Below are 72,089 nucleotides of genomic sequence, written 5' to 3'. Positions count from 1 at the left end.
CAAACCTTTCACTAGTAATACAAAAAAGGACTTAATTTAGAATTTTGGATTAAATTAGTATATTTTGTATACTTTTATATACATTATATAATTATATATAATTATTGTTAATAATAAAAAAAACTTTAATTGCAGCACCTAAGAGAGTTAAATCTATAAAAATGCTTTCAAAAGCCCTCAGAGAATTGATCAATAGTGTAACATTTTTATATTAAACTATTTTATTTTATTTTTTTGCAAAAAAGTCAGTAGAGAAAAGCTTTGTGAATTGGGTCACACTAAACAGATAAACACTGACCCCTTGATTATCCCCCGAGACCTTTACTTGCTTTTGAAGATGTGACAGCAATAAAAACACAACACACCACTCATATCTCACACATTGTTATTATTTTGAACTAGTTTATTAGACTACAGAGATAAATATTTCCTACAGTATATGCATTTGCCATCACATGGAATATAAAATTAATACAGTGAATATTCAAAATAATTAGTATAAAGATGAATGCTACACCAATTCAGTTGCTGGTTAAAATACTAAACCAAGTGGTTACTTACAGGCAGATTCAGGTTTAGAATGCAAGTCTCCATTTACGGTTTTAGCATTATTTATGTTGTTACAGAACTCTTTTTTTTTTGTAGCTTTATCCCTGCCAATGACTCTTTCTCAAACTTTCCTCTCCTCTTTCTTACGTCACCCTTACCCTGTTTCCTTCCAACCCCTCCTTCTCTTCATTATTCACCCTCTACTGATCCTTCTTTCGGATCCAGCAGAAGGAGTTCCTGCCCACCCAGAAACCAGGGAAGAGCTTCTCCTTGAAACTGGTTGCAAACCGATGAATCAGTCTGACCTCCTTGGAGCCGTTCTGTCCATCTTCGACTAGGAAAAACTTGATGATGCCAGCTGGCTGGTCAGCGTAGATGCCGATGGTGGGACAGAGGGGAGCCTGGAATTCGATGTTCTCTCCATTGTGCCAGACGTGGTAGCAGGATCCGGCCCATCCCACACCCCATGACAGGTCATTCTCTCCCAGCCCACACTGGCCATCCTTAGCTTTCCGCCCTGCGCTTTCACACGCCGCCCCAATCACCACCCAGCCCTCGCAGTCCACCTCCCAGTACCCACGACTTCCCAGAAGACCCTCCTTACACAGCACCCAGGAGGATATTGTAAAAGTTACCCTTGCAGCAGTTGCATGGTTACTACATGTTGACATAACAGTCTTATACGCATTAAATTCTGTCATTTACTCACCCTCATGTCACTTCAAACCTGCATAGCTGTCCTTTTGAGTTGAACTTTGTTTCGCTTTGGGTGTACACCAATACATAATAAAGCACTATATAAATGCATTGTTCATTCATTCATTCAACTTCATTCAACAAGTGAATGAATCATTCAGACTGGTTTTGTGAACCATATCAATGGGTTCATTGAAATATTAGACTAATGATTTTGTCATGAAGCAATACAATCATATACATAGAACTACGAAAGCCCATTCACGCCACATACAAATATCATGCTGAAAAATATGAGATGAGCGTAATTATGACAAAAATGTGAGATGTGTATGTATGACACAAAAGGTTGAAATTATGAGAAAGTCATAATTATGACACAAAAAGTAAAAATGATCTTTTAAAAAACATCACAAAAAGTTGAAATTGTGAGGTTAAGTTATGAGATAGAAAGCAAAAATCATGAGATAGAAGTTATTGTGACAACAATGAAACAATGAAATAATAATAATCATGAGATCCAAATTGACTTTTTTTGTCATAATTATGACTTTTAGTCTTATTATTCTAATTTAGAATGTCATAACACTGATTTTTTTTGTCTCAATAATGACAATAATTATGACTTTCATGCTTATTTAATCTGTGCTTTTGTGTGAATAAATGCCTAAATCAAATCTTTCCATCATATAAAACAATAGTGCCTCTTGAGAAAACTTGGATTCACTCATATAGATTATCTTTTATGATTTCTTTATGCAGTTTGTGAAGCTTGAAAATGTTAATTATTATAAAACTGATGTAAAAACTTTCAACCAAAGAACAAAATTATGAGAATTATAAATTATTTTAATTAATTTTTGTTCTGTAGACTAAAAATCTTTGGAAAGACATGAGGATGAGTAAATGCAAAAAAATGTTTGCATGACTAAGCTTTAAAAACGTACATAAGAAGAGTAATGGAAGATTTACATGACCTGCTCAGAAATGGATTTTTATAAATCACACGACAGAACAAAAGAAGTAGAGACAGATTGAGAGACTCGCTTACATACCTGTGGTGAATGTTCATATCTCTCTGGCCTGTCTAGAACAGGACACACTTCCTCTGACATGCGTGACACTTTGGCTCCACCTTCTGAGAGCCACAACATTTTCTGAGCAGTTCTGTCATCCAGAGAGAGATTTATCCAGTCTGAGAGAGAAATAACATTTCAGAGGTCAAGGGCATTTTCAATTGTAATATAGAACTATATAAAAAGCATTAAAACAAGACAATTCTTTTAATGTTCTTGCGTACATTTCATCAGCTCAGCTCTAGTATTGGGTTCAGTGATGTTGGGGTCATATGGCGGCGCCTTTTCTGTGATGGAAGGAAGAAGAAAGAGCAACAGGTCATTATATTCTATAACATGACTGCATAATCCTATTTAAATGTCAGCTGTCTAATGGAGGCCCAAGCTTCATGTGACTTCTATTGTATTATGATCATCTCCCATTAACACTATTAAGACAGTGAGGCGTAAAGACAGCAGCACTCACCTTGAAAAAGTCATGGTAATGATCGCACATATTGTCAGATTTACATGCTATTGTGATCTGAATATAAATGTCTGTTCTATAATAAGACCAGTATGTTCTTCAAACCTTAAATGACTTGTTGATAATGATCCGAGGCGGTTTTAGTGGGCATTACACAAGGTGAAATTAAAGGTAGCTACACCTGTGTCTCCGTGATCATCATGACACTTGCAGTGTACACCGAGCTTTAATGAAAGATTATGTGACAATTTTACAGATAAAATATGCACAAAATCTGAAAACTGTTACCTCGTTCTTAATAAACTAATATTTTGGAATAAATGTAAAATGCTAAACATTATATTTATACTTGGTTTTAATAAATATAACTTAAAAACATGGCTAATCCAAGCATGAAAATACTATTGTAATGTTTTTAACAATGTAATAAATATTTTATTTATTTATGTAAATCCCTGTTCCAGCTGACACATTTTCAGGTTAAAAAATTACATTTGAGAAAACAACTAATACAATTATACTTTTTAGTTTTATATTAACGATTTAATTATTGTTCTGTTTATTAAACAGTTTATTTTTATCAAGTTAGTGCTTTATAAGCATTTTTACATTCAAAAAATATATCCAAATGCAGCAATATATTTCATATTTCACATGCATTTAGCCTCATGTGGATGAGGGGTTGCACACAAAAATATCACGTGAACAATGCAATAGGCCTATCAAATGTTCCCCATTCATTCTCTATCAGCCACGGAATGCTCAAAAAAGACACTTCCTGCTGATGTAACTGTCCCTGTTGGACAGTGTCACTTTAAAAAATGTTTCTGGAGGGTGGGGCTTTTTGAGAGCAGCTGTTGCAAAAGGGGACGCTCTGGTTAAGACAGTGAAAACTGGATTGAATAGTTACCTGCAGGATTTGCTTCTGCTCTTGATCCTTTTCTTCCTGTGGGGGTGAAAATGTACATCAATTAAAATCAGAGGTTACCAGCAAACCATTTTAAGCAAAAGCACAGGCAGTTTGGAAATGATATTGATGCTGCACAAGCATTCTAGAGTCTTCCCTTTCCTTACACTGCTTTTCTGATCCTCCTTCCTTACCTCTCGTGTGCAATATATCACTCTGTGGTATGCCATTCATCTACCCCCACTGTTGTTAGCACTGAATCATATAGTTTACCCATGCCTGTCAGGGGTTAGGTTACATCTAAGAAGCATGCTAGGCCTAAACTTACATTCACCATGGACACACATCATAGGCTCTGACAGCAGTTTCCAAGAATACATTTTTTGTTTCTGCTACACTTCATTTCCACGGTGTTAGTGGTGTTGGCATGTTTATGTCCAGCACTGGGATGCAGGTTTAACACTTTTCTTGTTACTGTTGATTTTCTCAAGCACCTTCTGAGAAAGCCATCTGCAATCCTCTGGCTCGTGTATCACAGCTCACACATTTCTTTTGCCTTCTTTTGTTTATGTGGACAGTAATATTAGCTGCTCCCTTGGGTTATCATAATTATCAGTGGCATTAAGTGCATTGGTACAATTTTTGTCAGTTTAAGTGTGAATTGGATGTGAATTGCAGCAGCAGATTAGTGGCAAAGAGGGAAAATGTCACATAATATCCTGCAAATAGAGTGTGGTAGTGGCTAGAAATCAGGGCTGAAAAGTAAAGGTTGCTAGTTTGAGTCCTGCAAGAAGCATTTCTCAATACAGACTATGTTTTATATTGTTTTTCAGAAAGATTATTTAGAAATTAAAAAAAATATAATTTACTAGACAAGTAACACTGCATAATATGTTTTCAGAGAATACATACATATATATATATATATATATGAAAATAAATTTTAGAAAGTCTATACATTTATATTTTGCCGTAAATCTTGATATCTTATCCAGTGTTGCTTCTCAAATAAACCTTATTTTAAAGTATATTTTTAAGGCATTTTTTAAAACTATTTTATTTTCAATATTTTATTTCATTATTTTATATATATATATATATATATATATATATATATATATATATATATATATATATATATATATATATATATATATATATATATATATATATTATTTATTTATTTATTTATTTATTTATTTTTTTTAGATATTTTAAGTTTAAAAAAAAGTTATTTTAAGGTTATTTTAAGGTTCTTTTGTCAGCTGATTGGGAAAAAAAGTCTGAAATTTACTGAAATTTAAAAGACAAAAATTTGTCTCACATTTCAGTGATATCAGATACCATCAGCAAAAAAAAAAAAGAAAAAAGTCATGCTGTCAGTAATTCCTCAGTCACGTTTAAGCAAGCCTGTGATGATGATAAAAGCATCGAGACTCTCTTTCGATTGGCTGCACGGTTCGGGTGGTGGGAGGGGACAGGGGTGACTGACATCACTATAATGGGTCACCTCTAAGTGATTGGGTCAGCTGTGTTTCTGCACATATAGAACGGGACTTCTGTACACCTGTTCAAGACCCCCAGCGCTGTTTGCGATCTTGTTGACAATCACTGAGAACAGATTGTTTAGAGGTCACCATCATCATCATCCCTGTAATCTTTTATTTAATGTGTTATACACTGTCACAAACTGTCACTGCAGCGATACCCTTTCAAAAGGTACTAATATGTACACTTTGGGTACTAATATGTACTTTTGAACCACCGTTATGTACCATTTAGAGTAAAATAAGGTATAATGATGTAACTTTGTACCTTTGTAACACAAAATAACAAACAATTTACAACCTTGTACCTCTGAGAGACAAACATACAAACATGCTCTCCGCGCATTATGACAAGGAAACGGTTATAGACCATCAAGAAATTATGAGATACATGCTCATCCAAATGGAAGATAATGGAAAAAAGTCTTTCTAATCTTTCTGCAGTGAAACCTTAGATATAATCCTGGTGCACAGAGAAACTCCATCAGTTGCTTGGGACTTAAAGAGGGAGTTATAGAGGAATGGATGGTACAGAGCGAAGGGGACTGAGGTGGTAAAGGGATCAGGGCTAGAGATTAGCAACTGCTGCTGACAGGTCACTCCATCAGTCATAGCCTGTTTCACCCTCTCTTCGGGACCTCTCCCTTATAGGGGCTGGTATGGAGGGAGTCAGGAAGAACAGGAGGGAGGGGTCGAGCATAACAGCCATGGTCATGAAGCAGAGCTCCAAAATAAAACAAATCAGAAAGATCTAAAAATGTCGAATGTGGAGTCTGTGTTCAAGCAAACTGAAGACATGCTGACAGCTCTTCAAGTCAAGATTTTCTCCTTGGTGTGAGATTCAACCCTGGTGTTTTGTGAGTGGTGACTGAAGAATGCTGTAAACAAGAGGTCCATGGAGGGGGTCCTGGTGAAAGCCTTGTTTCAAAATCCCCAGTGTCCAATAAGGGATCATTCACAAAGCCTCGGTCACGCACATCTTTAACCAGGCCAACACATAACTGAAAGACTGATGGCGGATTCACAATACATTATAAGTTCACAAGAAAAAAAAAAAAAAAAAAAAAGTATATATATATAAACCATTTTGAACACACACTAAAAATCAGTGTATATATATATATATATATTATATATATATATATATATATATATATATATATATATATATAAAAAAAACAAAAAATATAAAAATATATATATATAAACCATTTTGAACACACACTAAAAATCAGTAGAAAAACAAAAGAGCTACTGGTAATTTTTTGTCAGGACATTATCTGTCAGATTTATAGACAACACAACGCAAGACCGGGAAAAACCTATGAAAAATAAACATGTAAAATTCTTTCACATTAACAGACCTTTCTTGAGCCTTAACTTTTAAAACAAGATTCGTTTTACATTTTTACATATATTACATTTATTAATCAACTGTGTAAAATATTAGGGTTTTCTTTTTTGAGCATAAATTGCATAAATTTAACAAAATTTAGTGAGGTTTATGCTTAAAAATAATTTAATTAGTATGAAAATAATAAAAAAAGAATTAAGAAAATTAATTTTAAGAACATTTTTAATGGAAAATAAATTTTATATTTTGTTTCTACATTATAATTTATAACCTAAACATTAACCCCGACAAAAAAATACTTATTAAAAACATTTTTGCAGTGAGTTGACAGAATTTTTTTTTTTTACCATTGTTTGTGATTATGCGCTGAAGTGAATCAAGTGTTTGAAAAGATCAGATCATTCAAGTGGAAACCGTTTGTTTCTACATTATAATTTATAACCTTATATTTTGTTTCTACATTATAATTTATAACCTAAACATTAACCCCCAGTTACATAGACAAGGCTTAAGCCTAGTCCCAGACTAAAATGTAAGAAGCTTGCACTGACTGATCTTAAAATATATCAGTGCCTTTGTTTTGTCTCAATATGCACACCAGTAATGTTTTTCTAAGGCACATTTATAAAAAAAAAAATACTTCAAAGTCCTAATTGAATTATGGCCTAATCCTGGTTTAGTCTAAGCCCTGTCTATGAAACCAGGCATAAATATTGTCAACTGAACCACATTGTCAGCGTTTATCAAATCTTATCAATAAAAGTGGCATCCTATCAACTGGAACAACCCTCTGCTGTTGAGTAACTTTGAACTTCACCTCTTTTTAGCATCAGCAGTTCTGCTGATGACTTCAGGGTCATGTCTGGGCTTCGGTGTCTTACGCTCGTGATGACAGGGCAGAAAGCAAGCTGTTTGGGTTGGACACGTCCGTAGTGTGCCTTGCCAACCCCTGCCATGCTAAGGGCACGCTGGTATGGTTCATATTTTGTGGCTGGATCAAGGAGACGCTATGCATGATGATTTGAAAGGGAAGGCGATGGATATGATCTTGTGGCCCCCCAAGTGTTGAAAACCACATGCTGACTGTCGGCCCTCTGTTGATTGCTTACTTGAAACGGTCCCGATGGAAAATAACATGAACAGGCAGATGCACAAATAGAGGGATTCATGTCTGTAAAGGGAGATTTCAGAGGTGTGACCCATCACAGTCCTGGGAAAGACATTCAACCCGCTCGGATAAGAGACGTTCTCAGATATTGGTTAGATCGGATCTCTCTTAACAGTGATTGAGTTGGTTTCCCTGCTGACTTAGATGGCTGAGAATCACGCACTCATGGTGCACCATGCTAATCTTGCCAGATACTGCCATGCCCAGTGAGTCAGATCTAAATCTCAGAGGGCATAAATAAAACAAGGATTGCAGAGCTGTGGAGATGAGTTACAGTGGAGAGTTTTACACTTCATTACCCCTGTGATCAAGAAGGCGGCATGTCATCATTGATAAGTTAATAAGAAACCAGCAGGGGCCTCTTTTCATCTTTTAATGAGGTGCAAGAGGGTCCTAACAAGGAGAAAAACATTATATAAATATTACAAATGAAAAATAAAAGTGTTCAAATAAAAAAATAAATAAAACTGAAATGAAATTGAGAGTGAGAGTGAGAGAGAAGCAGAGAGAGTTGTTGAGATGACAGATGAGGGCGACGTGAAAGTAGAAGGGTGAAAGAGGTACCACGCAACTATATTAACACCTGGAAGAAGATTCATCTGATGAATTCTGGTTATTTCAATCTTACTGTGTCATGTTGAATTTGAAAACATTAAAATATGCAATTATTTACTTATGAGGGGCATACACAATATACCTTTCTTGTATATATATATATATATATAAATGCTGAGTAAAGCACAGCTATGTATAACGCCTTCCATATGTGTGCATATGTTTGCCTTTGACCTCTTTAAAGTACTTAAAATAGTATGTAAGTCTAGAGGATTTTTGACAACATGCTTACCTTAAAATATATGCAGGCTCAAGGGAGTGTAAAAGGTCTTGTATGGCAATCCCTCGTCTTATAATAATTTGTTGTCAATAGATTGAGTAGAGCAGCTGCTAAACTCTTTGTCACTGTAAAGACTATTATTATTTTCCTGTGAGATGTTAAGCTGTGCACAAGAGCCTGGAGAGTAACAGTATGATAATAATGTTCAAGGTGCTCTCTTCTCATGCTGTCGCCCATTAGTCTTTCCTGTGTACCTTTGATCTGGGCTGTCTCAGAGTATATGCAACTCACACAAACTGTCAGAATAACCCTCCATCAAGTCAGCATTGTGGTGACACTTTTAGTTTGTGTACTGTCACCAGCACTGTAAATACTGCAGGTCTTAAGCACGTAGACTGGGTTTAAAGTGTCTAGAAAGATGTCTGGTTGCATCAGGTGCATACCATGACATGAATTATTTATTACATTTTAGACACACACACACACACATGCGCACACACACACACGGGCACACACACACACACACACACACACAAAACACACACACACACACACACACACACACACACCTGTCTTTAGACACACACACACACACACACACACACACACACACACACACACACACACACACACACACACACACAATATTTCCTTTGTTTTCCAGTTGTACATGTCAGTCTGTTTCAGTACCACAAGCAGCATGCATTCATATCTACTATTGCTGCTGTTTTTTATTTTGTGATATACCAAGATGGCAATAACTATTTTAAATAAAATAAAAATATTTTTATTTATGCATACAACAAAATATTTATAAAAATTAAATTAAATAAAATGTCTATAAAATATAATAATATTAATAATATTTTTATAAATAAAATAAATAACAGATATTTATAAAAATTTAAACTGTAAAATCAAGTTGTTTTAATGTCCATTTTGCTTTTACATTTATATTACTTATTTTTAATAAATATAATAATACCATAACCACAGACTTTGTTCTCTAGGGCTTTTCATCAGACAACATAATTTGTTTCTTCCCTTACATAGATTTGCTATTTTCCTATGTATTATATTTTATTTTGCATTTCCTGTTTTTATTATTTCCATGTACTATTTTATTTTTATTTTATTATTAGTTTTCTCTGTCAATTTTATTGCCTTCCTTGTATAACTTTGCAAAAGTGAATGTACAAATACATAATAACTGTTTTAAAAGATGCTGAAGTTATACTTATTTATTTGTCAGTACCAGATTATTAAAAATGTAAAGCAACATACAGTGATGCATTGGCAGCAAGTTACAGATCTTAGCAACAGTGAATGTGTCCTGGCACACAGGTGAGCATGTTCTGCTGATATTAAACTGATATAGGTGAGGAAATGAGAGCAGCCCTTACCTGCTTTCTTTACTTCAGGCATGATTCCGTTGGTGCTTGGGGTACTACTGGGCATTGCAGGGCTGGATGAGCGTCTTTCGACTCCGAGTCTCTCTGTCTCTGGGTTCCCTTCTTATTTACTCCGTGAAAAAGGGGGAGGAAAAGACACTGCTGAAGGGGAGGGGAGGGGGTCTGTAGGTGGTCGAGGTGTTGATCATGAGGTCCATCCTGTACATAAATATATATAAACAAAAGGATATACAGTACACATACACAGTTATTATGATTGTGAATCTAGATATCCAATGCCTTGATGAACTGATACATACAGGTGCAGAGTGTAAAATAGCAGGGCATTTTAGTTTATTCAGCTGAAAAGTGTTTAGTACAAAACATTGAGAAAGAGTTTGTTTATACCAGAAGACAGAATGGGTTCTTTGACCTCAGAGTTCAGCAAGGGGTCTGACATTTCACTCACATTACTGTCATGTCTGAAAGACATCTTCACACGCAACCCAAGGCATTTTTTGTTTACGTTGTGGGAAATGTTACATATCCAAAGCAACTTTGCTAATACTGAGGTATCAGAACATTTTGACTTTGCAAATGGATCAGAAGGGAGCCTATTATTTCAGGCTAATCTTACCTCATGAATAATTTACAGAAACTGAGTGTATTTTGTTGTAGCAAACCTCACGTCAAAACTCATAATGCCTCCCGAAATGACAATAGCATCACGGGTCAGAAAAACAATAAAACTGTACTAATCTGAAGTGGATCCGCTGAACTGTAGTATTATAAGACGTTATCACTCAGTAATGAGAGACATTTCTTCATCTCAAAGCTCTAAATCTTAAATCACACAGTGATTCCTTAATGCTTGAAGGCAGACTGTCGATTATGTCAGTATCTGGCCTGTCTTCATTCCTGATAAACGAGACAGCTGTATTCCTCGTCCCTCAGACACTCATTCTTTTCTCACTCTTCCTCTTAGCACCTCTGTTCTCTCTTTATCGTTGTAATGAGAAACAGCTTCCCTTCCACGGAGGGCTCTGTTTCATTAGCTCCTCGCGCTTTGAAGACTTGTAAGTTAGGCGGTGGAATTTTAATAGGTGGCAACTGTACGCTATGTTTAGCTAAAATACAGAGCATTGTGTGGGTATGTGAATGTAAAGGACATTTTAAGAGACACCCTAACCATGCCTCCCTCTGAAATAGCATCAGCGGAATGACAATGATGTGTAGGCTAACCTGCACAGAGTTTGACGCTGTTTGTGTGCTAGTCTGTTCAGCATAAATCAAATCATACTAGATATATCTGCATTGCTTATTTCAGTTGTTTGATGCTAGTTACCTGTGATTTATGCATAACAGACTAAAACATTGTGTAAATTATGGGCAGTGATAATAGTAATCATAACAATAATATCACATGTTAGATAGATAGATAGATAGATAGATAGATAGATAGATAGATAGATAGATAGATAGAATACTTTAAAATCACACTTGCATCCCTGGCAGGTGTACTCTGAGTAACTAGAGAGGTAGTAGTTGTGACACACATAATGAGAGGATGTGAGATTTATGACTGTCCACTGAGGTTTCTGTTTCCTTTTCCTGCAATATGTATTGCGGTAGTCTCATATGTCATGCAATTCTTCTTGTGGACACAAATGAAGTGGACTGGGTTTTAGAATCAGATAGGCTGAACAAGTGACACACCATGTTTCTCTTGAAAAACATTTAAATTTCAGTCTTATTTTGCAGATGTTTGGTGTCCTTAACACAATACTAATTAAGTAAACCTAGCATGTCATATTTTTTCTCTTATTTGTGCTTTTTGAGTCTTTCTGTGTGGGTTTGGAAACATACAGTTGCGGGGGCGAAGAGCGACAGAGTGAGTGAGAACGAAATGCACTTACCGTGGCACACACACCTCTGTTCTGTCTCAGTTTCAACCATGTGCTTCTTGGTATCCACACATTCATCAGAGCTGTGATGATAGTTCTACACTGAATTGGATCTCTATGTACAGAAAATCAGGAGTTACCTAACACCAAAAATGTACAGGATAAACGTTTGAGATTTGTAAAGTCAGATCATTCTCATTAGCTTAACACAGCTAGAACAGTAGAAACAAATCAACATCTCCTGCTGCGTTGTCCTTTGACCTGGTACATTTTAGCCCACCAGAGCTGTTTACAGAGGCCTGTAAGCACAAAGGTGCCAGACCTTTACATACCAGCAGATCCTTTTACTTCCAAATGACTTTGAAATTCATTCAAGCTGTCTCCTCCTTGCTTTAGAGTTTAACCGTGACATTGACTTTGGCCTGAAACAGTGATTGATTGAGGTCATTGACTTGTAGATGTCCTGCTCTATGGGATGACAAAATCTTTTGGAGAGCACGGGTCGGGTGGGTGGTGTGGTTAAGGGTTTAGGGGAACACAACAGAGTGTTGTCGGCGCTGAGCCTCGTAAGATCCAGATTTACCACACACTGCCAAAGCTACACATGAGCGGGCCCAAGACAAACAGACCCACGAGCTGAGAATGACTGACAGATGACAAAGATAGCCACAGGTCTGCGGGAGCCGGTCTAGAACATTCTCTCCCCAAGTTCGCTTCGGTTTACAGCACACACACTAATAGCTGTATGATTAGCAACATCGTATGAAGCAGGATGGACAAAATTTTGAAAAGCCATGTCTGTCGATGTTTAATCTTTCATGATCTTTCACTGTGGCCATAAGCTCCCTTTTTTCTGAATCTCATTAAAAAAAAGTGAATATTTTGAATAAAGCCTCTGACTATAATTATACTAATAAATACTATATAATGGTTGAAAGTCAATCTAATTTTAACTGAAATAAAACTTTTTTTGGATTTGCCAGTGACCTACCTTCCATTTCAAGCTCTTATCCTGCTCTGTTTTCTTTTTGAATATATTGTAAAATGTATTTTATTCCTGTGTAGGCAAAGCAGCCATTACTTCACTCTTCAGTGCCACATGATCCTTCAGAAATCACACTAACATGCTGATGATTTGCTGCTCAAGAAACCAACTGAAAAAAAAGTTGTGCTGCTCAGTTTCTTTTGTGGAAATAGATTCTTTGATAAAAACAAAGTTCAAATAACCAGCATTTATGAAATAAAAATATATTTTGTAACAAAATAAAGTCACTTTTGATGAAATGAATAAAAGTATTAATTTCTTAAAAAAAAAAAAAAAAAAAAAAAAAAAACTTATGGAACTGCAGGAATGTTTTCATTTATGTTAGTTTAGCATTGAGCTTTTACCATAAGCATGATGAAGAGATATTTGGTTTACAGTAGATGACTAGTTATTTATGGCATCAAGGTGCAGAGAGGTGTGGTATTACCAGCATCAACATGATTCAAAACAAACTAACTGAAGTGGCACTGGGCCAGGAAACAAGTCTAAGAGCTACATATAAGAGGATGAAGAGATGAACTTTTAAAGCTCTCCATCCACTGATCACCTGTTTCAAAATGCCTGTATGATTTATGAATGCCATGACTTGTAGTAAATAACCACGCTGACAACTTCAACGGTCATCAAATTATTTTATTAACTCAGAAGTAAAAACGCAATCCAACAATGCAGCTATAAGTTTTTCAATCATTATCTCTCTAGATTAGAACGATCCTTCAATTGTAAATGTATGTGTCATTATGCATGTCAATGAACTCAAAATCTGCTTTAAATTATTATGTACAACACAGGAGCCTTTGTTGCCATGGGAATCATCGTCCTCCGCCATTGGCTGCCCCACCTCCGGCTCCGCCTCCAGACTGATCCTGAGCTCCAGACATCATCAGGAAAAGAACGAGAGGGACAATATACATCCACTGTTGATGAAAGAGAAAAGAAAAACAGCAGAAAGTTTGAACACATTTGTACACAGTCTAAAATGCAAAACATGACGGTTCCTCTCCAGAGTCAATGATTAGGTGCAGGACAATTACAAGCCATTGAATTAATTGGTTTCTCCAAGCAAATAATTTTCAGTTTCATCCTTCCTTGCTCTCTCTTTGTCCAACCTCCACCACTTACTGCTTCTTACAAATGACTTTCCACTGGGAGGGAGAAATCAAGAGAAATGAGACTGAGAAAAAAAACAGGAAAGAGTGAAGCAAGCAGCGTGGGTCATGAACATCTCTGAGCTTGAGACTACAGTCACCTGCTAAAATTGCCGGCCAACCTGATTATGAGGCCCCTATTTGATCAAAACACCACTGATCTGGTCATGACCCAGTAGGAAACATACATAAAAAAGCATAAGGAAACACACAAACAACTGAACATCAAGCTGAAACGGAGGAAGGATCAGAGGATTTGAGTTTGTATGTATGTGGGTGCGTGTGCTGGCCCATATACACACACAACTTTGAGAAAATCAGCTGGAGTGACAGAGTAACCAAGTAGGCTAAAATGAGATTTCAGTACTTGAAATGAATGGATATCAGCTCTGCTCTCTGGCGCCCCCTGGTGGGGTCTGTGCTGAACTGGTGGCCATGAGGAACACTGCACCTCCCAGAATCAAATACCACTGGAACACAGCACAGACCGGCACAAAGTCAACACAGACACAGCACAGTCACAGCACAGTGAATGCAGAACAGCCGAGCACGACACACGCTGCTGGAGAATTAAGAGATCAGTCACAAAGAGGGACATTAGTACTGGAAGACGTATTCAGGACTGGGCAGAACGGACCAGCAGCTTCAACACGGAGCACAGCAGCAATAGAAATAATGGTTAGCTTAAAATGCAACACATAAAAACATATAGACCTAGTAACGGTCAGCTTAGGCACTGCAGTCCACTAGCTTCAAACTGTTAATCAAACACGAAAGAAAAAAATATGCTAATTCTAAAAAGACACAGTAGAGCAAAAAACTATTAGCAGGAATGGAGGCCTTTTAGACAGGAGGTGAAATAAAGCATGAGAGGAGATTAAATAAATAATACAAAAAAAATGATCACATTAATAATTAGTCAAATGTAAACAATTATTTATGTGAACCTAAAGTACCTAAAGTACTTACGTGAACCTAAAGTAAATTACCACAAACCCAAAGTAAATCTCAATGTAGGGTGCCGTTTCAGAAAATGAAAATACTCACATATTTGGCAAAGAAGGATTTCTGCTCTTGTGGGTTTTTGCCTTTCTTTTCCATTTCCTGTTCCATCCTCTCAATGTAGGGTGCCGTTTCAGGTCTAAATCAGAGCCAGAGAGACAAACAGCTAATAATAACATATGCAGACAATGCAATCTGTGAGTGAAGTATTTAAATACTCTGTTAAGGACAAAGGGGGCCTTGGAATTAAAAAAAAAAAACTAAGTATCAGAAGTAGCAGTCTGAGAGTGTGTGTGTTTGTACTCACACAGGTGCAGTGACTGGCGCCACGACACTTATTGTTGTGTTAAAGACTTCCAGGTCAACCTCATCCTCCACCTCTACCCCACGACATGACCCGGGGATCGTTACTATGGAAATCCCAATGATATATCCGCTGACATCAGTGTGAAGGGTGATGACATCACTGAGGTGGGACTCCACCAGCGAGCACTCGGGAGAAAAGCAAGACCAGATCTATAGCTAAAAACGTCCCAACCTTAGTATTGTGCATACACACTATATAAAAATATTAACATTTACATATATACACACACACACTACAGCTCATCTCTTACACTCACCAAGGCTGCGAAATACAGTAAAAACATTCGTAACATACTAGAATTTAAAATTAGTTCCTATTTCAATGTTTTTAAATGTCATTTATTCTTGTGATGGAATTTATTCATTATTCTTCAGTGTCACATGATCCTTCAGAAATCATACTAATATGTGGATTTGGTGCTCAAGACACATCTTTTTCAAATCATCATCAGTGTTATCAATGCTAATATGCAATGTTAATATGTTAATATTTCTGTTGAAAAACTTACAAATCTTTCATGTTGCTTTGATGAATAGATAGTTCAGAAGAACCGCATTTATTTGAAATAGACTTTTTTGTAACACTATAAATGTCTTTACTGTCACTTTTGATCAACTTAATGTATTTTTACTGGATAAGGTATTAATTTACTTTAAATAAAATCTTACAGACCCCGAACTTTTGAACATTGGTGTGTGTGTGTATATTACATTTAGTCATTTAGCAGACGCTTTTATCCAAACGAGGATATATAAACACACAGTGAGATATCTGTGATTAAATCTATCTAATGCAGGTATCTGAGGGGTTGACGTACGGCTCTAACGAATGTGGTGAGGTAACCTTCAGACTGCCTCTCTGTCTGTCGATCCGCCTGCAGAGAGACTCTAGGCACTCGAATCCTGTACAGACCGTCTACTGCTGCCACATCCTGAAGCACACACAGACACTGTATTACACCAGAGAGACAGCAGATGCGCTTAAGACATCTCGACAGGACACTCTCCGCTCCTCAGCCACAAATATCCTCGCTTTCCTACGAACGGCCTCTTCTCACCTTCAGTGTACTCCTGTCTTTCTCAGAGAGCTGGTTTTGGGAGAGGTACACACCGTTTTCTCTTCCACCCCTCAACTGCAGGGCACCGCGAAGGCGAAATCTGGGGACATCATCTGAAACAAGGACAAACAGTGACTAAACTGAAAAGGAGACACGCTAATTATTAATCAGTTAGTTACCTTAATACTCACCCACTTCAAATGAGTGCTCTAGCGGCACAGAGAATCCGCTAAAGTCGGTGTCCACCGCGTCTCCTGACTGGCAGACACAAACATTCACCGTCAGTCAGTCACTGTCACATATTCAGATCAGATAGCAGCCTAGCATGCTAACAAGCTCCCTGCGCGAGAGAGCGAATACACGAACAACACACATCACGTGACTGTGAGGTTTCACAGATATATTGGACTTACTCTTCGACCATTGTTGCATTCGCCTGATTCAGTCCATAGCAGCGTTACGGTTGACAGGACGGACAGAATAAGCGACAAGACTCTTATCGTGGCCATTTCGTCGCAAGCCTTGAAAGACCTCCCTTCTGTGTACCGGAAGTAACGCTACAGCGTTTCAAAACAAAAGTCGTAGAAAACGTTGAATATGCCGATCGAAGCACACTCTACGCCGTTCATTCATTCATTGCAGATTAACTATTATATTAATGCGGCATTTTTAATCATTAAGTTGTCTTCCTGATAACTGTGCTTTGTTTCCTTTAACCATCAGAATGAACTAACGTTGGAGACATGTTGCCAGGTCTCGCTACAAAAACAAATCCTGCTGCTCTGACAAAACAAGCCCCAACAACATGCCATATATATATTATAAATTATTATGTATATTACGGGATATATATTTATAAATATATTCTTTAAGCAAAACAAAAAATATATATATTATAAATTATTATGTATATTACGGGATATATATTTATAAATACAATATATATATTATAAATTATTATGTATATTACGGGATATATATTTATAAATATATTCTTTAAGCAAAACGGCTTGCACCAAATAGGACGTTGGCTGAAAGAAATGGTATATATGTCAAAGGAAAAGGTAACTTGTATATTAAGAGATAAATATACCATTTTTGATGGAGTTTAAGGACTTTTTAAATATGGTGGAGTTGAAAAAGACTAGGAAAATAGGTATTTTACTAAACGCTTATATGTAGGTTTGATCGTTTTAAAAAGCCATGTGAATTAAAAAGTTAAATGATGAATGGGTGTCTTTTTAAGGGTGTTTTTGTCCCCTCTCTCTCTCTCTCTCTCTCTCTCTCTGTATTGTTGTTTATGGATCTAATGGTCTTGTTAATGTTCTGTTGTTTGTTGATCCAATGGTCTTGTTAATGTGAACAACTTGAGTCCAACGTAAATTTCCCCTTTGGGGACATTAAAATGTATTTCAATTTCAATTGAGGTAAAATACTAATCAGCTTTTTTTTGTTTGTTCTTGTTCTCTCTGTTACATGGAATTGTATATGTACATTTGTATAGCAAAAATCACAACAAAAATGAATAAAAAACAAACCCTTATCCTAACCCTAACCGTGTATGTATTTAGTGAACATTACTCAGTACTTAAATGTATAATAACACTGTAACAAGGACACTAAAATAAAGCGTAACCCAACCTCTGAGGTATAGTAAAATAAAGTACAACATAACTACAAAATACAAATGCAAGCGCTTCTCTGTAGAAGCTCCAATACGCTGACATGAAGCGGACCTGGCAACACAGCGCGCCGAGCTGCGGTTGTTTGTGTCGTGGAGCGCTAGAGGGCGCTGTGTGCAGCAGCGCGCACACAGATTGAAGAGCGCCTCAGAGTCTCTCTCTCTCGCCGGGTGCAGTGGCGCGCGCCTGTAATCCAAGTTGCTGGGAGGCTGAGGCTGGCGGACCGCTTGAGCTCAGGGGTTCTGGGCTGCAGTGGACTATGCCGATCGGGTGTCCGCGCTAAGTTCGGTATCGATATGGTGCTCCTGGGGGAGCTCGGGACCACCAGGTCGTCTAAGGAGGGGTGCACCGGCCCAGGTCGGAGACGGAGCAGGTCAAAGCCCCCGTGCCGATCAGTAGTGGGATCGCGCCTGTGAATAGACACTGCAGTGCAGCCTGAGCAATATAGCGGGACTCAGTCTTTTGTGTTTTTCACCACTTTCTCATTTTAAATTGGATTAAATTAATGTAGTAGCGTGCAAGTGTGCTTTTTGGATTTAACTTTTAATGTTATTTGGTACATTAGTCAACGTTGTCTATCTCCAAAATTAAAAATATGCTGATTTATGCGTTTTATTTGCAATATTACACACAATTTGGTTCATTTTAATGCCATTTTAGTGGCCAGAAAATAAGTGATGTACTGCCCCCTCTGTGTACCAAATTGAAATTACACCTGAATTTTGTGCAGCATGAACCACTGAACCAGTAGGAGTCGCTGCTCGCATTATTATTATTATTTTTTAATTCAGTTAATGAGAGGGATTTTCCCCCATGAGAGGGTCTTTTTTATTTTTTAGATATCACTTTATGATTACTTTATCACGAGTCTGCAATCAGCATGGTTCACTGTAAGACCAAGAAGGATTCCCAAAAGACATTAACGAGCAAACTGGACAAAAACACATTCTTGGAAAGGATAGAGATCTTTAAGGTCGGCTGCTACGGGAAGGTTCAATAAATATGTGCGCCCATTTACAGGGTTCTCTCTGTGTGGTTAACTTCATTATACCTGTTGTCACAAGAAAATAATAAAATGTAATGACTGCAGCTGGACACTAGAGAGTGGTTTAGTTACACAGGAGAATGTGCCCACGTTAAGGACACATTCTAACATGGCGAGTCAAGTCAGATGCATTGATTGATGACAAGACCTTTCCATTCATCTCAAATGACTGTCTGCAATCATTATTATTCTATAGCATCTTACTATCCATTTTCAGACATTAAACGCACATGCTGATTTTTTGCATGCTAGGCCTATGAACTATATCTGATTTTTATTACACAGATTTAAACATTTCCTATTGAAACTGTCTTTAAAATGTTTTTACTACGCTTCTATCATTTTTTCCCCTTTCTTGGAATTTGGTTACCAAGAAGGCAAGTGTCGGAAAATATCAAGACTGAAAAATATGCTTGTGATGTAATGAGGCATATAATATGTGATGTGTGCAGAAAACAAAAAAAGTTGAAGGTAATAACATGCAAAAAAGTGTGAAAATATTATGTGTGTATTTAGATACAGCAGTACTAGAAAGGTCTGAAATTACATAAAAAATAGCCTATTTTTACAGGTAGTGGAAATAGGGTGGTGAAAATGTTTGACTTTCATGTCTATATAATTTAATAAACCAGTCACACTGTGGAAAATAACAAATTTAATAAAGTAGTCACAGAGTGGGAAATGTTTTAAGAGAGTTTATTTCCTAAAAGTCCACAGGGCCGAAGTGGCTGTAATGCACTGTATAACGTAATTATTTATTGACGTTATCCTTGGGTCTGACATATAATTTAATAAAATGTTTTCCAGTTTAAGCCATTACAGGCATGACCGAAGTTATGTGTGCATAAAAATTTCAGTGTTCCCCAACCACCTGGGAACTTACTAATTTGCCTGAACATCTGTCATTGTAGTGAACCTAAAAGATAATAACTGCATTGACAGCAGTTCCAGAATGGACCATCAGGGCCGCAGGTTAATCACTAGCTTAGATCGATTGCAATCAATTACAGTAGCACACAGTTGCTGTGCTCCACAAACTCATTTTGTTCTGTACTGTTCTGTTCTTATTGTACTGTAAATCAAAGTTAACGATTATCTTACACTCTGTCCCCCAATCAATAGGGTACCTATTTGCGCCACTCAGTACGGGACCCATGGATTGCAATTAAGATCCAAGGCAGGAGAAAAACAAACACACTCACGCCCTTTCAATTACATTAATCAGATGACAGTGAGGTAAGTGATACAGCGTGGTGTATTGGCATTTCCATAACTGAACACATAAGAGCGCCTATATGATTAATAGACTGTTTCAGCAGAAGGGCTTGGGTTCTCCATGCACTCATGCCATGTGATTTCCAAGACATTCCTACTTTGAAATGAATATATACCTCTTCCATCTAGTCATTGCTGTCTGTCAGCACGCCCTCAGACAATGGTACAGCCCCACACTCCTGCAAGACTATAATTAGCCATCTCCTCACTGTAAAGGCATGTGTGTTACTTGTGCATTGACATTTTCTGCTTACATTTCATGATGAGAGTCGTTCTGCTCTGATATATTTTGAAATATGATTTATATTTTCTTTACCAAGCACTTATTATGTGTAATTGAATCAAATAAATTAAGTTAGCACTCTATGAAGCATGAAGTATCTTGTTTCCTGCCTGTTTGTATTCAGTATATCACTTTCCTTTCCACTGCATATGTGTTGTGCTTGTACGTGCGTCTCTTCTGCCTCTTCTCCTCTGTAATATTTCTCTTTTTTTCCCTTTCTCCTTGACACCTGCCTCTCAAGTTGCACTTTCTATAAATAGCACAGTCTCTGCCCAGTCTTCTTTCCTTCAAATTAAAGTTCCAAAGAGCATTTATTGGTGTGTCAAGCTTAATAGAGCGTCACTGAACTCTACACTTCAAGCTTTCACACCGGGGCATGACTAAACTCTGATCTCCGCAGTTTAGCCTTTAAAGAGATCAGTACACCGTACACAGGGGATTTTGTGATCATTGCATTTCACATTTTTAATTTCATTAATTTTTAATTAATTTTTTTATCGTGTTTCACACCATAATCACAGTGTTAGTTTTACATTCTTTTTGTTTTAGTCAGTTTATGGCTTTCGAAGAAAATATCCTTTTAACTTGGTTATTATTTTGTAATATCATATAGATTTTAGTCAGTTTTTCTAAATGTATTCAAAGTTTAATTGACAAGAATAACATTTTAGTTGATGAAAAGTAAAGGCATATATTGAAATATTTTATATGCACTGCCGTTTAAAAGTTTGGGGTCAGTGTCTGCTTATTAAGACTGCATTTATTTAATCAAAATGTTAATTGTTATTACAATTTAAAATGAATGCTCTCTATTTTAATATATTTAAAAATGTAGATTTATCCTGTGATGGCAAATTAGAATTTTCAGCAGTCATTACTCATTACACCTCAGTGTCATGTTACTTTAATAATCATTTTAATATAAACATGTCTTATTATTATGAGTCTTAATAGCAGTGTTCTGCTTAATTTTCATGGAAACCATGATCCCTTTTTTCCCAAAGTGTTTGATTAATAGATTTTTTTTTTTTTTTTTTTTTTTTTACAATGTAAATGTTTGCTGTCACTTTTTAGTAATTTAATAATCCATTATTGCTAATTAAAGTATTAAAAAAAGTCTTGCTGACTTAATATATGTATTAATGTAAACTTATACTACAGGGCTATTGAATGCTTGAATCTGATTGGCTGACGAACGTTTCAAGATGTGACAGCGAACAGCAAAATAACTTAAACCCACCACAACACTGATCAAGGAAATAAATATAAGATAAAAATTACAACTTATTTATCTGTTTTTGCCACAAAAAAATATTTTATTATGTATGAAAAGCACATAGTCTCTTTCTCCCAAATGCACACACACACGCACACACAGAAACATACTCGTGCACAGAAATGTGTTGTTAGCACTGCTTTGACAATTTTATCAATAAAATAGTTTAGCAATTTAAACTATCAGCTTAAACTGGTCATTTATCACTAGTAAGGTAATAACAGTGTTTTTGAAGCAGATGAACTTACAGTTTCGCTATTAGTAGAGACTCTGCTGCCGAACACTGTTGAGAGATGCACCGACTCCGGTAATTCACACACGCTTAATCTCTCTCTTTCTTTCTTTCTCTCTCTCTCTCTCTCTCTCTTTCTCTCGCTCTCTTTTTCTCTTGTAACTGCATTACTATCAACAGCTCAAGTCTTCATTGCTAGGTCTAAAATGACATTTTGGAATTTACAGCGGAGGCGTTGGATGAGATGCATAAGAAATTAATCCTACACTCAAGAGCATTTTAAAGACAAAAACCTGACAAATGTCTTGAAACACAACCCCCCCGAACAATGAGAACAATCTTTCTTGAGGTGTGGTAACTGTAGTATAAGCTGAAAAATTGATGACAGACTGTTGAATTATTAGAAAATAATGCACACGACGCAAATTATTTTCTAACAATTCATCAATTATTCTTACATATATCAAAATTTAACAAAAACTCTGTGTTGTTAAAACTGGCACTCAAGAAATAATATTATAATGAGCATTCAAGTCATTTTATTATATTTTTGTTATATTAGTTATACAAGCTATGTTGACTAAATATCAAATTTTTCATCAGCGTATCAGCGTATTTATGTATTTTGGTGAGTTATTTAACCTGGGGCCGGTTTCATAAAAGCTTTAGAATACTCTTAAAAGTTAGTCATTTAATTGTTTTCTTTAAAGGGTTACTCCACCCCAAAATTCTAATTTTGTCATTAATCCCTTACCCCCATGTCGTTCCAAACCCGTATTCCGAAGACGAACAGAGCCTTTACAGGTTTGGAACGACATGGGGGTAAGTGATTAATAACAAAATTTGAATTTTGGGGTGGAGTATCCCTTTAAGACTGTCCATATATATATTTTTATTATTATTCATTTAACACATTAAATCGTAAATTAGTTTTAGTTAAATCCAAAAATTAGACTGATTACCCCTTTGTTAACTGCTAGTTGGTCAAACTCATATTTAAGAGATAGTCTAAGTTTATGCAACTGTCCCCAGCAACCAAAGCACACAAAGCTACCTCAGTTTAACTGCTTTCATTCAATGTTTAGCCTTATTATTTGTAAAACACAGTCAGAGTGAATGAATGAGTGAGTAGAATTGTCAGCACTTATACTTGTTGAAAAGAAAGGAGTGGTTCGGGGAGCTATAAGGTCAAAGGTCAGCCTGTCTAACGTAGTTAACCTCTGACAGCATTTCAGCAGCCTGATTCTGTTCTTGACAAGTCTCTCTAATTTTCTGAGGTAAGAATCACTTCATAGATAATCACAGGTGTCAAGCAGCTCCACTGTAATGTGCTTCAAACAGACTGTCAGTTCAAATATCTACGAGTATATCATGCCATTAGCGAATAGCCTGTTTTACAGCACGCCTTAACAAGATATCCAATTAACTTAGAGACGCCCTGTTTGTTATAATGTTAAACTTTTTTCACCCTTGTCTCTGTCTTTCGTCTGCTCCACTTGTCCAAGTTGTATTCCCTTAAGATCTCAAGTAACACTCGTTCTGTCACTCCCTCTCTCTGTATCACTCTTTTCTCTTCTCACCCACCCTCCTCTATTTTTCTTAAGGATGGGGACGACATGCTTGCCAAGGGAGGAGGGAATAAAAGGGATGAAAGATGAGTAAAGTGTGGGAGAAAGAAAAGTCAGGGTGACCGACATATGACGAACCACCATGCCTGAACCGAAGAAGCCAGGTAAGCCTCTTTAAGTTCATTTCAACATCGATTTTACATTGAACACTACGGTATATTTTTATCACCACTATTTGTCATTTTATGTGTCATGTTAATGTAAATGATGCTCTTTTACTCTGACTGGCAGAATGCTTAAGTGTCTGGCCCATCCATAAAGACATCCATTTGTTGATAATTTCATTCATCAAGCTGAATTACTTAAATCTCGATCACTAGTACAGTTATCTAACTTCCTGCAAAGGTTGAGAAATGTTACTTTAGTTGCTTAAAGCATAAATCATGGGTCTAAATGTACAATTTGTTGTAAGGAGATGCATGGTCTCGGCTGTGACAGGTGCTGAAAAATGAATTTTAAAGGTTGGGTTGGCAGCAGCAGGAGTGAGAGGTCAATTTTCAGTTTGGGGTTTGGTAGTATGGGCGACTAGACAGAGAAGATACCCAATTTGAATTATGATTGTGATGATTACTTTACTGGGATACAGTACACGACTTTTAAAATCTGAAGAGGTTTTAAAATACTAGGTATATACTTGTTGACTTTGTATATGGTTACAGAGGAAAACTGGGCATAATACACTAAAACTACTGAGGATCACACACTACCAGACTTTAAAGTGATTCTGAACACAGACTCATACAGACTCATACTCGTTGCTAGGAGATTTATGACAAATGTGTTCTAAAACTGGCTCGAAATATCAAACATGTTTGATATCCTCCATCTGGATGGAATCATCATCTAAATCTGTGTCCATCGTACAGGATGCGATTTTCTGTGGAACTGGTCAAATGTGAGCTCCCAAAATCTGCAGACTGGCTCTGACTTTTGGCAACTCCTCCAGACTGTAACTCTGGCAATGTTGTGTTTGTGTATATTCCAGGCTTTAATCATTATTACTAATTATTAACCAATGGACAATGCTGTAATTATGTAATGAAACTCAATTGAAATGATCTGAGGTTGAATCACGTTCCAAGAGGACTCATTATATGTGATATATACTCAAAGGATATCTCATAAAGCTGCATGAATATGTTGTTTCGCCTGCAGAAAGTCCTTCATTCAGACACTCAATTCTTGATTGACCCTGCAGGTGACATTCTGATCATTATGAAAATGAATCTATCGATTGAAGTGAAGTGCACGATTAAAAATCAATAGCATATCAAGTATGGTCCTCAAAGTATTAATGCTTATATTTGGAGGGGGTATGTTCTGAACACACAGTATGATTTCATTTGCTGGCACTGATACAGAGGTAAAAGCTTTTCCTGACACACCTTTTTATGGAGCTTTTAAGGAGAGTGAATTGCAGGCATTGAAGTGTAACCAGCAGATGGAATTAGCATGAGATATCAGAAGTTTATGTCAAAGGATACCCATGTTCAGCCATGTAATGGTGCTGTGAACTTGTGTATCTGACTGAGGCTCTAAAATATGACCTTCTTCATTTTCATTGTGCAGTACATGTCTTGAGGCAGAAAGAAATGACTGATTTGACAGACACCGAAAAATCTTCAGGCAAAATAGAGGTTGTGTTTCAAATCTAAACTAATTCATCCTCATAGAGAAGTCATTACTCCAGCAACAGCAGGATAATCAGCAAAACCACCGATATGCAGTAATACTCTCAAAATGCATTTAATGTACATTGTGGCACTAAGCTGCTTAACAGCGGATGCTGTTTAGGAAAACAGATCAGAATGTTTGTAATTACTGTAAATGGAACTGCAAGTTCCTGATATTTAGAAATATAAAGATGGAATAATTTATAACCATTCTCAGGAAATTGAACCAGTTATGCTAAAAATATAAAGAATGATATTTAATGATGATATTATTTTATTTTTTAATTATTTGTTAAAATGATTACAGATAAGTTGACAGGGCTAATCAGAAAATGCAGATACAAATGTAAAGTCTGTACGACCCTTTAAAAAAAAGAAAACTACATAACAAAAACATATTATAATTTCCATAGCAGGACATTTTTTAATATTATTTTATATTTATAAAACCAATTAAAATGTAAAGAGAGTAATGCAGACTAATATTTCTTGAAGATTTTTTTTTTATTTTTTTATTTTTTTATATTTTATTATTTTCAGCCTTTGCTTTACACATGAAACTCTTCTATAATGTAAAATAAAATAAAATAAAGTTCAGTATTCTGTTAAGAACATCAGTTGGTTGCCATGGGCATGTATTTAGCAAACAAATGTCTTTTGAGCATGACCCTTTTAAAAAACACACAAGGTCAGTTCAATGTCTTTGGTCTTATGTCACCATCCCTTCTTGAGATCTCTGTTATGATTCAGTTTTTCCTTCTAACTCAGCCCCATGACTCCGTGTTAATCCCAGCTGGAGAGCATGACATCAGAGTGTCAGATAACTGGATCATTTCACCGGAGCGTAACCTGTTGCGTCTTCTCTTGCCTATCCTTCTGTCCCTCTTTCATTTTCTCATTCATCCAACCTCCACACTTCAGACCACACACGAGTTTATTGCTTTTTAAAGATCACATTTACCACCCTCCACTCAAAGTTTCCCAGTCACATGCACAGGCCACTTTGCTCAAAGTGGGGAACTGTCGAGATAAAGTCTGTCTGGATCTCCTGAAGCCATAGTGACTGGCAAGGAGCACGATTCCTTAATAAACAGCTTCCAGAATAGCCCTGCGGCCTTGAGCAGCTTTTAGGAGGGTATGCGATTTTACAAATGGGCATGTTGACAGCGGAGAAGTGTTCAGAGTTGTGTGTCTCTGCATATTGCTCCATGATTATGGATACACTGTAATGATAGTACTGTAATAGTGGGTCAAGGCTGTGCACTATAAATTGCGCATTTGCATTAATATTGGATTGGGACTGAAATAAAGCCCATATGATATGTCATATTATTATAAATTACTTCACAATGAGTCTAATATAATACCCAAGCATTACCATAATAGTCAAATGTCCGGCCTGTGACAGTTTGAGATGAGTGAAGGATTCCTTCAGACTTCTAAAACGTCCTAAAATGATTATGTGCTGTTTAAGCATCTTCTGTAACAATATTGAGTCTCTTTGTTCATAAGCCTGTGTTGCCCTGCCAGAATGAAATAATGTTGTTTCTGTCCTGGCAGGACAACAAGAGTTCGGTTCCCTGTAACCCTGCTAATGAAACACCCAGAGTATTGAGTATTAGGGAAGTTTAAGCCTCTTATTTGCCATCTGAAATGTCATTATTATGGTGCTCCCTTTTCCCAAATCTCCCTATTTTCACCACAACAATGCACAGAATGACACAGACACTCTCTGTGAACTGTGTGATCGTACATGGACATATTCTTGCTCCACCACACAAATATTTAGTTATACATATACCAGTGGTCCTCAAACAGGGGGCCGGTTCCCACTAGAGGGCCTCAGCACACCTCCAAGGGGGCTGCAAAATGACTTAAAATTATTTTAAATAATTTATATAAGCAAATTTATATACATTTTGTCAAGCTCTATAATACTTTACCAGGAAGAAATAAAACAATAAAATAATATATATATATCCTATTAAAAATCCTAGAAAAGTCATGTAGAGTCATAGTTAGTAAAAAAAAAATGTATTCAGTTTAAAAAATGCTGACAAATGATAGATTGTAGATAGAATGTTATGTACACATTTTAGAATTAGTCTGATTCAAAGGACAGTCCGAAGGCTGAATCGTGACTGACAGAGGAGGAGTTGGGGATGGAGGAGGGTAATTAGCTATTGAGCAATGCGAAAACTGCTGATAATACTAAGGGACCTTATATATGAATGCTTAGATAGGTGTCGTCTTCCCATAGGTAGATGGGGATCAGCTGAGAGTCAGCTGATGCGAGCTTGACTAACGTGACCTGCCAGAACTAACGCTACGCTAGATATTTACAAATTATTTTTCCAAACTGAGGGCACCTTTGGTCATCCCCAAAGGGAGGTTTTGTATACCTAAAAAAATGTAGCTAAGTAATCCCATCCCCCAACCCCCCTTACACACATACACACACACACATATACAGTAAGAGTGACAGTGATAGGTGTCTTAGCATGCAATGTCTCATTTCCAGCTGGGGCAGTGTAGCATTACCTCATACCCGTTAACATCACAATGCACTCCTTGGCATGCATCTCCTTCATGATGGATCGCACGCAAATGTGAGAGGGCTTGCTTTTTGTGTGTTTTAGAATATGTCCTCCAACTCAATGTATGTAATGGGATATGTACTGCATGACCCGATATCTTTGTATGAGTATATTCAGAAACCCTGTTGCATATTCCACACACCAGTCTTGCTCAGTCTTCCTCCTGGAGATCTGGAATCGTGAAATATTCAAGAGAACCCAATGACCTTGATTAGCTGGTTCATGAGTATTTGATTAGATTTGAACTAAACTCGGCAGGAAGGTAAATCCTCTTGAGTGCCCCGATAAAACCCACGGTGCTAATTTCTATCTATTTATCTCTGTTAAATCGTCAACCTTTCCTTCACCGCACCAAATCTTAGCACCCACAGTATAAATAATTTTTATGTAGAAGCAACATGCCCATTTAATACATTTTTATTGTAGCTTTCAAAAGAAAAAGTGTATACTTAATAATTAAATTGCATGAGTAGTGTAAGTAATAAAGTTTTTGCATGACTCAACATTAAGGATGGCCCACTGACCTGAGAGAAATGTGAAAGAGTTTCAGGACATTTGACCAAACTGTTGCTTTCCCTGTTCAATCCAAGTTATTTTTTAATAATTTTTTTACTATGATTTTTTACATTTTTAATTATATAATTTTTGTTATTTTTTTAATTTGTTTATATTTAACATTTATTTTAAATGATTTAAAGGCATATTATTAATTTTGCATTTTTCGCACATATAATTATTTTTATTTTTGCACTGAACATTATATATTATATAGCCTACATATTTTAAATATTTTCTGTCAGGAAATAAGAAATGTAAATTATCCTTTACATTTGATGAAAAAATTAAAACATTTATATTTGTGAAAAATCGTTATCATCTCTCCATCCTCAAAAACTTGCTCAAAACTTTTGTTCCTCCCCATAAAAAACAAAATTAGTTTAAACGTCTAATGTGCTCTTTTCCTTAATTCATGATGATTACTGGCTGTCAAGTTCAGTTACAACTTTGCTTGGTTTATTAAAAATGCAATGTGCTATCCTGAGCATGGAAAAGAGAAAGAGATCACTGTCAGGAAGTAAAGAGGCCATAATTAATCTCAACATCATCACACCATAAACCACACCTTTTGACATTTATTTTACATGATAGCCTGTCTTTAGTTCATAAATACATGGAGAGAGAATCCTTTTAATTAAATATTTGATTTGAAATCATGTTTGAACTTCAGCTCATGTAAATATTTTTGTTGAATCAGCTGAAGTGGTCTTCAGTTTGACAAATTCATATAAAATTATAACTATTCTTAGAAATTATATAGGTTGTGATTATATACACAGCATGACCCATAGCAACCGGTTTATTTATATTCTCAGATCAGATGTTCGTGATCAAACTGTTCCTGCGTCACCATCTGCATCTCCCCAGTCTTCATCTTTATCCTCACCATCTCATATTTCCATGTATGTAGGAAAGAGAAGTTTACGATCTATTTCCATAACTCAAATCATCAGTACTCTCATGCAGAGACTGATAGATATTGTAGCGTTTCTCTTAAGTGTTTCCTCTCGCTGCCAAAAGAATCACTCTCTCCATCCTCATAAAACAGGGAAACTTCATGTGCGGCCGACCCTCCCCGCACTTGTATCCACTCCAAATACTTCTAATGCCAAAGACACTCCATCACACACCCGCTCGTAAAAATAGCTGCTTTCAATCTGGATCTGAGGAGCTGAATGAAGCCTGAGGGGATTTAAAAAAAAAAAAAATATTGTGATATCCTTAGAAACACTACATATATCACTAGGCTGTTCCCATCATAGTCTGTTTATCCTGAAATTGAAATATTTTAAAAGGAATTCATTATATTCATTCGTTATCGGAGCTGAAGTCAGGGCCAGCGGCCAGTTTCAACAAACTCCTTACAATAGGGAAACCCTAGTTAATAATAGAATTAAAGGGTTATGGTCCTTGTACACTGAGTAACAAAAACGCAGAAAATCAAACTTGATCTGAATTTTTTTATGATGGATGAAATTTTCGGAGGCAGTGTGTAAACGTGATTGACTCGACGTGAGATCTTATTTATTTTTTAACGTGAGAAAATTTTGGATGAGAATTTCGGACCCAAAGACCTTTAGTTCACCCCAAAATGAAATTTCTGTCATTAATTACTCACCCTCATGTCGTTCCAAACCCGTAAGACCTTCGTTCATCTTCAAAACACAAATTAAGATATTTATGATGAAATACCAACACAACTGACACGTTCAAGGCCCAGAAATGTAGTAAGGACATCCTTAAAATAGTCCATGTGACATCATTTAATGGGTCAAGACGTGGATTTTTTTTATTTTAATATGGTCCTTGAGGTTTACTTATAATGGTAATAAAGTTTTGTTTTTTTTTGCACAAAAAAATGTAATAAAAAAATAAAACTATTATCAACCCTGATTCTTACCCTCTCTCTAAAATGTCCTGTTGTAAGGGGCGTGTCCTCTAAGGCGTGTCAGGAATCACTGTTATGATTGTCTAACATCATTGCATAGAAAACAGTATCAACACTCCCTCGCTATTGCATATGAGTGTTTTGACAACATGATCAAAATAAAATGGTCATTTCCAGACAAAATCATTTACTTTTGAACTGTGATTCAGCTGCAGCCCGATCTAGTACTGCTTCATCTTTCAGCAAATGTTTCTTTGTGAGCTCTCTGTGACACTTTGTCTCATTTACAAAACAAAATGCTCTGATCAGTCCTCTGACACAATCCAGGATTCATCAAAAATAAACTAACCACTTGTTCTTTGTGCTGAGATTCTTCTAATATCTGTACAAAGATGCGAAAGAGCTGTTTAAAACAAACACCTCGAAAGCGAATGTTCTTTCACTCCATGTGTCATGACTCAAGCACATGGACTGTGTCAGAAAGCCAATGTGCATCTCTATGCTGTATCCAGAGTAGGCAAGATAGCGGCAGTGATTGTTATTTCTGTTTGCTTTTGATGGCAATGCAGCACTCGCATTCAGCATAATCAGGTGTCAGACGTTAAGCAAGTGAAGGCTAGTGGGCGGGGCCTATGGTGAGAAGATGACTATTCGTCGATGCCTTGCTCTGGAGCCTGTGTTTAATGACTTTATCAAGAGTACCACGACACATGCATATGCTGCTGCTGATGTAGAACATGCATGTTCTGTGCCTTGTTTATGAGCAGAGGAATGCACACGCATGCGTCATGGTGCTGTTCGTAATGGCAAAGGATGGTGATACAGAAGAGAAGAATTGTTAAATAAAGCCCTTATTTTTGTTTTCTTTGTATACAAAAATTATTCTCGTAGCTTTGTAAAATTATGGTTAAACCACTGATGTCACATGGACTATTTTCCTAAGAACATTTCAGTTACTTTACTGTCTATGGAGGGTCAGAAAGCTCTCGGATTTCATCAAAAATATCTTAACTTGTGTTCCTAAGATGAACAAAGGTCTTACAGGTTTGGACTGACATGAGGGTGAGTAATTAATGGCAGTTTTTTTGGGTGAACTATCCCTTTGAGGTTTTCTTAACTTAATTGGTTTGTTGCAACTGGAAGGCACAGACCCCTTAACTTAATGGGTTAGGTTAAGACCTAGACCAGAACTGGGTATGGATACAGATCTCAGATTCAATCGGTTTCTGATTTACAAGCATTTGATTCAACTCCGATTCACTTTGATAAATTAACGTTGGGAAATGTCAATGATAATATATTACAATCTATATCCATAACTAAAATCATCAGCATTGTCCTGGGATTGATATTTAGACATAATAAATGATCTCCCAGGTAACATTAGAAATTATGCAGGGATCTTTCTAAACTAGTACATGAGCAGATCAATTACTAATTGAACAGTTATAATAATAAAACCAGAAACTAATTCTGTGGATAATAATGGAAATAACTTGAAATTGCATTTGTCGTAGAAATCAATTAATACAATTATTATGTTATGGGCACTTCAGTTATAAACTCCCAATAAAGTGTATAGAAAGTTTGTGAATGATTCACTAAGAGAATCAACTCATAAGAGTCATTTGTTTGTGACTGGAACTACACTGTTTGTTTTTGATTCCCTAAAAGGAGTCAGTGGTAAATCTGACTACACTGGTTCCTTTCAGCTTGAGATCATTAACCAAGATCCAGATCCAGACCAAGATATTTTGTATATTACGTATTGTATACAATTATCTTAATTGTAATGGTTACTGTTATTCATATATTTTGTACCCATAATTTGTTAACAGATTAAAACATTCATTTCGGGTTGGATTGGCCGTATAGGATAAATAACAGTAGTCACACTTGAAACACATTTGAGCCTGACTCTAAACATTTAGACATCCTTTCAGGTTTTGTTTGTATAACACTGTATGTGACAAGTCGGAGTGCATTGGAAGCATATATGTGCTGATATGCGAAGGGCATTTGTCGACATTAACACAGGGTGGTGTGGGTCGACATGTTAACTCAAGGCCACTCGGAGTGAGGCCCCTGCTTTCAGACTTGACAATGTTGAGAAGCCTGTCAAAATGGTTGAAATGACATGTTCTCTCATTTGTTTTTAGACAACCTGAACTGAATTGTCCTCGATCGCATCTGTATTTTGATTAGTCGGGAGGCTATTGGCTCAAAAAAGACTTTTATCTTGGGTGAAGAAAGAGATATGAAGTAGTGAAGTAAATGTCATAAGAGATTAGATTCGTGAACGTTCCACAGAGGTTAGTCGGCCAAACTGAGCAAGGAAGCGACCAGAGAGAGAGGCAAGAGAGAGAGAGAGAGAGGAACACAGAGTAGAGAGTGATTTGTCAGCAAAGTGAAGGAGAGAGTACTAGCGCTGTAGGCTAGCGTAACTAAAGTGAGCAAATTCTGAGTGCGGCCACGAATACGATATAGTTTCAAATGCTGATGCTGGATTTCAGCCTGCTCTCAATTTCAGGGCATCGTGTGGTTTGTTTTGCTAGGTTTCAGAATAGCTGTGTGACCCAGGGGCCAGTGGGGGTGGCGTCTCTGAAACAACCATGGATTAGCAACGTAGGACCTTCCATGTTTGGATCAGACAGAAATTAATAGCGACATAAAAACTGAAATATTCCTCAGACTATATATGGAGAATGTGAGGATGGAGATATATGTAATCGTAGATGTTGTATTTATGGAAATGGATTCACATTATTGAAACAGAGAGAGGCATAGGAGACGAGAGGGCATTAGACCACTCGTTTACACTTTTCTCATATGTTGTTTATGAAACATACTTTTAGATATCCGAGTCTTCTCCATGCTAATTTAACACGACCACATTAAACTCGGCCCATCTCTGTCTGGCTCTCTTTCTGTCTCCTGTGAAAGCCCATGTATGCCTCCCTCAGTGTAAAAAAATACGAAATGTAATTTGTGAGATATAAAGTCACAACTGCAAAGAAATACCGCTAGACCGTGTGATTTTAAAGTTGTAATTTAGCCTATTTATTTATGTATTTGTTCGTTTGTTTGTTTTGAGGAGGAGGAAACAGGTTTGCAAAAGGGCTCCCATATCATTTTTATCCATGGATGTCACTTTCAGAGAAAAAAATAATATAAATGAGAAATATTATTTTAATATCATTCATATACGATTATAACATCATTAATATTTGGAATATACAGTTTTTTTATTTTAGTTTCTTTTTAGTCATTTTTATGTGCTTGTCACTGTTTTTATTAGCATTTATATATTTACACTGTTAGCAGAATTAAAATTTAAATTATCTAGCCATATATATATATATATATATATATATATATATATATATATATATATTTATATATAATAATAATACAAATTCACACCAAACATTTAAAAACTCCATCTTAAACTCAAATTATACATTTTCACACCAAACATTTAAAATTTCTTTTTATGTTTTTAGGTTTTTCATAATATTATTTTTTATTTTATTTCAATTTTACTTAAATTAATTGCCAAAATTGTAATAGTTCTAGTTAACAATCATAACGCTGCTGCTGTGAAGGTGGTTAAGTATACAGTACTGTACATCTCATCTGCATTAGTGTTTTAGCACTATAGCATTCAGGCTACACTGGTCTCCATTTGACTTCTTACCTCACCTACACTTCTAGAACGTGTGTGTTTGTGTTGCGTGTGAGTGAGTGTCTGTTAGTGTTTAGCACTGTGACTATGTGTAGCAGTGACAGGGACCAAGACTAGCAAGATGGAGAGAGTGCTGACGACTGGAAACCAGAGAAGAGCCAACAGTTGAGTTGAGCAGGAGATCAGGAGCCCTTAGAGAATTTAGGTAGAAAAAATATCATTAGGAAATGTTATCTGTCTCAATATAGCACACTGTTATTTTATTATTATTTATATACTATTGTAGTATTTAATAATATTTTGAAATAGAATTTATTTTTATATTTTCAGTTTGTGCTTTTTTCTTTTATTTCAGTTTTAGGTGTAGTAATTTTAATACTTAAACTTATTTTATTTATCAAGGAAACTTTTCTCATTTTCATTTAAGTTTTATATAATATTTATATTTTATTTCAACTTTTTTTTTTTTGCTAAAAAATAATAACAATGATATCACATCAGTAACATTTTGAGACACATTTTAAGATATTGCTTTTGCAAAACATAAATGAGTGAGTTAGATGTTCAAATCACCACCAGATTTCTCCTTTAGCTTAACCGGCAAGATTGTCTTGATTTACCAAGGATATAAAAGATGATTAATAGATGTTTACTTGAGCTCAACAGATGAGAGCACAAGTATTATATTGGTTTCCATAGTGACAGCAAACCACATGCACAGCATTGCAGTAGTGTTAGCGATGGATTTATGAGGACAGTGCCATTTTAATGAAAAGCTGACTGGGTCCTCCACCTCAGCAAAGATTTTTAAATACATTTTAGCCAAGCAAATTAACACTGCCAGGCCAATTCATCAGTAAGGTGAGAGCTGCTCAGAGCATTTGAGCATTTCCCAGTAGAGTTGTTACAGGTCCCTGTTTGTGTACAGTCGTGACCTTCAGCTGTCTGGTGAACCCGCTGCTCTATCCTTTTTCGGGTGGACATCTTAGCCAGCTCCTTAGATCCTGAGGCAGGGGAAGCATTTATAAATCGCTGGATCGCCACATCCCGCTCCTCCTCTGGGACGAGGAGATATACCAGAAGTGCCTGAGCCCCATTAACATATTGCAATCTGAAAGACAAACCTAATCAAAAATAGACGTGTCGGTACATCGGTATGCAAGCAGATCACGCAATCTGACCCTCAGGGCCGAGGCCAGGTGCAGTGTCTCATATCCTTAACACTAAATAGTGAAGGTCCGACCACTCCTTTCAGGTCTAGAGTCAATTTGAGGCCAACACTGCGACTTGGAAGGTGACGGTGGCACGATGTAGCAAAGCTGTTTACACCTACTGTAGACCAGTGGAGAGGCTCGGATGCCTGCACTCCAAAATAATTTCAGGCCTTACTCCATATATACTGATTTTATTATTATTATTATTATTATTATTATTATTTATTTATTTATTTACATGCAGCCTTAAAAATAGGTTAGGCCATCTCATAAGTGTTTTGTTATGAGGATGTATGCACATATATAATCATTGTTTACACATTTATTTATTGTTCTGATTCTGCTCTGACATATGTGTATATACTGTATATTTTACATTTACATGTGTATATACTGTATAGTTTACATTTCTGAACATTTCTTTTGCTATTTATTGTAATAACCCAGTGAGATTTTTACATGCACAAGGAATTCTGACAACAGCTAGTATGCTGTTGAAATATGCTTCAAGCATCTTGGAGACGTTGTCACAGTTCTTCTGGATTCTGTCTGTTTCTTCATGTGATTCCAGATGGACTGGTTGATGGTGAGATCAGATGTCTGTTGTCAGCCTCCTTGTGCATACAAAAATCTCAATGAATTATTACAATTAATGGCAAACGGAATGTAAACTGATATTTCCTACGGACACACTTTAAAGATAGAAACAATTGGTTTAAAACCATTTTTTGTTGGTGAAAATATTAATGGCCCGAGGCCCAAAATTTAACAAAAACCCTGATTGTAAATTTCATTTGTTTCAGGTGCCAAGGGAGCGAAGACCCCTTTTGAATACTGTGATTGTAAATTTCATTTGTTTCAGGTGCCAAGGGAGCGAAGGTGGAAGCTCCACCTGCTGGTTTGTACTTGTATCTCTTTACTCTACTAAATGTTTATAATCTGTTTAATGAAATTAATCATTTTAATGCAGTGGGACTTACTCTCAGTTTGTCTTTTTTTTTTTCCATAGATAAGCCTGCTGAAGGTGGGTCACCTGCTCTGAATCTTGTCATGAACGCCATTTGTCTTCATTCAGTCTGTCAAGGGTACAAGGGGTAGCTTTGCTTTTACAGATGAGCTTTGTGTGTGTGTGTGTGTGTGTGTGTGTGTGTGTGTGTGTGTGTGTGTGTGTGTGTGTGTTATGGTGGTTAGTCTGTGCTGTAAGGGGTTAGGATTAAGAGAGAGCTGTGATATACATTAATTTCCCTTACCAAAAAGTAGTATACTTCAAGTTTATTTTATTAAGTATACTTAAGTAAAGTTCAAGTATATTTAGACTTTTTGTAAGTAATAAGTCAAGTATTCTTAAATGTCATTTTAAGTATATTTCTGAGGAGTACATAAAGCCCATTTCTGAGAAGTACATAAAAAGTAAACTAAAAGTATACTTTCCTATTTTTTAGTTTAAAAGAAGTAAACTAACATAAAACCATAATAAACTTTTCACACATAAATATTAACCTGTTCTAATTCTTCTTTAAATATAGCAAATACATGAATCATACCTGAAACCAACTAGTACTGAACCTAAAAGCATTTTTACATATTGACACATATATGCAGTGCATTGCTTAGTTGAACAACAATATAATTATTAATCATAATGCATAAAGACTGTTTTTGGATTTTTTTTTTTTTGCGTTTTCATCCCTCATGCGCTCCATGACCTAGTTTTCCCCTCATGTTTGATTATGTCATTTGCTTCAGGTGTGTCTTGTTAATTGTCCTCGTCATCCCATGTATTTAAGCCCTAGTCTGTGCCGTCTGTGTTTGTCCAGTCTACTACGTCCCTATGTGTGCTCCTGCCTTTTCTGTCCTGGATTTATCCTTGTATGGATTTATTAAAGACTATTTGCATTTATCTTCATCTTCTTTGTGCATTTATCTCTCCGTAGCATTTCAGGTTGACTTAACTGCTTTTATAAATAGAAACACAGTCGGCAATAACAAATTTGAATTTAACTATGCATTTATGCAGAACAATATTTATTTACTATTCTGTGTCTAGATAATACAGTTTACATAAATTACAGTATATTGTTTCTGCCTACATAAATAACATTAAAGCCTACTTAACTGCCGAAGATGCGTTATAAACAAAAGCCCAGCATATGCTGCGATATAGAAGATAACTTATTATTGCTGTGCTGTATGGATTTAACAACATGCAATTTTTTTATTACAATTTCTTTGAAAATATAGAGTCATTTTCCAATTGCTGTGGGAGGTGCTGTTATTGGCATTTAAATGGCAAAATGTGAGACTGCAGTAAACACTATTCTAAAAGGACCTTTTATTTAATCTTGAAAAACAAAATTAAATTAGTCAGTGATGTTTAAGTGCCACTTTGTAAGTGCATAATCTATAAATGTATATTTGTATGTGTGTTTATATGCATTTACTGGTGTATGTGTGCATTTCTTTGAACAATGTGCACTGAAGCTGATTGTGAGCTTGATTATGATATTGTAGCTCAATATGAGAGTGAACACTAAGCATGTGCATACGTGTTTGCAGTTCTAGGTTCATTTTGTCATTAATTTGGTGTCATAAAATGAACACTGTGCTGAGGTACAATTTGTTCCCTCTGGAGGAGAGTTTGCTAGCCTAGTGTGAAGGGTGAGACCTGTACACAGTGTAATGTGGTGTCAACATATGTACTTTTTCATCAGATGTGCTTAGAATTCACATTTCATTGTGGATTTGGGAATTTCTGTTAACATTCTACAGTGACCCCAAACAGTAAATGTCATTGCATTATACAAATAACTATCAAAACAAATGATGTTTATTGAGAACTGCTGAGTGACATTGTTTGACAGGTATGCTGCTATTCTTTTATTTGTCCAGGTTTGTTTACACTTTCTCTCCAGCTCTAGTTTCCAGAAACAAGACACTGGGATGTAGTTTGTTATAATGTTTGTGTTTAACCCGTCTCTCTGTATGTGCTGCCTTAACCTCATTATGCTTCCATTGTTTCTTTAAATTTAGATGATGAGGGCCGCGACGGTAAGGGAAAGAAACACTACTTTTGGCTCGCTGTGTGTGTGTGCTTATTTGTCAATGTGCAAGTTGCTTTCCTGTGACTGTGCATGTGACCAAATGTCAGTCACTGTCTCTGTCGGTGGTCCGCAGGTCTGTCACAGGGGTTCTGACTGGCCAAATCAAGACCAACATGCAAACAAGTGGTTTGAAATCTGAGACTGCTTTGGCGAATGCCAGCAAGTCTGTTTTCATTCACGTTAGTTCATTGGTCACTGAACAGTGCTCTCCTTTTTAACGGCCATATTATTTTTTGAGACTCACTATAATAGAAAACAGTCTAGGCTGTCTATTCAAATTAAGTTTCGCCAAAGCATCCAGATGAAGAGTATGTCATATTTTAGCCCTTACAGGTGCTGTAAGTGATTTTAGGCAAAAGAAAAAGCCCTAAAAAAATCCCTATTATCTGACAGATATTACTAGAAAGCTTTAAAAGGTTTATGTCCTTTTGTCATTTTTATTATTTGTTAATATTTCAATATGTAGGTTATTCTTTAATATTTCTATTCAGCTTTGTTTTGTTTGTTTTTTCAGTTTTAGTCATTTTAGTCCTGCAAGTTAAACTTGTAATATTATTTTTCATGTAATATTTATATATATATTTTTACTTTATTTCAATGATGTAACCACCATCTGAATACAAATTGAATTTACCACCATTGACTGACATGAGAAATTAATTTATAAAATAGTATATTATATTATACATTAGATGTTTGCTTCCCAAACTGACTTTAACTACAAATTATATCTAACGACAAACTCCCTCTAAATTATGAAGACAATCATCTCTCTCCTGGTTTTAGAAATAGGAGGCATGTCTAATTACATAAAGGTTAGCGGTTCCTTAAAGGTTAGCAGTGACTAAAATTGTTTACAGCACCTTGAACTATCATTTTAATTGTAATTTAGGTCAAATAAGTTAACGAGAAAATTTGGATATATACTTTATTTATTAGTTTGTGTATATAACAATGAGTGCTGGTGTGCATAAACCAAAAGATATTTTATTTCAACCTCTGGCCATTTTACAAAATATAATTTAGATACATACATTACTATTCACACTAATTTGGTTGGATTTACATTTATGACTTATTTACCATGGCAGAAATCTTCTTGATGTCTTGCAACTGTGTTTTATTTTAACTTTTTGTAATCTTTTTTAGAAATGCGGTCACCGTTTAAAAAGTCAAGGTTATGCACTATACTGATACTCTTAAGTGGTTGTCACTCTGAAAGTTTCACCATTGGAAATATGTGGATCTGTGTATGAGATCCAGCACTGAAGTGTGCGAGTGTGAGGGTCAGGACATTTAGCAACATGAGATTAGGACACCCAGAGCTGGACAAGCATTTTCACAGTGTACATGTTTAGTGGCTGACATTAGTGTTAAACTACTTCTGCAACTATCTTATCTGGGTTATATGTATCTGGGTAAATCATCTTCATAAAATAGGATGGGTGGTTCTAAGCTATATAGGAGAGCCTTATGCAAAACTATTTTTAATGTAAGCCAAACTATGCATTGCACTGTGACGTTTCATCCTTGTTCAATTTATCAAATTAACTTGCATAAACATAAAACAGAGTGAAGCTTTTGTTCTCTGGTTTTATGGAAATGCATGACATTACCTGGGCCTAATCCCACCACAGGTCGTATTTGTAGCCAATGCATTTGAAAAAAGACACACTTTTTGGCTTGCTATATTGTCTGTTTCATATTTACTGTGACTTTTTCTATGGATATGTTATCTGATTATGTAGTTGAGACAGAATAGAATGCAAAAATTGGTTTTAAATAATCAGCCATCAAAACCATCCATTTAACTCAATTCTAACCAGCATCAACCAAAAAAACCCACCCACCCACTCATCAGTACCACTATGATTATAATGGTTTGCAGGACACTGAAGTTGATTGGTATTGACTGGATAGTGAAGAATATAACTTAATTAACGGCTATGCACTTTCTTCATTCTGAAAAACTGAAGGACAGAAGGACGTCAGTTTCTACATTTATGTGTGTTAGTATGTACAGTATGTGTGAACATGAATGCCTCCTAAAAGGTCAGCCTCAAAGAAGCCATAATGTCATCCCATATATAACTTCCTAATGGTTTCCTTCAATCTGTTTTCTCTCTTTTTCTTTGATACAGAATTGCCTGAGGATGGTAAGACACACAAATCCTTTAGCATGTATTGTCAATGACATATACATGAAAAAAAAATATCTGTCATGCAAAAGGAAATTGTGTACATGTCTTTCACATCCCAGTGCAGATCCTAGAGAGGTAGTTCACACAAAAAAGAAAATTCTGTCCTCATTTACTCACCCTCAGAAAAGACCTTTGTTCCACAGAGAAAAGAAAGTAATGTTAGTCCAGAAAGACATGATAGTGAACAAAAAAATTACAGAATTTTTTATTTTTGGGTGAACTATCAGTTTATGGATCTGGAAGGGTTGAAAGGTGAGAGTCAATAGTTAGATGGTGCTAAATGTTTTAGGAAGCTTTACCCCAGGCTGCTTACATGTCAATACGGATAGCAAGTATCATGAATGATTCACTGTTTTCAACATCTTTTCAGTCCTGGTTGACTATAGCCTGTCTTAGTGTCAATTAATGTGGGCTTTCAGCAGTTCATATCAGTTTACATTGTTTCTCTGACTCTGCCGGTAGAACATGTCCCAGGAGAAGAGCCTCAGATGTCTCAGATAAGTGGGCTGCTTGTGGAGAAGCCTCAGAGTGTCACTGCCATTAAAGGTGAGATTCTGAACTGTCCATAGCTGCACTGCTGAATTCACTCCAAGATTTGTGTGCTGTACAATGTCTTTCCAGGCTCCTAGTCTGCACATTAGTGGTGTTTTTTTATTGACTGCTTCTGCAGGTTCAGTTGTTACACCAGTAGATGGTGACTGTCCTTCTAATTGAGTCATTGAATTATTCTCTTGGTCAGTTTATTAAGAACACTAATTCATTTAAGAATGATAAAAAGAATGATAAAAGTGACTGCATTTATGAATCATTTACTTAACCATTTCGTTCAAAGCACGGATTTATTCAGGAATGAAACAAGCTAATTTAATCAAAAATAAATCATAAACACAAGTTCATTCTGGAAACAAATGTCGCTATTGTGTGTTGCTCAGAGACGTGCAACAGTTTTAACTTCTTATGGAAATAATTCCATTGATAGGGCAACAAAACATAAGGTAACTGGCAACATTGTGGCTATAATCTAACTTCTTATTTATTGAACTGTAAGTAATCAAAAATATGTTAAATCACTGTGATCAATCAATGCTTTGGATGTGTAGATCAATAAAATTACATTAAAATCATAATGGCTTCAAATAGAAAATGCAGGATCCTCACTCACTTGTATATTTCTTAATGATTTATGGATTTAAAAAAAAATATATACGAAAAGCACAAATTGATCAGTCTGTTCTTCTGTTCTTTTTGTATAATAAAAAGTCCATAAATCATTAAGAAGTGGAGATCCTATTTTTTTTTCACTTGAACTGTAAGAATACAAACAATATCAGAAACACAATTGTGCTAGAAATATGCTATATTCATAACAATAGCACTCTTGCTTGTGTGATGTTGCTTAATGTATACTCATAAATAATGGTATATCAAAAGTTCAGCGTTGTTTATTCATGTCATTTTATTTGTAACAGGGAAAAATGTCACATTTGTGGCTAAGGTGGACTCCTCTCAGTTGCTGAGGAAGCCAAATATGAAGTGGCTGAAGGGGAAATGGATGGATCTGGGCAGCAAGGCTGGAAAACACCTGCAGTTCAAAGAAACCTATGATAGGAACACTAAGGTGTGTGAAGAACAGTGCGTTTTATTTGAGATTTGTTCATTACAAATCAGAGTTAATATTGATATTTCTTGATGCCAGATATACACCTATGAGATGACCATTGTTAAGGTTGTGGATGGAGATGCAGGAGGTTATCGTTGTGAGGTCACTTCCAAAGACAAGTGTGACAGCTGCACATTTGACATCTCTGTCGAAGGTAGGACATAATGCAGCTATGGGTAAATTAAAAAAAAACATTTAACATATTCTGATGTACAAATAGATTCACAAACTCTCATCTTATCACTGAATCTGGCTAGTAATTAGAGTTTGAAACACCTGATGTACATCATTTATAATGCATACGACGTAGTTTTCAGATTAATAATTCAGTTAACACACCTGGTATGTGTGTGCACACACTTTACTGTAAGTCTAGAGCTGATTCATTATTCAGTAGGTATTTAGCTGATTAGATTCTCTCCTGTTAGTTTCGCAACACTTAGTAAATCAGCACTACACATTTATTGGCTTTGACGGTAATCAGATTGTGGAGCAAATCAAACACTCACAGTTTCTCATCATCATCATCATCATGTATTTCATCTTCTCCTTCAGCTGCTGAAGAGACACAACAAACAAACATTTTGGAGGCGTTCAAACGATCGTAAGTTTGTTTGTCTGTCTCTGTCTCTTACTCACTAGTAACTGATAGATGTTTTGATGTCATTGTTTTACACACTCCAAAGAGGTTTATGGTCTCTGTTTGGAGGAATTTTTATTCATATTGTCAGTGAGACTTTATGTTTAGATGCTGCTGTAGGTGTACATAAAGTTAGTGCTCATGCTCCTCATGTTAATACAAGCAAAATTGTATGATACTCTTGCATATCATTGAGGGAGCTGTCTGTTGCCAGAAGCTGCTCTTCTGAGCAGTAATAATCTTATGGACCGATTGAGAGATGTTTTTCCTCGTGTCTGAGAGTTTGACTCCAGGTCCAGCTCCGGGAGGTCTTTGTTTAGCCCTAGGACTGAGCCAGGCTCCTTGATCTACTCTTGAGCTCCCAGGGAATGCATGAACCAATAAAATGTATGTCTTAAATTCAGTGTTAGACATTTCAGACGAAACCGTCGCCAAATTCATAACTGTAAATGTCAGTAATATGCTGCATGTATCCTTGATATATACAACGGTTCTGATGCATGTTCTTTTGTGCAGTGTGTAAAGGTTTCAATGGATGTTCTTCATGAAACTTTATTTTTCAGAATGTATAACAGAAAGCGTCTGTTATGTGAGTTTATAGAAGGCTATACAGCAAACAGTATTTATTAAAAACATGATGCACTCCTAATTGTTTATTTTCCTTTTTCTTTTTAACTACCTTCTGTCATCTGTAGGGGAGATGCAGGAGAGGATGCAGGTGAACTGGACTTCAGTGGTTTACTCAAGAAAAGGTTTGGAAGATGTTCTATGTCCTGCATGTTTTTTCTCATCTCACTCTGTTTACTTTATGTGCAGTTGAAGGTCTTGAAAGGTTCCCTTTCAACATGCTTTCTTCAAATTGCATACATAGTAATCACTGCCTGATTATAATTAATTGTGTCATTTATTCACTGTAGAAATTGAATATAGGCTTTAACATTAACTATTAGTTCTGTCTGGGGTCTGAGAAATTTGGATGAGTCAAATTTCTAAAATATGCATGCATATTTCATGATACAACAGAGCAGCCTCATAAATATATGAATACTCGGTTTTGAGTAGGTCATAGAAACTTATTAGTAGAATTTGAAGGAGGCACAACATGACTGGGGTCCCTAGGACTTAACATAAAAACAGTCTGTCACAACCAAATATGAAGATTAACCATATTTTTGGATTCCATGTGCCTCAGAGAGAGGAAGCAGAAGGAGGAGCCTGAGATAAATGTGGATGTGTGGGAGATCCTGAAAAATGCCAAGCCATGTGACTATGAGAAGATCGCCTTTGAATACGGCATCACTGATCTCAGGGGCATGCTCAAAAGACTTAAGAAGATGAAGAAAGTGGAGCCCAAAAAGAGCGATGGTGAGACACATGCCGGATGTACCAAGTCATAGTTCCTCACACACACATACATACATATGAAGGGTTCAAATCTAACCGTTATATGTAATTTTGTTAATAAACCAAGCAAAATAGATTTAAAAAAAAATTGGTGGGCGAGTATTGTAATGGCCTGAATATATTAGTGCTGCTTCTGTTTTGCTTTCCTAAAGAAGTTGGATCCTGCTTACTCTGTGGAGAAAGGAAAGAAAATACAGCTTAGTGTGGAGCTGGCTGACCCCAACGCTCAAGTCAAATGGCTGAGAAATGGACAGGAGATCAAACCTTCAGCCAAGTATGACCCTTTGTATTTGTGTTTAAAAGCACTGGAATAAATGGTTTTACATAGCACTTGAGAGGTGCACGCTATTGATGGTTGATGCTCGATGCCTTACACGAGGTTTGTGTTGAATTTCTCTCTTTCTGTTAGATATATCTTTGAGAGTGTGGGTTACAAAACAATACCACTAATAAAAAACACTCTAAGAAAAAAAAAAGTACAAAACGGTACCTTTAAGGAACAAAAGCTTGTCACTGGGGTGGTACCCTCAAAGGTACATTATTGTACCTTGAGTCAGAGGAGCAAATTTGTACCTTACTTGTTTGTACCTTCTAAGGGCCAATACTGTACCTTTGAGGATCAATAATGTACCTTAGACAAAGGTACAATAAAGTACCTCTGGAAAAAGGTACAATTTTGTCCCATTAAGGTACCACCCCAGTGACAAAGCCATTTTGGTACCTTTAGGTGGCAAAAAAGTTCCTTTTTATTCCTTAAGGAGTGAAAGAAAATAAAGGCAAACAACAACTAACTGAATTAGACATTTATTTTAGCCCATAAATGGAAAACAGTTTAATTCACAGATTCAATAATAATTCATCTCACAACCATACAATGTAACATCCCAAAATAAAATGCCACAATGTTTAGGATGTCATGTCTGATATAAAAAACATTAAAAAATAAATTAATTACATTTTTTAAGAAGCATTTCACTGACCAACTGACAACTTACTGCCACTCCAAAAACAAAATGAACAGCGATATCAGAGAATAGATGCATAGCAGGGAATAAATACAATGGAACCATTTATATTTTCCTTCTTTCAATTTCATGAACATCACTAATAAGAACAGCAATATAGTGCAGAAAAACATAAAGTTTATTATCAAAGACCAAGCAAAACACTTTAGCACACCACACCAAAGTAAAGAGAGTCACTTAACAGATAAACTACATGACACTTGATGTGTTCTGGATTAAAAAAACACAAGCTTTGAGCTCATCCACAACGCTCTACAACCCTCCCAACACAGCTAAACATAAATGCCGGCATACAGTTTATCATCGACACCGTATGTATCCAAAGCATGAAAATCCATCACCTCAAAAGGGTCAAGGACAGTCCAGTCCTGTTCATATTTCACCAAGTAGGCGTAATAGTGATGACAGAAAGAAAGAGGAATTAATAGTTTTCCACATAACGCCCAATCTGTGTGTATGTTTAGAACAGCTGAACAAATCGGTTGAATTTGGCTTGCTTCTTAAACGATCCTTCAAAGAGGCATGAAATCATCCTCTAAGTCAATCCATAGTCCACTGCTTCTCCATCAACTTCATTATCTAGACAGTAGAGAAAAGAAAAACAGCAATGTTAACCACCACTGTGGTAACAACATACAACAATTTAAAAAGGCACATTATGTCAGATTGTAACATTAGTGTAAGTCAATGGGGAAAAAATAGTTTTGATCCAGTTTGGTTCAGTGGGTATTTTTCTCATATACAGAGGTAACTTATGGGCTTGCCGTTTGGTCCGGACTTTGAGAAGCCCTAATATCCATATAAAACACATTTAAAGTATTTAGGCATAGCTACCTCATTAGAGATGCTAGAAATGCATCTCTCTCACTCTCTCTCTCACACACACACACACAGCCCTGAATATTAATATAATGTAACGTTAGGCCTATCTTATTTTTTTTTTCAGGACAGCGGGGAAAGTATTGAAAGAAGTTAAAACCATTAATGATAGTAATCGGTTTATTTGTATAACAGCAGCTAGATAACGTTAGTAATGTTAACGTTACTCGAAAGGGAGGTTAGCAACCGTTGGTCAGTTCTGTCAGTTAACCTGATGTTGTAATTTAATGTTAACGTTAGTCTTAGCGTTAACGTACATGGTTTTACGAAGATGTTCTAAGACCGTTTGACGACAAAATAAAGACTAAATTAGGGATGCACCAAAATGAAAATTCTTGGCCGAAACTGAAAACCGAAAAAGAGGAAACCAAGGCCGAAAACCGAAACACCGAAAGAAATTAGGCCGATTATTAGTACCATTGCATTTATGGCTATGACTGTGTACTAACTTTACTAAAATCAAGGCATTGCAAATGCATAAATTAATATTAAAGTTTCAAAAAATAAATCAATTACAAATTATGCAAATATTTATTTAGCACATTGCAACAATGCACAGTATAAAATAAAAGTCAAACTAAAATGTTTAACTTGACCCTACTCATGTGCACATTGAAAAATAATGTACAGGCCTACTGGCCTGCAGAAAGGTTTTAAAATTAAATGTTCTCTCATAAAAACAAAGTGCATTTAGGTCAAGTGCATTTGTAATTTTGTCTCTGTAGGACTACTACAAGAAAAGTGCATTACTTCTCCATAGGCAAGAGGGTTATCACTTCTGGGTATGGGGACTTCAGACAGATAACCATCTACCTGTTGAGCGGTTGAGCTTGTCATATGCCTGACATTTGAGAAAGATTTGACAGAGTGTATTTAAATAGGGCCAGGACATAAATAAACATTTATATCAAATAAAAAAAAAATATCTAGCAGAAATATGGCTACAATCTGATAGTCATATATATAGTAGCCTAAGAACATAGCCTACGTATTATTATTATTTGACCCACTTTCTTGCAGGATTTCACTTAACATATCAGACAACGAGAGTGCAGAGAGACGAGTCTTTTTTTTCTGCTCTCTGATCTCCTTCTCCGTGCGCTGCTCCGTCTCCGCGTCCTGGATCATTTCTCGTGCGCGCTGCTTTATTTCCGCATTCAAGTAATGGTCTTTATAACGCGGATAAAGTACAGTCGCGATGAAGTGCAGAGGATCCGAATAGATCTCATTGTGAAACGTGTGCTGACAGACTTTAAGAGTGTACTTTTCTTTGTTTTCACTCCGTGGTCCGCCTCAACCTCTTTGCTTAGGAGACGCTTTAGTGCTGCGATTAAAGGAATAACGTCCGCTACTGATGCATCAGAGGAGCTGATCTCTTTAGTTAGCTGCTCAAAGGGGGCAAGAAGAGGGAGAAATGTTCTCTATTAAGACCCACTGGTTTGAAGTGAATGTCGCGAGGAGCTCGTGGTCTGCGCTATGCAGGTGCACGTGCAGCTCGCGGTTTCTGTTTGCGTCATCACAACATTTCGGCCGTATTTTTTCGGTGATAAAAGTCTTACGACCGAAAACCAAAAATGCACTTTTGGGCCATTTTCGGCCGAAAATTTTCGGTGGCCGAATATTCGGTGCATCCCTAGACTAAATCATACTTTCAAACCCTCACTGGCTATCGATAGTCACATTCCGCCCAAATGGCTTTGCTTTAGCATTAAAATATTCCAGAACAAGAGACTGTTGGGCGGCAAAAAAATTTTTTATCTTTTTATCGTTCTCCTCTGACGCAGTCCAGCTAGCTCACATAAGTCAGAACAAAAGACTTTTCGGCGGCAAAAACGCTTCTCATCCAACTCTGACGCAGTAGTTTTATAGCTAAGCTAAATAAATAAAAAAAAAAAAAAAAAAACCTTTTTGCCGCCCATTAGACTTTTGTTCTGAAATATTTTTATATTTCATTAATATTTCACGTTAACGTTAACTTGTCGGCGGCAGAGTTGGATGAGAAGCGTTTTTGCCGCCGAAAAGTTAACGTTAGCTCGATGGTGAACTGTAGCCAAGATAGCACTGCTACTTATAATAATAATATTTATTTATACTATTATTATATAATAATGTTTTAACTAACGTTAACTAGTTAACGTTAATAATGGCAATCGTCAATGTGAGTCTAGCTAATGTTGACAGAGTATGAACTTGGCTAGCGCTAACATTAACAGTAAAAGTTAACTTCCAACTTTGAATTAACACCACAAACACTGATTAAAAATTCAAATACTTTACCTTTGAATTTACTTCTCTCCTCTTCAGTGACCTCTATCCCAAAATTAAATAACTCCGTGATTAAATCCTACGTGGATAAATGTCGAAGCACCATCCTCCCACCTTTGATTGACACTTGGATCACTGTCGATTCACTCATGTATCCTTCCGCGCTGCAATATTTTATGCTTCCGCCGAGTCAAACTCTGGTTAGCCTGTAGCTAGATCCTTTCAATAGAACACAACTTAAAGCGTTAACAATTATTTGTCTGTTTTATTCTAATATAAATAGGGTAAAGGGTTTGAAAATCAAATTCTTCAATACTGTTTGTGAATATAAATTATTACATAATCCTCATTAACATGATTAAAAATGATTCAAAGGGACACTTCACAAAAAAACAAAAACAAAAAAACATTCTGATTTATTTTGCCCATATCTCAAAACTTTACACATTCTGATTTATTTTGCCCATATCTCAAAACTTTACAGTTAATTTAGTTTGACAATTATTGAGTTTGATAGTATAGGTTAACTTGTGTTTCTATATTGAGAGATGACATTTTCAGCATCCACTAATTCCTGCTATTTTATATTTAAACATTAAGGTACAAATATGTAAGGGACAAATATGTACCTTACACCTCGAAAAGCTCACAATGTACAATGGAAGGTGCATAATTGTACCTTAAAGGTGCACAATTGTACCTTAAAGATACATTTTTTGTACTTTTAAGGGTACATATGCAAAGTTTGTACCTTAGGGAACAAAAATGGACCTGTATTGTACCTCTGTGGGTGGATTCACAGACGTAAGCTCACTATTAACAAGTGCACCCTCGCTGATGATGCCGCGTATGAATGTGTGGTTGGAGAGGAGAAGAGTTTCACTGAGGTCTTTGTCCAAGGTACACTGTGGTTATCTCCATCTTTATCATCATCAGCATCAGTGGCATCAATTGCACACACCCCTTTTTGTAATTTCATTCGTTCTTTCTGCTTATCTGTCACTGTCCTGTCTGTCCCTGAGTGGTAGCCATCTGCCTATTGATTATTTTAAAACTCTGTCTATGCTGTCCATCCTTACCTTGTTTTTACATGAGCCATGTTTTTTTGAGCCAAGTCTCTGTGTCTGTCTCTTGTTTAAGTTCTTGTACCTTTTTTGTCTTATTTCTTCATGGATATGTGGCATTGTAGCTGCCATCAGCCCCAGAAGCTCCTCTGTACTTTGATGAAAATGTTGTTCATTTTACAGTGTTTGATTGTATTAACCACTTATTGGTGTGTTTTTTATGAACAGAACCACCTGTCACCATCACTAAGATGTTGGATGACGTCCATGTGGTGGTTGGGGAGAAGGTGGAGTTTGAGGTTGAAGTGTCTGATGAGGGAGCCAATGTGAAATGGTGAGATACTGGATCAAGCTGGCAACCCTTACCTGGTCAATTGGTCACTTGTTAAGTTCAGTCAACATGCCTACAAATAAATTGACAAACTGTACAAATTAAAATGCGGAAAACATCACCATCTGACTAAATTAATTTCATTACTATCAAGGTCAACATCACTAATTGTCATTGAACATTAACAAGCCATTATTAACATTAAATAGGCTAAACGGCAAATTATCTGACTGCTTTTTTGTTTTCCGTTTATTACCAACAATTGTAGAATACAATGATTCATTTAGCAACTACTATGGCTATGTCAAAAAACACAAAAACCTATTAGCCTATAATAAATGCCACGTTTAATTTCAGATTATGCATTTTTCTCTGTCGTTACCTCGCTCTGTTTAAATGAGTAATGTGCCCGAGCACTGTCTGTGACTGCTTGTGCTTTTCGGCATTTCTGCTCAAGTTCAGACAAGCAGATGGAAAAATTTACAGTCTTATACTCTTCATGATGTTCATATTTTTCCGCTTTGAGGTTTTAAGATGTACTTTAATTTACATGCTAAATAAATGATAAAAGCTCTAGTAGGACCAATCGTCACTATGCAATTACAATATCATAGGTATCAATCTTTCAAGATTGTTTTCTGCTGTATCAAAGGCCTGGACAAACTATCTTTTCTCTTGAACTACATCTTTCCATCCTGTTTTTTTCCATCCATGTTAACTTTGTACACATCCCACTCTTTCTTATTTTATCTTCAGTAATCTTGGCATAGATTGCCTTCCTCAGTTTCTTATGAACATTATTTCCATCTTTGTCCCTCTCTGTCTCACTTCATCTCTCTCAGGATGAAGGATGGAGTGGAACTGAGCCGAGATGGAAAGTATCGCTTTAAGAAAGATGGGACAAAGCACTGGCTCATCATCAATGAGGCAACCACAGAGGACATTGGGACATACTATGTGTACACTAGTGGGGGGGAGTCCAAGGGAGAGCTGGATGTGGAAGGTACTTAGTTTGACAGACTAAAATGACAATTCTCCCTTCTTAGTCCTTCCACCATTTGGCTGATATTTCTGTTATGTTTCTGTATTTATTTTTAGTATTATTGGACTCATTGTCATTCTTTCTCTTCTTTTTTCTCTATTATAGAGAAGGAACTGGAGGTTTTGCAGAGTATAGCTGATCTGACACTGAAGGCAGCGGAACAGGCTGTCTTCAAGTGTGAAGTGTCAGATGAGAAAGTGACTGGCAAGTGGTTTAAAGATGGGGTGGAGGTCATTCCCAGTGACCGCATCAAAATGACACACATTGGCAGGTATAGCGGTCCACTTACAGCCAGCCTTATCGATTCATGCATAAGCAGGATCACCTCGTCCTTGACCTCACCAATATTGCTCTATGCCAGGACACTAAAACCGATTAGTCATCAAATATCCATTATGCTCTTTCTTATTGAAGGAATTGTAGTCTTTCAGTAGAGTATTCATTGCTTTTTGGGTAAAAATAATGTGGCATACACTTCTTATGTTGTGGTAACATTTTTAATCCTGGTGTCTCAGGACTCACAAGCTGGTGATAGATGATGTAAAGCCTGAAGATGCAGGAGATTACACCTTTGTACCCGATGGTTATGCTCTTTCTCTTTCTGCCAAACTCAACTTCTTGGGTAAGAGTTTTTTTTTTTTTTTTTTTTATCAAATTTTAAATTTCAGCATTCACCTAGCTTTATAATTTTGTACCCACAGAGATCAAGATTGATTATGTTCCTCGTCAAGGTAAATGTCTTAACCTGCATCGACAAATCTAACAATATAGTTTATGTAAGGACGTTACATAACGTTTTTTTAATCACACAATTCTTTCTTTCATCATCCAGAACCACCCAAAATCCACCTGGACACCACTGGCAGCTTTGTCAACAAAAACACCATTATCGTCGTTGCAGGAAACAAGCTCCGGTTTGATGTTGACATTACAGGGGATCCCCCTCCCACTGTGTGCTGGAAAAAAGGAGATACAGTGAGAGCTTGCTGGCAAATTGTCACATACTCTCATCTTATGTAAAGCCAACAACACATATGGGCTTGTTTTTATATCATATTCAGTGAGAAAACCCTGCTGAAAAGCCCAGCAGTGCTGGTCACCAGCATATGTTGTATTTCAAATTGTGTCTCTACCACCCTATAGAGTCAACCATCTTACCCATGCTGTGGACCCCATTGATTAAGGTTTTGCTGATAAACACCTAGACCAACACAAAACCAGCATGGAAATTCATGCTGGTCTTTTCAGCAGGAAAATATTCTCAAAAATCACATAGGATATGGAAATCAACTTTGAAATGTAGCATCTCCAGCATATCAGCTTGCTTGAAAGCATGACGTTTGTATGATGCAGGAGCTCTCTGAAGCTGAAGGGCGTGTAAGAGTGGAGACCAGGAAGAACCTGAGCTGCTTTGTTATTGAAGGGGCAGAGAGAGCCGATGAGGGCCTCTATCATATCACTGTTACCAACCCAGCAGGAGAGGACAAGGCTGATGTCATGGTTAAGATTGTTGGTGAGTTCATGCATGTTAACCATCTGCAGCAGTCTCTTTCTGTGATCATTAGCTGCTTTGTCAAATCTCTTCATTACAACTCTTCACCCTGGTACTTTTTTTGTGCTGTGGTCAGATGTACCCGATCCACCTGAGAATGTGAAATGCACTGGAGTGGGTGAGGACAGTGCTTCTATCCAGTGGGATCCACCCACATTTGATGGTGGAGTTCCAGTGAAAGGTAAAACAGATCCTCACCATTTGTGCATGTCTCCAACTTGACATCCAATATTACATTGTTGCAAATATTTTGCCAGTATGCTCTCTGTCTTGCTTTTTTGAAACATACCAAGAAAATATTTAATTAGGTTATGAATTATAGTGATACATGTGTGGGAAACCACTAACACTTTTGGTGTACTTTCAGGTTACCTAATGGAGAGGAAGAAGAAGGGCTCATCCAGATGGACAAAGCTGAACTTTGACATTTATGAGTCCACAACATACGAGGCTAAGAAGATGATTGAGGGTGTGTTATATGAGATGAGGGTGTTTGCTGTTAACGGCATTGGCATGTCCCAGCCCAGCGCCAGCTCCAAACCCTTCATGCCCATTGGTTAGTTCCTCATCAGACTGTCTGCAACAACTTTTGGTTTATTTTATTGCTTTTTCAATTCAGTTCATATATTTCAATTCATTCAGCATTCCTTCTCTTGGTTTTCCTGCTCCTTCACAGCACCAACTAGTGAACCCACACGCCTGACGGTGGAAGATGTTACAGATGGTACCTGTGCTCTAAAATGGCTTCCCCCAGAGAGAATTGGAGCTGGTGGCATCGATGGGTATATCATTGAATATTGCGTTGAGGGAGGTGAGGCACGTGGTGGACTTTGCTATAGAGCTGACATAGAGTGCCGTTTCAGTGAAGTAATCGTATTTGATCATTTTTTGACATGTTTACATATCTTGTTGTTGTGCCGCTCTCTTTGCTCCTGGTGGAACTCACAGCCACTGAGTGGGTGCAGGCCAACGAGACCCCTGTTGAGAAGAATAGTTACAGGGTCAGAGGTCTGCCCGTTGGAGAGAAGATGCTGTTCAGGGTGACAGCTGTGAACATCGCTGGTCGTAGTCCTCCGGCTGTGATGGCGCAAGCTGTTACCATTCGGGAGATTGTCGGTGAGACTCTAAAACAAAATACACAATAAAGTAACACAATAAAGGTAATAAGTCCATTTCAAACTCCTGAAAAGTGACGAAATGAACTTTAAGCCAATATACATATTTAAAAAGTACCGTCTCGGTCTTCCAAAAAAGGAAATAGGGATAAATATTGCTTAAATCAACATTGGACCTCACTTACTTCCATGGTGTGGACATTTTCCCACATATGTTCTTAAAGGATTAGTTCACTTTCAGAATAAAAATTTCGTGACAATTTACTCACCTCAATGTCATCCAAGATGTTCATGTCTTTTTTTAAGTTGAAAAGAAATTACAGCTTTTCAGGAAAATATTCTAGGATTTTTCTCCATATAGTGGACTTCAATGGCGGCCAACAGGTTCAAAGTCCAAATTGCAGATCCCAGCCGAGAAATTAGGGGCTTATCTAGCGAAAGATCTTATCTTTTTTAGATCTCTCATTTTCTAAAAAAAAAAAGAAAAGAAAAAGAAAAGCAAAAAAATGCTCATCTTGCACTAGCTCAACCTCACACATTACATAACCACAAAGGTCACGCATTATGCCCAGTACACCCATTGGCCGCCATTAAAGTGCATTATATAAAACTTCATTTCTTTTTGACTGAAAAAGAATGACATGAACATCTTGGATGACATGGAGGTGAGTAAATTATAAGAAATTTTTTATTCTGGAAGTGACAATGCTTTAAGTGATGAGAGAATTTTCAGTTTTGTGTGAACTAACTGCTCAATACAGATTTGACACAACACACTTGTCTGTGATGAACTGAACATGAAGTATATAAAAACCCCACTGTTGTCATTTTCAGCATGTTTTCTTCTGTCTTTTTCCCCTCTCAAACTCCTCTCTCAGAGCGACCTAAAATCCGCCTCCCTCGGGAGCTTAGGACTAAGTACATCAAACGAGTGGGTGAGAAGGTCAACCTTGTCATTCCCTTCCAGGTCAGTCACACACGTACATTCTTCTGCTCTGTACTTGTGTAGTGCTACTTTTCCGTTCAGTCGCTGCTCTTCTCAGCACTTCAAATGATCGATTATACACCATGTCAACTGCTCTCAGGGCAAACCGCGTCCGGTGGTGACCTGGCTCAAAGATGGTGCACCTCTAGACACCAAGCTGGTGAATATCCGCACAAGTGATGTGGACACTATCCTGTTCATCAGGCAGGCAGCCAGAGAGCACTCTGGCCAGTACACCCTTTCCGTGCAGATTGAGAACATGGAGGACAAAGTCAATCTTGAGATCCAGATTGTAGGTTAGTGTCAACAAAATGATTTGGTTGATGTTTTAATAGGGATATGCACAACAACATAACTTAAAATTCAAGAGTTACAGAGGCATGGGCTGCCTGAATTATTAGTTTGACTAACAAGTCACAAGCATACACCTGACCTAGGTTGCACACACTTCTTAGGGGACCTTTACATAAGACGTCTTCTTAATACTGTGCAACCAATTAGAACAGAATACTGAGATCTTGTGATGTGTTTTTTTTTTTTTTTTAGAATTTTACATTTTGATAATTTTGTTTTGATAAGAGCATCTGGGCAGAAACAGCAAGCGTGGAACAGGACAAAAAAAAATTGAATGGGAACGGAATAAGACCTTGAGCCCCCCCAAAGTTTTGTTGTGTGATATGTTTGAGCACTGCCCACAAGGCTGTGTCTCTGTTAAATATTTTTTCAACTTGACATGCAATCATAAAAATGCAGCGCACTTGGCAGGATTCTCAGAAAACAGATACGATGTGATGCTATGGCTGAAGACATCCGTCACAATGAGTATGGATGTACTGGCGATGGTTTAATGGTAATGTAAAGCTGAATTTAAAGACCCAGGGTATTTTACCTTGCTAACAGTCTTGAAGATAGATGTGGAAAAAAAATAAAGTTGTGTTTAAGGGTTTTGAATTTGTGGAGATCACTCACATCAACATTATAGACATCACTATATAGGGCCACAAATACAGCGATGACAGAAAATGAAAGGATAAAACTGCACAGTTCAAAAGGTTCATTTACCTGCGAAGTGAAGTTTGAGTCAGGTTAATTTTGTTAACCCATGGAAAGTGTTTGAGGATCACTTTGAAAAGTGACACTGAATTTCCAACTCCTAAACTGTCAGAAAGGTTTCATATTAAACACTTACACTTTCACCAAATTGAGGATTGTCATAGGTCAGTTCGGTTGCAGGGATTATTATGCGGGGTGTTGTTTGGATTATTCCTGGTGTTGAACGGGATTAGGATAGGATTAGGGGACACTCACTCTGTGTTCCCGCTGGGAGGTAAGCTAATGAGAGTGCAAAAACCCTTCAGATGAGCCAGACAGCCATTTAGTCACAGTTTGCTGCCAGCATCCCAGCAGCCTGCCCAGGATTAATGCCAACCGCTCCTAGCCGCAAACTCCAACTCTCTCGCTTTCAGTCTTTTTTTTTAGCCTGATCTCACTATCCTTACCTCACGCTCATGTGCTTACCCTCTTTTTTTTCTCTTCTCCCTCATTTTATCATTCCTCTGCTCACAAACTTGTAGCTTCTTCTCCGTTTAGCGCACCTTAATTAGTCTAATGGTTAAAATTAGGACAGTGTATTGGTGTCAAGCTCTACAACAGTAATACCTACAGTCCCTTTTTTTTCCTTTCCCTTTCCTTCCTATTCTCACAGACAAGCCTGGGCCTCCAATTGCTGTCACTGTAACTGATGTTTGGGGCTTCAATGCTGCTTTGGAGTGGAAGCCTCCAAAAGATAATGGCAATTGTGAGATCACTGGCTATACCATCCAAAAGGCTGACTTGAAAACCAAGGTAAACCAGCTACAGTACCTACTGTATTGGTCAACAATATGTGAACACTCTTTTATAATTAGCAGGTTAGGCCCCTTTAATCTTAATGCCATTACAGAGGTTTGAGTGTTTCCAACAGTTTTTAGAGGATTTTCTGCTCCTGCACAAGGTGAGCATGAAGAATTGTTCACTGAACTTGTAGTCAGGTGTGAGAAAACTTGACTAGCCTAACCCAATATTTCTGGCCATTACATACTTCAAATCAACAAATAAACACATCTAAATTGTTGTATGTAGTCTATGTTATGGATAGATAATTAATACCCTATATCTTAAAAAATATTATATATGTAAAAAATATTACATTTATTGACAATTTATGTTGTACAAATATAACATTTGTGTTCTTATTTTCTATTAAGTTTTATATATATATATATATATATATATATATATATATATATATATATATATATATATATATATATATATTTGAAGTATTTTCAAAAAGAAATAGCACAGAAAAACCTAGCACATCAGCTTAGGGCATATCATAACCAATAGTGAATAGAGAAAGGTTTGTATCTAGGTTTTGTACAAGGCCAATAACACCAGATGTTATTTGTGTTTGGCTGTTTAACTACAAATCTGTCTTTCACCCATTCACCTGTTAGGAGTGGTTCACGGTTCTTGAACACAATCGCAGACCTAGTTGTACCGTGTCTGATCTGGTGATGGGGAACGAGTACACCTTCCGTGTGTTCAGCGAGAACATCTGTGGCATGAGTGATGATGCTGGCATCAGCAAAAACACAGCTGCCATTGCCAAAACAGGTACCTACATACTGGTGGTTTAAAAATTCATCTCGAAACACTGAATGTTGTTTTACATGATGGTTATTGCCCAAGTGCTGAAGCAATACTAGTAATGTGCAATCCTTTTTCCATCCTCTTTCTCTTAGGTCTTCAACAAAAACAGCAGCCCTACAAGGAAAAAGATATGTGCAGCTCTCCTAAGTTCATCACACCTCTCATGGACAGGTCTGTTATCGCAGGTTACAGCGCTGCCATCAGCTGTGCTGTTCGTGGATACCCGAAAGTAAGTGTTAGTACAGTGCTTGACTATATAAACCCATTCACCCATGCATTTACTTCTAAGCCCGTTAAGCAGCAATGCACTCTCTTTCTCATTCTCTTTTGTTCTCCTTCCAGCCAAAGATTATATGGATGAAAAACAAGATGATTATTGGCGAGGATCCAAAGTATCTCATGCAAAATAACCAGGGCGTGCTGACTTTAAACATCCGTAAACCAAGCTTGTTTGATGGAGGGAAGTATACATGCAAAGCCATCAATGACCTGGGAGAAGATGAAGTGGAGTGCAAGCTGGTGGTTCGAGGTACGTATGGCCAAAAATCTCCATCATCTCCAGTGTGTAACAATGTTTAGGAATGCACAATATATCTGTACCTTGGACATTTAATTGTGCATGCTCATTTCCTCTATTTTTATATTTAAGTTACATTTGCCTCACTTAATTCTACTCATTTAAAACAATTATAATTTAAAATTATAACACAAAGCCCAATCTATATCATACTGATGCCTAAACTCACTAGCATTTAAAATGACTGAGTTTAGGTTGTGGCTAAACCCTCAAACCTCTGTATTATTTTCTAATGTAATGTTGTTTTTCTTAAGTCGTAACAGAAAAGGAGGAGGCGAAGAAGTAAACAAAGCCTTGAAGATACCCTAAAGACGGCTGTTAGACGGCATCGTGAGAATGTCAGAAAAGCAATAAAAAAAAATACAATTATTGATTTAGAATGAAATTGTCATTATGCTGTCTCTGCGTTTTTACTTTTGACTCTTTACAAAAAGTACTGTGGTGATACCAGATAAAAACATTGTACTCAGTGATATCCCTTGCTCATTTACCATGTTATTCACATGGTAATTAAAAAAAAGCATCAAACAACAATGGTAATATACATCTAGCTAATACAGCACAATTAAGTAGCTTTTTTTTTTCCTTTGACGGTATCTCAAGTAAAATCGCTTGAAATAAAAGCACATGAAAAATAAAAAATGTGTTGTTTATATGTTTGTGAACAAAATTATGTCATTCATCCCCTATGTCTGCTAGCTGTGCAGGGAGAGTTAGAGAATCAGGGTCTCATTAGCATATCACACTAGAGACTCATTTACGCACCCATCAACACTGCCCCAATTAGCTCTCTCCCACGTCATTACTGAGCAAACCAATTACGGCTAATTTACACACCGGTAAAACAAACACAGCAGCGCGGCTCCGCGGGGAGAAGCGGCGGCCCGAGGTGCGCTCGCCCGGTCCAGGACGGTCAGGACGGTGCTGCCGAGTCCCTGATCCGTGCGACAGAAGGTGGGCTTGAGAAATTGGCTAAAATTGAGAAAATAGTTATTTTAGCAACATGAAATGTAATTTTTTAAAGTAAATACTACGTACGTTATTATACGTGAGCGCTTGTCAGTTTGTGAACTAACAATTGAACTGTTGAAGCAAACAAACAAAAGCTTCTCGAGCTGACCAGCAGATAGCGCACCTTACTTACGCAACAATAGCTCCAGGACATTCACATGATTAAAGCTGTAAGGAAGTTCAGTTTAACCCTTACTTACATCTGAACCCATATAAATTAACATTTTGCTGACCGTACAGGATTAAAGTTGCTTTCACTGAAAGTTCACTCGTTGTGTTACATCCCCTTTTCTTCGTCAAGAATGTATGAAAAGAAAATCTAAAGACATGCATAGTGTTGAAATATGTGCAGTATTAACCTGTGTAAAACGAGGTTGGCCTAAATCAAAATGAAAACGTGGAGCGTCCAGTGCTTTTGTGGGGGACAACAATTTAAGAGGAAATGCAGCACATGTAACTTTAATACACCTTAAAGATTTTCAATTAAATTGTATTGTTTCTATATGCCTACAATATTTTACGGCCAAGTTGGCCAACCATTCTATGCCAAATACTCACGCAAATCTTTTTGCGTTTTTAGATTCACATTAAGACATTATGCAGTGTTTATTAAGCAATTTCACTTGGCTGCTCCCCACAAAATGCAAACCCTGACCCATACATCTATTACCTTTATAGCCTACTAAAATATTTGTTTTATTTATTTATTTTGCTTACCTTAGTGACCCAGAAGCAGTTTTGAATTTTTTGGACTTTATGTTAGGATATCGTGTCCCCTTATTTAGCTAAATGAGTTTGTATGCACTTATATTGTTTATAATTCTTACCTTTCAGGTCCTGAGCCTATAAGAAAATGTCCTGTTCTTTAAGATTTTGCCCTCTAAGTAGGCTATAACCAAAAAAAAACTCCTACAGACATTTCTAAATAAGACCTTACATCCAGCTGTCATGCTCCCATCAACGCTCCACTTTATCTTCCCATGTTCCTTTACTCCCTCATCAGTGACATTCTGTTGCTAAGCAGTCTTGCTAATTGTACCTGCTGGGACGTCGCATTCGCATTGTCTCCATAAAAATGAAATGGGTAAAGTTGGCATCCTTGTGTCTCTCTTACCAAGCTCTCTTAACTCCAGAGCACAAGGACTCACACAAACACTCGTCTGAAGCGTACAAGCAGCAAGTGTGCGCCACTTTTTCTCAGCAGGGCCTCTCACGTACTCCATTTCGACAGCGCTCAGGAGAGGCACTGTAAGCCGCTCGATAAGCGCTGCGATACAACGGCCTACGGATCCGAGCGAACCGGAGAGAGTGTGCTATGGTGAGCAAGACAAAACCATAACGGCAGAATGGAGAGAACTATAATAATGCAAATAATTATGCATGAATTCCATGAGAGAGAGAACAGAGGGAGATTTTCATGCATGTAATTACAGTATAGAAACTTGGGAAGGCAGAGGAGTGAAACTCTGTAACATTATCCACCTCATAACCTCATTTATGGCAAACAGTCACACACACACTTGGATATTCTTGCATTTGCATGTACAAAACTGTTCTTAGCGGTCTTACCCAATAGGCCATGGCCAAATATGAATATGAATTCATACGATGTGATTTGTACAGAAAGGAGTTTGAAGCAAGGGTAAAGACCACCCCTAAACCTAAACATCAGTGGGGCATAGAGTAGACTGTATGAAAAATGTACAAATTAAGACCCATTCACAACAAGAACTTTGAAGATGACTATAAAGATCACTATATAGCAACTACAGATTACATTCTGCTTGAACTCTTTAAAGCAGGATGGATTCTGACTGTAGCTAAATATTTTTATCATTAGCTGGAAAAAAAAAGTGATTCCAGTGATATTCTTTCTCTGTGCCGTTATCATTATAACTGCGGTGTGGACTCTGTTATTTCTTTTAAATTTTGAATGATTCTGATTTTCCTTATAGTTATCTTTGTAGTTGTCGACCTTGGTGTGAACAGGCCTTTAGCCCACAAATTGCAATGAAAGAGAGTTGGACATGCATAAATACACATTTTCCCACATATTTAATGGGTGCTGGTGGTGATGTTGTATTTTATCTGCTGTTCTCTTCATTAAGATGGCAGGGTTTTGACTTTGACTCATGTCCAGTGTAATGAGCTAACCATATCTCATAACATCAGTAGATTAATTATTTCATTTCACAGTAATACAGACCGGCTACTTGAGGTTATTGGCGTACATGAAATGTTACTTTAAACTTACAGATGTCTGAAATTTGACGTAGAGCATGGCTGTCATTCTGCCTATTAAAAATGCTTCTTCAGCCTGCCGTGTAAATTCTTCATCATATCCGTGTGAACAGTCAAATGTGGAAACTGCATGGTTTTGCCCTGTTTGGCTAATTGTCAGTGACACTTCTGCTGTAGGTGTGTGGGCTCATCTGCTATCACAGACGGTCTAAAAACGCTCTGAGGTCTTTTAATTAAAAGAATTACGCTAATTACAGTTTAGTGGCTGTGGGAGAAAAGGAAAAAAGCCTTTCATTTCTGGATGAAAATGGAAGGGAACAAAGACAACACAAATGAAGCCTTAAGACAGAGTGGTGTGCTGGGAAAATATGCTGTTGATGAGTATCCACTGACATCCCTGGGATCCCAGAACTGTTTATTTAGTAAGATTTTAGGAAACAGATAACCACACCAAGTGACGTGGCATCTAATTTATGCTATACCCTCGTAATTAATAAAAAAAAAATCACTGCACTGAGGATTGGCTACATTTCTGTTTCCTTAAGAATCAATGTTAACCATCAACTTGGTCTTAACAGAGCAATAATAAGACAACTTCTGCTATCTCAGTTTTGAGACAAAAGAAAACTTTAAGTGTCCTATCTCGCAGTACATACAGACAAACACATTCTCATTTTCAGCAGGCATCATGCTGGGACTCAGGACCCAATTTAGATCCACACTCACAGGCGCAGTGGGAAAACAGCAGAGGTGGGAGAAAGTCGCTCATATGCAAGTCACAACCGAGTTTCAAGTGCTTAGGTCTGCAGTGAACACAATCAATCAATCAAACAAGACAAGTCAAGTCAGTGGCTCATGGTCACATCATGCAAGTCGAGTGCACTAAGAGTCATGTGAAGTCAAGGTACCAAACTTTAAAATGACTTATTTATTAACTTTCTGAAAAATGAAATATACACATTTAAGAGAAAACTTATTCTTGCTTCCAGAGTACTTTTATTGCTGAAAATTTACTTGACATAGTAGAAGTAAAAAAAAAAAAAAAAAAACACACACACACACACACACAATCATAATCTAAACCAACTTACTTGATTATCTGTCATAATCATCTTACTTGATTATTACCACCCACAGGAAGAGACCATCTGACTGACATGGTGACAGAGTTTTGTTTTTACTTGCCATTAAGGGATGGGTTTATCTGTAATAGATGGGTGGACATGGAAAATGTTTTTGCAGATCTGAAATAGAAATAACCAAAAATACGGAAAATGTGCATATAAGATGTGATAAGAATTAGGCTACAGACCAATTTACAGATATAACTGTATATTAACATCCTACAAACAAAACTTTAACATATTTGATGACAATCTGGCAAATCTGCTGATTTAGTTTATCTTCAAAAGCACTCAGCCTGGTACCTGTTAATATGATTTTGTTTCCAGACTCCAAATTCAGATTAAAGCTTTCCAGATGCTTTCCAGTTTTGTGTGCCATATGGTCAGCGAATCACAGTGGGCGGCCCACCTGAGGCTGAGATGAGTGGTTCTTAAATTTGTGTCATGTAACTTAAGTCCCCCACCTCTGCAACACAGAGAACATCAAGTTACCATCCTTTATGGGCGTCTCTCTGGCTCACTTTTGTCCTAGTAAACACTGCTGGCACTGATCTCAGCAAGTAATCTCATCTGAGCAATTAGGGGTGCCCTCGACTAAGGATTTTTCTGATCGACTAGTAGTCGTTTATTTGAAGCATTAGTCGACTAATCGCATGTTTATTAATAAACTGTTTAAATCATTATAATGAGCCTTTAATTGCCTACATAGCCATAAGTGCTCAAGCACACACATTGCTTGTCACAGTGCACTGGCAGAAGTAATGTGTCAGTGAAAAACAGTAAGGAGACTGCATTAACATTTTAATAATTTGCTTAATTTGTTCTCGGTTTAAGAGATGAAGTTGGCGACACTGACTCATCATCTCCACAGTAGTGATGCACCTTGTTTCATACAGATTACATAATCTGAGAATATTTGTTTTCCATTTGAATTGGTTCATTTGTAGACATTTCACTCTCTCTCTATGTAGCTTATATGTCTGTAAGGCAAAGATATACACGGAGTTTTGCGCTCAAGTTCACAGACAGAGACGGCAGAAAGTGCATCCTGTTGGCTTTCATTATTTTAAAAAAGCACGTTTTGTTGTCATTGTGAATGCACACAAATAAAGTAGAGTCTTTACAGGTTTGAAAGATGTATTACTCTTATCTGAATGACCAAAAATGACGGAGTAGCCTATTTTAGGAGCAAGTGAGCGCAGGGGTGAATAACAAAAACTCACATTACAGTAATTAAGTCGTTTTTTCAGGTACTTGTACTTTTTTTTTAAAGCTGTACTTTTACTTGTACTGAAGCACAAATAATCTACTTCGTTACTTTTAAATCATAGTTCGTTATTGAGTACGCCCACAATTTGAATTGATATTCAAACCTTTGATGAACCTTCAGTAGCCAATAAAAATAAGATAAAGATCATGAAGGGACCAATAAAAGCCCTGATATCTGAACTGGGAAAAGCGTCGCTGCAGCAGGTGAAGAGCTGATCGGACAGTGAGGGAGTTCAGCATAATTTATGGACTCAAAGCCTGGAGAAATAAACTACATGGTAGTGTTATCATAAATATCTATATTTTGATACTGATACTGAAATATCTGACACGGTTCCATTACTAATTTTCCACAGTATCTACCGAATATACACCGATACAAGCTGCGTCTCTGTTTCCTCTCCATCAGTGAGTTTGACACGCATCCGGCTCCTGTTGATTACAGAGTCTGAATGTCCGCGCGGATTGCAGGTATTCCACATAATTTTAATCATTAAAATGGCGAGCGCTTTAATGTAACATGAGAACACAGTCGTATAATCGCAGAAAACTGGATGTGAGCTCTCAAGTAGGCCTAACTAATACAAACGAACTGCCTGTCCTCTCATTCGATATTGCTTGTGTGCACTGTGTGCAATCGCGATCTCTCCATGCTTTTACATTTACATTTAGTCATTTAGCAGACGCTTTCATCCAAAGCGATTTACAAATGAGGACAATGGAAGCAATCAAAATCAACAAAAGAGCAATGATATACAAGTGCTATGACAAGTCTCAGTTAGCTTAATGCAGTACGCTTAGCAAGTTTTTTTTATTAAATCATATAATAAATAAAAAGAAAACAGATAGAATAGAAAAAGAAAATAACAAACTAATAAAAAAAACCTTATACGTAAAAATAATTCTATAATAAATAAAAAGAAAACAGAGAGAATACAAAAAGATCAGAGAAGCAAGTGTTGTTGTTTTTTTGTTTTTTTAAAAAAACAAGCAGTTAGTAAATGAATAGAGTGCAAGTCTAAAAGGGGCAAGTTTTTTTTTTATAAAGAATAGAATTAGAATAGAGAGTGCTAGAGTTACGGGGTCAAATAAAGATGGAAGAGATGTGTTTTTAGCCAATTTTAAAGTTTTAAACTTTTAAAGTAGAAATTACTTTAGATCTCGATTCAATGTCAATACATATGTATATACTGTCTAAGAGAATACAGATCTTCTGTTGAATGCAGTTGAATGTCTTTTTTAGCACCATTTTAAACTTCAACATTTTCTAAATTCAATAATATAAAAAACTAATTAATATTCACTTGTGTGTACTTATATGAGTATCATTAAAAATTAAAAAAGCATGTAATTTATTAACTTTTCTAATTTCACATTTAAAAAAAAGTGTTTAATCATGTCTAAATATTTATTCAAATGCAAAACTTAAAAATAAGTAAGCAGGCATGACCTTCAATACTCTTTTGAGAAACTAGACTAATAGATATATTATTTTATTATCACATCCTATATATTTTTTTTTTGTAAATACAATACAGTTTGAAATCAAAGTTGAAATCAAGCTTCCTTATGCTCTAAGCTTTTGCAACAATGTTATACTATTTTAAAGACGCAAATACACAGAATGAGCAAATGTTTAAGATTGAGATTTTTGTAATGGTAACTGATCAATGTTTATATGTAAATAAAATTGTTCATCATATAAAGCGAACATGTCTTTTTAGAAGACTTGGATTAAACCAATCAATGCTTGAAATAATGATTGCCTTTAGAAAAATGGATGAAAAAAAAGTGACATTAAAATATCTATATGGCAGTATACAGTATGTGGTATTTTTTGCCAGTGGTATTAAGAACCTAATGGTTGGAGAGTCGGACCCATAACCCAAAGGTTGCAGGTTCGATTCTCAGACCAGCAAGTCTTGTCACATAGTCAATACATTGAAAAAAAAAAATTTGTCTGCCGTCATAATCTTGAATCAAAACTGAAAATTTGCTTCCGCTCTGGAATGGGCGTTCTGGCTCTGATGACGTCAGTTTGGCGGCTTTGGGAGAATCCTCTTGTTAAGTCATGACTTAAAGACTGCTGTTTCCGGGTCCATGCTTCTACTCATTTCACTTGAGAATTCTATCTCAGCAGCCATTTATGACTATTTAATTAATATTACATATTTAAGCTAAGCATTAAAAAATGGCTGTGCACACTACAGTCTCTGTGCTCACAATGTCTCAGACACTAATATTTTAGCTGAATCACTGCCAGGCCATCTGGGATTTCAGTAAGGAGATGAAGGTTAGGGTTATAATTTTTCAGCATTACATGACACTGTGGGTGTATATTAGCACAGTTTGTTGTTTTCTTGGGGAGTCTGGCGGAGTGTTAGGACCCAGAAGCGGTGAAGCCTGATATCAGACGTAACCACAGACTTTATAAAAATATACTCTCCCGGATTTTGAAGCTCAAAGTGGGGGGAGGTGGCCTTTGCCATCTTGGCAGCGCGTCACCGCGCGACTCTCCCGGATAATCGAAAATGGGCAAAAAGGCAGGAGCTGGTTGCTGAAGCCACACCCACCTAGCTCGACAGCAGTGTCAGCAGCGGCAATCCACCTGTCACTCACTTGGCCACGCCCTTAATTATGCAGAACTTTAAGGCTTAATATAATTTAAACGGATGAGTTATAAAAAAAATTCACCCCCTCACAGTTGTCATGAAGGGCAAAATTAGCTATATAGACCAAAATCATTTTTTGAACCAGGCTGTAAACATGTTTTTTCTTGCTGAAAAGTTGGGCACTTTAACATGGGGAGTCTATGGGATTTACTCCCTTTTGCAGCCAGCCTCAAGCTGCATGTCGATGAATTGCAGTTTTAGTCACTTCCTTGTTGTTTTCACAAGAGAGAGCGGGAGGTTGCCGCTCGGACGTAACAAGCAGATATTCTTAACCACTCCTTTCCAACCGTGAATCTGCTGTGAGCAAGAGGTGGAGTGGAGGTGCACCAAAATAAAACCCCGCCCTTTATTCAATATTCCGTTTCGGTTATTCCTGTATCGTGACCACCAATTTCACGTAATTTGTTAATAAGATAAAAGTGGGTTTTGTTCAAAGTCTATAATCCCCATGGATCTTTGATATGAATGAATATTTTTTGGTAATTCATTAAATATCGCTGGCTAAAAAGTAGCTAGTAACTAGTACTCTGAGTAGTTTTTTTTTTAAAAAAAGAGTAATTTGTACTTTTACTTAAGTACTGTTTTGACACCAGTACTTTTACTTGTAATTGAGTATTATTTCAGCAATGTAACAGTAATTGTACTTGAGTACAAATTTTCAGTACCCTATACTCTCTTTCCAGCATTTCAGCTAGCATAATCTTATACGTTTACACTTCATTCAAATCAAGTCACGTTTCCAAAGTAATGCTATGAGAAAATAACGGCAACGTGGAAACAACATTGTTACATTCATGTAATGAGACATCAGCAGTCTCTAAAGAAAATCTACCATGTTTTTACTATGGTAAATATAAGTTAAAGGGATAGTTCACCCAAAAATGAAAATTATGTCATTAATGACTCACCCTCATGTCGTTCCAAACCAGTAAGACCTCCGTTCATCTTCAGAACACAGTTTAAGATATTTTAGATTTAGTCCGAGAGCTTTCTGTTCCTCCATTGAGAATGTATGTACGGTATACTGTCCACGTCCAGAAAGGTAATAAAGACATCTTCAAAGTAGTCCATGTGACATCAGAGGGTCCGTTAGAATTTTTTGAAGCATCAAAAATACATTTTGGTCCAAGAATATCAAAAACTACTGCAGTTTAGTGATATCTGGTTCGCGAACGAATCACTCGATGTAACCGGATCTTCTTGAACCAGTTCACCAAATCGAACTGAACCGTTTGAAACGGTTCGCGTCAACAATAAGCATTAATCCACAAATGACTTGAAAACTTTTTGAAACTGTTAACTTTTTTAACATGGCTGACACTCCCTCTGAGTTCAAATAAACCAATATCCCGGAGTAATTCATTTACTCAAACAGTACACTGACTGAACTGCTGTGAAGAGAGAACTGAAGATGAACACCGAGCCGAGCCAGATAAGGAACGAAACATTGACTCGTTCTCGAGTCCTGCGAACTTTGCATCGGTTTTCGGATCACCGGTAGTGATGGGAAGTTCTGTTCTTTTCTGCGAACCGGTTCTTTTCGGACAGTTCGATTCAACTTATAACATTAGCAAAATGGTTCACCGGTTCTTTTGCGCTCGATGTAATGCCGTCATTGGCGATGATTGCCCTTCATTCAAGCCTTCGGTTTACCCGCGCTTATAACATTAGCACAGAATCAGTTCAGAATCAATCATCAAAAGAACCAGTTCAGTTCAGACGCGCTGTGTGTCAGTCTGCTTCACGCTGAATCACGCATGCGCAGTATCATCAGCTCCTCGGTTCTCGAACCGGACGCGTCCGACAGAAACGGTTCTTGACTCGAGAACGAGTCAATCGTTCGTTCGTTATCTGGCTCGGCTCGGTGTTAATCTGCAATTCTCTCTTCACAGCAGTTCAGTCAGTGTACTGTTTGAGTAAATGAATTACTCCGGGATATTGGTTTATTTGAACTCAGAGGGAGTGTCAGCCACATTAAAAAAGTTAACAGTTTAAGTCATTTGTGGATTAAATGCTTATTGTAGACGCGAACCGTTTCAAACGATTCAGTTCGATTTGGTGAACTGGTTCAAGAAGATCCGGTTACATCGAGTGATTCGTTCGTGAACCGGATATCACTAAACTGCAGTGTTGTGAACGCGCTAACAGACCAAAAGAGAAGTCAACGCAGAATAAAGTCGTAGTTTTTGATATTTTTGGACCAAAATGTATTTTCGATGCTTCAATAAATTCTAACGGACCCTCTGATGTCACATGGACTACTTTGAAGATGTTTTTATTACCTTTCTGGACGTGGACAGTATACCGTACATACATTCTCAATGGAGGGACAGAAAGCTCTCGGAGTAAATCTAAAATATCTTAAACTGTATTCCGAAGATGAACGGAGGTCTTACGGGTTTGGAACGACATGAGGGTGAGTCATTAATGACATTATTTTAATATTTGGGTGAACTATCCCTTTAACGATAGCGTTTATAATTAAACCACAGTAGCCACAAATTTACAGTTGTCTGAGACGTCATGAAATGTTCTTAAACATCATAAACCATAAAATGTAGTCAGCGTTCTGCTATGGTTTATTTTCATAATAGGTAAACACAGGTCACAAGTTAACACGGTCACATTTCCTGGATTCAGCCAGCTGCACAATGTGACGTTGAGAGTCCTGTCTTCAATCCAGAAATCTGTAACTGAACCAGTGTAGATTGGTAGCTCGGTGGTTCATTACTGTTGTCTCACGGCACGCTCTCTTTTAGTGTTCGAAACCCGCGCCAACACAGACTTACTCTATTTTTATTTTTTTTGTTTATCCTATTTACTTCAGCCGCTACGGGCAATCATACCAATAACTTGTAATCTCTACAAGAATATCAAAATCATGCAATGAGCAAGTCTGCGTTAATTAGACAGCTTAATATCACGTCAGTTTGTGCTTTCAGAATCGGCGAATCTGCTGCGGTCGTTCCATCACATCTGGAGCGGAGACCTGAACCAGGAAGTTGGTCACCAGATAACACGGTAACCAGTTAAACCGTAACACCGGGAACAGGATATTGTTAGACCCTCTGCTCCCATTCAAATTACAGCAGAGTTACCGACCGCCACCGTGTTTTATTCGGAAATTTAATCAAAAAAATCTGGTCGGGTCCAATGCAGATCTGTCACTCAGTGTGAGCATGCTACTCTTCAGCTTCTACACTCCACACAGACACAATAGCGCACATTTCTCTAGGTTAACATTAGATTGAGCAGCCATGTAAAGTTGCTAATACTTACATATTTCAGCTGATAAGCCATATTTGAGGTCGATGAATGATAGGTGAGCGTTTGGATGTCCTGCCTGATGTACTGTAGGCCTATTACCACATAGACCGGCCGTTAACGATCTGCATGACTTCACCTGTGGATTTATTTATTTTTAATTTTTTTTTTTTTTTTACTTTTTTTTTATGCGACTGGTAAAATTTTGGTCGACCAAGTCTCTTTTGGTCAACTAAAAATTAATCATTATTAGGGGCAGCCCTATGAGCAATAGCCCTTATGGGCCGCTTGTAAATGTGCAATGTGCTGTAAATGTTGGCAGTGTGTTAGAGAAGCATTTGCATCTTTCCACTCATTCAATTTCTCATGGCTGTTTTAAAGCTCATGATTGGTTACCAACAACAGCTGTGAGTCTATTTTGGTTACAGCAATTCACTCACTCAAACGCAAATGTGTTGTTAAGATGTGTCTGTTTCTCACCCACTTCGCTTCCTGTCGACCTACAGTCCTATCTAAATAAAAGGCATAAATTGCCAAAACTAAATCTTTAAATGTGTGGATTAAATGTTTTGTGGAGACGCTCAGCCAGGTGTCATAGTTGAATTAAACCACAAAAGTGATAACCCCCAAAATTGTTTCTACTTTGTGACCTGAATATAAAATACAACATGATTTAAAAGACTAGAGATAGCTCAAACAAACATAAATTATTTTTTATAATCTAAAGAGAAGTAATTATTTAAAAAATATTAAATCCAATTAAATGGATACCTAAAATCTTCTCAGATTAAAAACATTAAAAAATATTGAAAGAAAACTTTAGTTAACATCTGTTACGTAGATTTGTTTTTCCTGAATGCTTGATTGATTTAGATGTAACTTAAATTTTTAATTAGTTACTTCATTTGGATTATTTCTTATTTGGGGGAGAAAAAAATCATATCTTTATATCTTTATTAAAGCTCTTTTGAACCTGATCTGGAAGAACAGTCTTTCACAGCACACAAATGTATTTAACATTCAGCACCCTGAACACTATCCACTGAGGTAATGCAGTGTGAGGATGCCAGAGCAGATCAAAATAAAATTAAATTTGCAATTTTTATTACATGAAGTAATAAATATAGCTGCTTATCTTTACTGAATCTTCTCTGCAGCCCATTAGCGGTGTGATCCTATTAACAAAAGACAATATTCATAAATCAACTTTGCACTTCATTACTCAGCGAGGTATTTACTCAGCTGTGCACTTTATTTCAGCATATTTGAAGTTATAAAACACAAATTTAGTTAGCTCAAAAACTGTTGTGTAATTGTCCTAGAACAAAACATAGCTCTTGGGAGATTCTTGTTCCCCATCCATTACCCTGCTGCTCTGGGACAGTGAGAGCAAATACACCTTCATGCTTAATCATTAATGCTGCAGAGCAAGAGTTCATACATGTTAATTAGTAGAGAGGTGGAAAGGTCATTACTGTTCCTCTCATCTCTCCAGATACTGTACAATGTATGAACACTAGATTTATATCTAGTCACCAGGACTGAGCTGAAACAAACAGGACTTCTGATGAAATTAGACTAAATGCATGAGATGTCAAGCAAAAAAAGGTGTTGTTTGCATACTGCAGGCTTTTGGGACATTGAGACAAGAATTGATGAGGTGATCGCAAATACAGGAATGTAAAATGTTCAATTGCCTCTTCAGGAAGGCTTTAAAAAAAGGATTTAAAAAACAATGTCTGAGAATTTAATTACGTCTGTGGTGTAATTTGCTGACGTAAAAAGTAGGTGACTATTAGTAACAGTGCAACAGGTTCTGTAAGTAAAATGTCATTCTTTTTTTTTTTTATAGGGAAATGGATTTTTAACTTATAAACCTGTCCACATTATTTCAACTTATTAAAAAAAAAAAAGTTTAACATTTTATTTCATTATAAAAAAGCTACATTACCCATGATACTGTACAAAAATCCCATGCAGTTGCAGTCAGTAAATCACAGTAAAGTTTACCTACACTTTCAAAATACTTTAATATTTGTGTGTGTGTGTGTGTGTGTGTGTGTGAATTTTTTGTAATAAACTTAAAATATATCATTTCTATAGAATCGACAACTTTAACAGTTTTATATTTTACTATTGTTTTCAATTTATGTCATATACGCTTCATGGGATTGCAGTTCTTTTCCTCACTAAAATGTAATATTGTGATTCACCTTGTAGCTGGTTGATTTTTTTTCCTTTAGGATTTAAAAAAAAAAAAGTTTTTGTTAAAGCCATGAACCAAGGATTCCTAAAGGTAAAATCCCTAAGGTAAAAATGAATAAAAAATGTTTGTTACTATCATTGTAGCACCGTCAGTGAAAAAGTGGACTGGCACGCTATAATAAAAATGTTTGTTACTATCATTGTAGTTGCTGTCTTTGAT

General features: G+C 36.8%; 3 protein-coding genes across 4 annotated transcripts; 1 reads left to right on the top strand and 2 right to left on the bottom strand.

Annotated features, from left to right (window-relative positions):
* Window positions 1–388: 388 nt before the first annotated feature.
* Window positions 389–10,152, bottom strand: LOC109089921 (tripartite motif-containing protein 16-like protein). Its single transcript, XM_019103824.2, has 5 exons — window positions 10,002–10,152; window positions 3,698–3,733; window positions 2,546–2,608; window positions 2,301–2,440; window positions 389–1,160 (listed from the first exon to the last, which is right to left on the bottom strand). The coding sequence occupies exons 1-5, from the start codon at window positions 10,054–10,056 to the stop codon at window positions 750–752; spliced, it is 705 nt and encodes a 234-aa protein (XP_018959369.1). The 5' UTR covers window positions 10,057–10,152; the 3' UTR covers window positions 389–749.
* A 3,401-nt stretch (window positions 10,153–13,553) lies between these two features.
* On the bottom strand, window positions 13,554–17,103 carry LOC109088831 (ER membrane protein complex subunit 10). Of its 2 annotated transcripts, XM_019102968.2 has the most exons (8): window positions 16,926–17,103; window positions 16,704–16,770; window positions 16,513–16,625; window positions 16,273–16,386; window positions 15,396–15,580; window positions 15,134–15,227; window positions 14,454–14,556; window positions 13,554–13,855 (listed from the first exon to the last, which is right to left on the bottom strand). In XM_019102968.2, the coding sequence occupies exons 1-7, from the start codon at window positions 17,019–17,021 to the stop codon at window positions 14,470–14,472; spliced, it is 756 nt and encodes a 251-aa protein (XP_018958513.1). In that variant the 5' UTR covers window positions 17,022–17,103; the 3' UTR covers window positions 13,554–13,855; window positions 14,454–14,469. The 2 variants fall into 2 exon arrangements, with proteins under 2 accessions (XP_018958513.1, XP_018958507.1); XM_019102962.2 differs by lacking the exon at window positions 14,454–14,556 and having other exon boundaries at window positions 16,926–17,098.
* Window positions 17,104–23,960: 6,857 nt separating this feature from the next.
* Window positions 23,961–58,706, top strand: LOC109081457 (myosin-binding protein C, fast-type-like). The gene is made up of 33 exons (XM_042720321.1): window positions 23,961–24,037; window positions 36,411–36,446; window positions 36,558–36,572; window positions 38,579–38,596; window positions 40,791–40,805; window positions 41,313–41,396; window positions 42,320–42,468; window positions 42,547–42,664; window positions 43,066–43,114; window positions 43,846–43,902; window positions 44,343–44,515; window positions 44,696–44,828; window positions 44,964–44,977; window positions 47,862–47,874; window positions 49,526–49,623; window positions 50,016–50,121; window positions 50,961–51,121; window positions 51,266–51,431; window positions 51,676–51,782; window positions 51,862–51,891; window positions 51,993–52,135; window positions 52,514–52,673; window positions 52,789–52,893; window positions 53,080–53,268; window positions 53,389–53,523; window positions 53,661–53,828; window positions 54,706–54,794; window positions 54,913–55,108; window positions 56,518–56,657; window positions 57,311–57,470; window positions 57,599–57,735; window positions 57,849–58,035; window positions 58,338–58,706. The coding sequence occupies exons 1-33, from the start codon at window positions 24,016–24,018 to the stop codon at window positions 58,367–58,369; spliced, it is 3,405 nt and encodes a 1,134-aa protein (XP_042576255.1). The 5' UTR covers window positions 23,961–24,015; the 3' UTR covers window positions 58,370–58,706.
* Window positions 58,707–72,089: the final 13,383 nt, after the last annotated feature.

This window comes from Cyprinus carpio, chromosome B3 (assembly GCF_018340385.1).
Source record: "Cyprinus carpio isolate SPL01 chromosome B3, ASM1834038v1, whole genome shotgun sequence".
NCBI classification, from domain to species: domain Eukaryota; kingdom Metazoa; phylum Chordata; class Actinopteri; order Cypriniformes; family Cyprinidae; genus Cyprinus; species Cyprinus carpio.
Note: the sequence above shows the minus strand (reverse complement) of the source record. Positions and strands in the feature narration are given on the sequence as shown.

What these genes read in the sequence shown, in the direction of transcription:
- LOC109089921 (XM_019103824.2), bottom strand. Translation starts at nt 10,056, where the DNA reads ATGCCCAGTAGTACCCCAAGCACCAACGGAATCATGCCTGAAGTAAAG. An exon ending in GCCTGAAGTAAAGAAAGCAG is followed by an intron (nt 3,734 to 10,001) that starts GTAAGGGCTGCT and finishes TCACCCCCACAG; the next exon opens with GAAGAAAAGGATCAAGAGCA. An exon ending in TAGAGCTGAGCTGATGAAAT is followed by an intron (nt 2,441 to 2,545) that starts GTACGCAAGAAC and finishes TTTCTCTCTCAG; the next exon opens with ACTGGATAAATCTCTCTCTG.
- LOC109088831 (XM_019102962.2), bottom strand. Translation starts at nt 17,021, where the DNA reads ATGGCCACGATAAGAGTCTTGTCGCTTATTCTGTCCGTCCTGTCAACC. An exon ending in AGAGCACTCATTTGAAGTGG is followed by an intron (nt 16,626 to 16,703) that starts GTGAGTATTAAG and finishes TCCTTGTTTCAG; the next exon opens with ATGATGTCCCCAGATTTCGC. An exon ending in GCGCCAGTCACTGCACCTGT is followed by an intron (nt 15,228 to 15,395) that starts GTGAGTACAAAC and finishes GCTCTGATTTAG; the next exon opens with ACCTGAAACGGCACCCTACA.
- LOC109081457 (XM_042720321.1), top strand. Translation starts at nt 24,016, where the DNA reads ATGCCTGAACCGAAGAAGCCAG. An exon ending in AGTGGTTTACTCAAGAAAAG is followed by an intron (nt 43,903 to 44,342) that starts GTTTGGAAGATG and finishes CATGTGCCTCAG; the next exon opens with AGAGAGGAAGCAGAAGGAGG. An exon ending in TGGTGGAGTTCCAGTGAAAG is followed by an intron (nt 52,894 to 53,079) that starts GTAAAACAGATC and finishes GTGTACTTTCAG; the next exon opens with GTTACCTAATGGAGAGGAAG.